General features: G+C 38.2%; 1 protein-coding gene across 3 annotated transcripts; it reads right to left on the reverse strand.

Annotated features, from left to right (window-relative positions):
• Positions 1-18,167: 18,167 nt before the first annotated feature.
• On the reverse strand, positions 18,168-35,726 carry LFR (ARM repeat superfamily protein). Of its 3 annotated transcripts, none has more exons than XM_089136601.1 (9): positions 35,548-35,726; positions 34,803-35,062; positions 28,589-28,758; positions 28,212-28,354; positions 27,838-28,073; positions 19,623-19,728; positions 19,412-19,550; positions 19,150-19,277; positions 18,168-19,028 (listed from the first exon to the last, which is right to left on the reverse strand). In XM_089136601.1, the coding sequence occupies exons 2-9, from the start codon at positions 34,984-34,986 to the stop codon at positions 18,767-18,769; spliced, it is 1,368 nt and encodes a 455-aa protein (XP_088992727.1). In that variant the 5' UTR covers positions 34,987-35,062; positions 35,548-35,726; the 3' UTR covers positions 18,168-18,766. The 3 variants fall into 3 exon arrangements, with proteins under 3 accessions (XP_088992727.1, XP_088992718.1, XP_088992734.1); XM_089136592.1 differs by having other exon boundaries at positions 18,347-19,028; positions 27,838-28,091; XM_089136608.1 differs by having other exon boundaries at positions 18,943-19,023; positions 27,838-28,091.
• Between the last annotated feature and the right edge of the window lie 14,800 nt (positions 35,727-50,526).

A 50,526-nucleotide genomic window follows, 5' to 3' on the forward strand; every position in this document is an offset into this window, starting at 1 on the left:
CTCTCACGGGTTGGTTACCTGTCTTGAGTGCCCATGAGCCCTTATCTATTATATGCAACCCTACCATCTCATGATAGCAGTGGGTCTGCTTGATGCTCACAGGACTCATCCACTGACATCACAGGTTAATCGGTTTCAATACCCCTACTGGAAGAGTAGTAGTACTCATGAAGTTATTTAGCCAAACACTACTAGACACCTAGCATTCATCTATTTATGTCTAAATGCATATTCATATAAGGTCACTAGGGTAATGGGCGAACCAACTACCCTAGTTGGTAAATAGATACAGGAGAACTAGGTCTCAAAACCAATCCCACACATTCTCATATCACCATTCACAAGATTTGAAAAAAATAGAAACAAACATAATTTCTTACCTTTCATTTGCGCAAAGTCACACACAATAATCACAAGATATAATATATCAAAATTAATGCAAGATATCAATAATGAAAGCTAAATAACTCCATCAATCATACAAGATATGGTTAAGTATATCCCTCATCTTTCAAGATGGTTAAGCTCTCCAAATTCTCACAAGGTTCACCCAAGAGTACGTATTTAGACCCAAAATAACCCTAATTGCATGAGAAAAGGAGTAAGTAACAATTGAGAATCAATTTGGGTTCAAAAGAGTTCCAAAACACACTTCCCGAATATGGCCGGTTGCATAGGCTTACAAGACCGGTTAAACGGCCAATCAACCAGCCATCAACCTAGTTTTGAGCAAAAATTCATATTTTGGCTCTGATTCGAAATCAGATCAAAGCGGGACTTTGGGGTCTTCTAATCCATAGTAAAAGAGTCCTTAAAGTGCCAACAATTCATCCCAACTAGGCATCAATCGAAAAGCCCCAAATTTGGCACTCATGAATGCCCACGAGCGTCTCTGGGAGGTTTAAAATGATTTTGAATGCAATGATTCATATAACCATTTCTCAAAAACATTGGAAGACATAAAAAGAAGAAAACGGAAGCATTCATTGCAATCCAATAATCCCAACTACCAAAACCTAGCATTCAATGATGATATAATTTTAAAACTAGGTTAAAGAGAGGAGTTTTCAAAAACACTCACCTTTCTTGGCGTTACTGCGATGATTCAAGCTTCGATGCGATGCTGCGTGGAAAGAATCTGCAATCTTCCTTGGTTTTCTCTTCTCCCAAACCCTCAACCCCACTCTCTTAATAAGAAATACTTTTTGTGATGAGTGGAGGCATAAAATAGGGTTTTTAAACCCGTTTTTCCGAAACTACCCGAACTGGGCAAGGGGCGGCCAACCTAGGGTGGTCAATTGGCAATCGATCTGCCCTTGGTTGCCCCCCCCCTCAACCGGGGTCCGATTCCGGTGATTTTTTATTTAATTGAAAGGTCTTTCAAGGGCCTACCTTTAGATATATTTATCTCGTCATTTGGATTTTCCTTCATCAGTTTCTAGACGTGCCAAAATCTCTTTTTAATGCCTTCATGATTGACTTTCTCTCTTCTCTTAAACTCTAAAGGATTGGTCAAATCATCAATAGGGTCATCCACTCCCATGGGGTAAATTACCGAACCTTCAGGGTCAACTCAAATAGCCCACGATTGTCACCTACTCAAGTTTTGGGTTCACGATCCTAAAACCATGGGTTAAAGGGTTAGAAATTCGGGGAATTTCACATTATGCATTCCAATTTCAGTGGGTAAAGCGAGCTAGCACAAAGGGCCCTTACCATATGGAATCTTTAGAATTCTACTGAACAAATGGCATATCTTTTAGGAGGTGTTTGGGAGAAATATAGGTGTTACCGTGTTGGTGCAACCTAGAGGGGGTGAATCGGTTGCAACTAGTGGATTGTCACAATTTGCGGTTTGTGCGGAAATACAATGTAAATTAAAAATTCAAATGAAATTAAACAATTACAAGCAACCACAACACAGGTTTTATAGTGGTTCGACTATACAAGTCTACGTCCACTCCTCTCTTGGCCTCAAGAGAGTATTCCACTAATGATTCTCTTTCAATACAATGGGTAGAGATCAAACCCTTACAATAATCTTTGTTACGGGGCAAGAGTACCCTTTATAATCTTTGTTTACCAAGTAGGGCAAGAGCACCCTTAATCAATCATTGTTTACGGGCAAGAGCACCCAATCAATCTTTGTTAACAGGCAAGAGCGCCCAAAGACCGATTCTAATCTACCTAGAGTAGAATTGAAACAATTTACAAGAGAGTGGTATTACCTTACAAGAGGTATGACACTTTACCTCTTGTGTGAATGTGATACAATGTGAGTTGTATGCTCAAATGGAAATGTATGCACCACCAACGCCTTCAATCACCTCAAGCTTGACTTTCACAAGCTTACTTAGTACATTGGTATTGTTCTTCAAGGTTGAGTGAGGATGAGAGGCAAAGCACAATTGCTTCTTTGTGATTTGAGAGCTTGAGATCACTTTGGGGAGTAGTTGATCATGGGTGGAGTTCAACCCTCTCAAATGAAGTGAATTGGGCTTATATAGAGCACCTTTGAATGCCTAAACCCAATCCCCAACGAATAGAAAACGGACATAATTTTTGTCCTGTTTTCAGCCCAAACGGTCGTCCGTCTGAAAAAGAGCCGTTATGAACTAGCCATTATTGGCTAAGTAAAACCCAACGGTCGACCATCTGGCATTCTGTGACTTAGTTTTACTGTCAGCAAACTAGACGGTCATCAATTTGGCAAACGATCATCCGTCTAAGACGGTCATCCTTCTGGCATAGTTTTGCTATCTTAGTTTGGGACTTGGACTTGGCTTGGGTTTTTGGACTTTTTAGTCAAACCTAAGCCACATACACCTTTCTACTATGTCCTAGGTCAGTCTAGTGACATGAATTATATATTTTCAATATGTTTACATACGCGTGTATGCGAGAGTGTCCTAAGTCCTAATTCCAACTAAGTCTTGATCATTGAAGTTCTTGAGTCTTCTTGTACTCCATTCTTCATTATCATCTTTCATGTCCATCTTGGCATGGTTTTCATGTCCATCTTGGTATGATCTTGGGTTGAGCATGAGAATATGGCTTTCACTTGGAGTTGGTCCACTTGTTCTCATCTTGAACTAAAACAACATAACTCAATATAGCCATTAGTAATTCATGTTTGTTATCATCAAAACCAATGGAAGCTGATATGGCAAATGTTGACATGGCATTTTCCAACAATAGGGATGATTTTTTGAGTTCACCATCTGACCCAGAGCACTGCAATAAGATTTGGTTAATTCTTTGATATTGTGCACTTCCTGGACTTTGACCTCTACAAAAACTAAACAATCGTCAGCGAATAACAGATGTATGATGGGGTCTGGCTTGATTTAAGAGATTTGGCAAGGCCTGTGAACATAAAACAAATAGTGCCAAACTCAAAGGATCATCCTACCGCAAACCCAGAGATGCAGTGAAGCTACATCAGACCGCACATTGGATTTGCAAGGAAAAAGAAACTGATTTCACACCCCCCATAATGAGAGTCACCACCTTCCTATCGAAACATATATCCCCAAAATAGCAGCTACAAGATCCCACTCGACACGATCGTATACCCATTTCATATAGAGTTTGAGGACCATCATTTTCTTCTTTCCTTTCTTCCTTCACCACATGTAGTGAAAAACTTCATGATGTAGAGAAAATTATCAAAAATACTTCATTTAGGTACAAATGCTGCTTGACAATATGATATCAAACATGGCAAAATACCCTTTAATCTGCTAGCAATAATTCTGGTAGCCACCTTTGTAATGACTAAACACAGACTAATTGAATGGTAATTCTCAATCTTTTTGGTGTGGATGACTTGGGAGTCATGTGACTAAAGTCTCATTACAACGTTCAAGTATAACCCTTGTTTGAAACACCTCCACCAAGAAACCGAGGGTGTCCTGATTTAAATTGTCCCAAAAGTATTGGAAGAAAAGTGGTGGGTACCCATCAACACCTGGTGCATTCAGACCTCCCATTTTGAAATAACACTTCTCAAGTCTGATAAATCTTGCCAATGGAGGAGTAGTAGGATGGTTAGGAACCTGCTTCTCAGTGGAGATGTCATGGGTTCAATTTCTACCGGCGGCATATGTAATATCCCTATCCCTATATATAAAAAGCGCCTTTGTACCCAAAAAAAAAAAGTCTGATAAATCTTGGATGCATAGGAGAATGTCATTATCCTCTCTTAAAACCTATTTGTGGTGGCATCCAAGACTCTAGCTAAATCTACCTGATCCACACCTTGAGACGTGAAAAGGGATTCGTAGTATTCTTCAAAGGCCTTGTAGATTTCTCTCTCTTATGATGTCCAAGAGCCATTCGGCGGGAGCTTCAAATTCATGATCCAATTATTCTGCCTACAACTAAGTGTGGAAGTATGGAAGAACAATGTATTGCAATCAACCCCCCCCCCTTCAACTAGTGAACCGTGACTTCTAGAGCCACAATTCTTCCTCTCTATTAAGTAAGGGTGTCAATTAAGTAAGAAAACCTTTTACCAATACCAAAACTGTACCGATTCAAATTCGGTACAGTATGCATCGAAATCGATTTTTTGACATTTGGTACAGTATAATATCGATTTTAGGTAGCATAGTGTCAGTATGTACCGAATACCGTACCGTACTATGATATACCGAATACCGTATTGAGTTTGACACCCTTAATTGAGTGATGTTAGGTTTTGTAATAGATATGGACTTGAGAAAGTGGGTTTAGTAATGTAGATGGGCCAGACGTGGGAGCTTAGTAATGTAGATGGGTAGTGTTGGGTTTTTCTTGGTCATAATCTACCCTTTAACTTCATCCACATGAAGAAAAAGAATGAATGGTTTAAGAAAATGGATAAGAGAAAATACAATTCACAATTCTCTTTTTCTTTTTTTCATGTTATTCAAAGAAAAAATTATACCGAGAACGGTTTCTTTCGTACCAAAATTATATCGTATTATCCATCATATTACACCGTTTCATACCAAAACCCTACCGTACATTTCCCAGAATATTGTTTTCATATCGTACCGTAAAAGTTCGGTACGGTATGATTTCAGTACGAGGTTTTGAAATTTGGTACAGTACTGTATTGTACAATCATGAATTGACACCTTTACTATTAAGAAGTTCTTCTAATTGCCGACACAGCTCCTCTTCCATAATTTGAGAGAATGCAGTAACCGGGAGTCCCTGGTAATATTCTAATTCCCTCTGGACCTTGGTGATAAATAATTATACATGCCCAAACACCTCAACATTCCCGACCTTCAGGCGCTGACTACAATCCTCTAGTTTCTCCATTAATGGTGAGACAGCTTGTGCGTCAAACAGAGCTTAAAGTGCTGGTTTAACTGGAACTTAGGATACGCAAACTTGCAATACAAATTTCGGGTTAGAATTACAAGGGTTGTTACAACCTCAGCTTCTCAAACATCAAGACTCTACCAAACAAGGAACCAAATCTCATTAGATGGAATCCACCAAACAAAGGCGGGCTCAAAATAAACATAGATGGAGCAACCTTCAAAGATAATCGACATCATTAGAGTTGGATATGGAGGTGTGATTCATGATCAGAAAGGAAGGATGTTTTTCTATTTACATAAAGGTTGTGCACATCAATCTTCTACAGTAACAGAGGCCATGGCAATGAAGAATGGCAACAGTCTCTATTTTGTCTTCTACACCTCCCCCTTTTTGGTTTGGTATCTTTTGTTTGATAACTTAGGTTGTAAAATCGAACGTAACTTTAAATAAATACCTATTGTCTTTTACCCAAAAAAATTACATACGATATGAGAGTATAATTTCGTAAAACCGAACACTCCAACTCCCCCCCCCCTGATTTGCAATGTGACGAACCTAGGTTACCAGTTATGGCTGATAAGTTGATTTCATACATATTATTTTATATGATTAATTTATTATATTTCCATGTATTTATAATTGTTTTATATCAATTTACCCTAATATGATATGAAAATGAATATGTTGCACCCTTTCCTTTAATTTCTATAATTTTGGTGATTTTATATATTTCCTAACAAATTCTAATAAAGATTTATTACTTTTACATGTAGGAAATTATCAATCAAATCTGGGTATTATTGCAAAAGTCCTACCTCAAGTCAAAAACATAAAGAGAATGAGTCCTTGCATGCTTCTACGTTTTATTTCCTATTTAGGATTTGATCAAAGAAGGGAAAAGAGGAAGAAGAATCCAATTCAAATAAGAAGGAGAGAAGAATCCCGATTTTGAGTGTCTCTGTCCAGTTTTGATCAAGATCTTCATCGGGTGGTCATATGGTGTCCGATCGAGCTGATTTTTGGAGGAGAGCTTCACGACTTCTTGGTCTTCAAATCCAACGGTGGGATTATGCATTGGAGATCTCTAAGTTAGTCCGATTCATACGTCAAAACACTCCTTGGTTAAGTCAGATAAGAACTCTGAGTTTGATTCAAACTCTGAGTTTAATTAATCTATAAAAGGAGATCAAACTCCAGGAAGAGGAGGATGACGTTTTTGGAGCCTTGGAGGAGCGGAGAGATCGAACCAGGAGACATTGGTTGGCTTTGGAGATCTGAATCTTGGGAATAAGTTTTTCTTGATCTTCTTTCAATGTTCTTGAACTACTCTGTAATGTTTTTAGTTTCGAGTATGAATTAATTTAGTTTTTCTAGGGATCAGATGTAGCCTATCTTTGAATTCCCACTCTTGACTTCATCAATATAATTTTGAATATTGTTTCCTTTGATTGAGTTTTTACTTCTATTCTTCATGCTTTTGATTAATTGGCCACTGATCAATTGATTTGTTAATCATAATGATCTGAGAGGGGATTTATGTGTCTAGTTCATTGGAGTAAAAGCCATGAATTACATGTAGGATAGAGATATACTTACATGGTTTGTGTAGTTGTTACATGGGAATCCACAGAATTTAATGATTTCTCAGTTGTTGTAACCCACATAGAAATATAGTGGGTTAGCAATTGAGGGAATTTCTATTAGCACTCGAGAGAGACTAATAGATAGGAAAGGGAATCTCGACTATCAATCAGGAAAATATTTATCAAATTATAAAGAGGGAGAAAAGGGTGGGAATGCTTGGTTATGGTGAAATCTGACCCCTAGGTCTTTAGCAATTAATAATCTCAATTTAACTTTCAATTTGCAATATAGTCTAGAATAATTATCTTCCTTATTATTTGTTCAAATAAAATTGGTATAATTAATTTGGTACTTAATCTATAGTCTTCGAGGGATCGATCTTTTATCATATATTACTTGTTACGTCAACGGAGACATGTGGGGTGGTTTTTTTTAAAAAAGGGGGGGGGGGGGGGGGGTGAAAAAAACATTTGTGGGGGGGGGGGGGTTCTTTTTTTTGGGGGGTGGTTTTTTTTTTTTTTTTTTTTTTTGTATTAGTTGTGGGGGTGGGGGGGGTAGTTTTTTTTTTTTTTTTTTGTGGGGGGGGGGGGGGGGTGTGGGGTTTGGTGTTTTTGGTTGGGGGGTGGGGGAATCATGAGTCCAACAAAAAAACGTGTTTGGTTTAAAAATGAGTCTGTTTCTAAGAGGATCATGAATCAGCAAGGATCCACGTTTTTGCCTAAAAAATCAAATCCACTGGAAACCACCTCAAGAGGTGGTTTCCAAATAGACTCATCGTTTTGAAGCTGAGGTATAAATACTATTGACTCACTTTGAGAATCACTTTTATCGTGAAATTAGATAGCAACCTCTCGTTCTCTGCTAGGGCTTCCTTCAAAGGGTCATCGTCGAGCAACAAATTGATCTCCAGCTTCGAGGTCTCAAATTTGATCAACGACCTCTCGTTCTCTGCTAGGGCTTCCTTCAAAGGGTCATCGTCGAGCAACAAATTGATCTCCAGCTTCGAGGTCTCAAATTTGATCAACGACTCTTCGTCTCTGCTAGGGCTTCCGTTCCGTCATCGTCATCGTCGTCTCTGCTAGGGCTTCCGTTCCGTCATCGTCATCGTCGTCTCTGCTAGGGCTTCCGTTCCATCATCGTCATCGTCGTCTCTTGCTAAAGGCTTCCGTTCCGTCATCGTCATCGTCGAGCAGCTTGTTTGGATCATCATTTCCGGGTCTCCTTTTTCAAGTTATTTTGATTGAACAGAGTATAGTACCCAGTTGTTTGGATCATTTTCATTTTCATCGCTTTTCCTGTTGGGGAAAAAAATCATGTGCACTGAAGGGTTTTTAGGGTGTTGTTTGTAGGGGTTTTTTTCTTCTTCTTCTGAGTGTTTCGGTGATTTTTGTAGTGAAGATTCACGCTTCTCTTGCATGGTTCTGTAAGGTTTGTGAGTCTTAGGTAAGAGGTTCATGTTATTGAGTCTTTGTACAACAAATTTGATCAACACCTCTTCGTCTCTGCTAGGGCTTCCGTTCCATCATCGTCATCGGCGGGCAGCTTGTTGATCTCCAGCTTCGAGGGCTCAGCTTGTCTCAACACCTCTTCGTCTCTGCTACGGCTTCCGTTTAGTCGTTGAGCACTGGTGTTTCGTTGAGCTCCATCGGTTTTTTCTTCTTCTAAGCTTCATTCACACCCATATCTGCAAAAAGGTAACATCTCTCTCTTGTATGCCTTCACTGCAATCTATGATTTATTCTTTGTTAAGCTCTAATGTCCTGTTATCCGATCCATTGTTTGGTTTTGACTTGCGGTTGCATCTTTTATTTCATTTTGTATTGATAGGTGATAACTAAACTATCAAATATACATGTAATTTTTTCAAATACCATTTCCATTGAAAATGATAATGTGTTTGTAATTTTATTTGTTATTCTTACAATATAAGTTTTTAGATCTGGTGCAGATCGGTGCTTTTACTTTCGAGTCAGTTCATGCATCCTCCCATAGTCCTTAGATTTTTAAAATTCTTCTTTGTCTGCTAGTAAGCTTCTTTCAAAGGGAGAAACTTAATGTTGGTAGGAGACCTTCAAGTCTACATATTCACAAAAATTTGAGCTCTATATAAGAATTTGATTTGTCCAGCTTTAATAGTATCAGCAAGTGGTTGAAAGTGGGATCCTGAAACCTCTCAATGCTTTTTGAATCTCTTGATAAGGGAAAACAACAACAAGGTGGGGTTGGTAACACGGGTGAATTCAGTATTAGTTATCTTATGAGTTGTGGTCAAGGAACTGGAACTAATTCAGATGCCAAGGGCTAGCATTTGGCATTGGTAAGAGGTCAAGAACATTGCCATTTATGGGTTTGATCTAACCCTCTTACAATGCTCAGTCTGAGGTTCCAGCAAGTTAAAACCCTTGCAGCCATGGATAATCCCATGGGATAAATAGCTTCTGTAACAGGGAAAGACTCAATTTAATCAAATACATTTCCATGTATGCCCCTGTAGCCATATTTCAAATGTATTACTGATTAGCCAGATGGGTTCATCTATAACCACCACACATTCTTTTGTTTGTATATGTCATTATTTTTTTGTGTGTGTCCTATACCCCAGGTGGAGATATATTCCCACCTGTATCCATGTTGATTATCTGATTTAAGTAGTGTACATCAATGTACAAAGATCTGACTGGAGACCTTTCTTCTACATGAATATCAATATTGGTTATGGTTTTTTTGTTTTCAAATCTGTTTTGAAGATGAATTAGTCCATTTATTCTCTTTGATTTCCTATTTTTGTTTTGAATTAAGCAGTTGTTGCTCATCGAAACCAAAATGTATAGAGTGTTGTGTGAATTTGTTCAATATGGTGTGAATTTCTATCTTTATATCTGTTTCAGTTGTGTCCATGAAAATTAAATTTCTTACAAATGCAGCCAACTTGCCTCCTCCCCCCCCCCGCCCACCCAAAAAAAAAAAAAATAATAAATAATTAGACACACAAAAAGAATAGAAACCCTCTGCTTCTTCCTTTTAATTGTCTATAGCATCATTTCTGCACATGGTCTTTAGGACACTTAATTTATTCCCCTGCTTGCATAAGTTTAAGAAATCCAATTTAATGAGTTGTGACTTCGTTGACTCGTTGACTCTGTTGGCTCATTATGGTTCATAGACTTGATTAGATGTGGAACTAATCTTCCTTCTTATACATGCAAAATCCAGAAGAATGGCCATCTCTTTTGTTTCTTAATGCAGGGTTTTTTGACTTATTTCTAAACAATAATATCCCTTGGCTATGCATCTGTTTTGTTGAACAAAGACTTGATGAGAAGCTTACCTCCCATGAAACCTTTCTGCTTGCGGGTACTCTCCATATTTTTTTTTTGCTCCTCACACTTAAAATTATGTAATTGCCGAACTTGTAACTTCTCTAGCTAGCTAGCTATCAAAGCAGCAGATGAATTAATGAGTTTTTCAAACAAGGAGAGACTCTCTATATATAGACAATTGGTTTAAACCATGCATCACTAGAAAGCTTGAATTACAAGGGTGGGTTTTGGGATAAGATTTGAAAACCACACATGGGTTATATGAGTTTATCATTGGTGGATTGGTTGATTTTGATTGAATGGTTATTAATCTGTATGTTTTGCTATTAATAAGGTATTCATTCTTGTTGGTGGGTCATGTATTTCAGGGCATAAATTTAGATAAGGCACCCTCACCTAGATCAACATGAATGACGATGAGTTGATACTTCTTATGGTGGCCACAGCAGTTCTCACAATCATTGAATATATTAGAATAACATACGTTGAGAGGCAACCATATCGAGTAGATGCCCGACGTGGGTTTCTTGAAACCCAACGTTTTATTGGTGGCACCGAGCATACATGTCGTTCAGAAACAAGAATGAGCCAAAGATCCTTTTACCACTTGGTAAATTTATTGCGTACGACGGGGCACTTAGAAGACAACAAATTGGTGTTAGTTGAGGAACAAGTAACGATGTTTCTACATTGTCTTGGACACCACATTAAGAATTCGACTTTAAAGAGCCGTTTTGGGCATTCGGGGAGACAAGTGAGTCGACACTTTAATAAAGTGTTAAATGCAATGATGAAACTGCACCCGTTGCTTTTAAAACCCCCTAGTCTCACCACACATCCGAAGATAGCAGGTAACCATCGCAGCTTCTACCCATTCTTCAAAGATTGCGTTGGAGCCATTGATGGATCTCATATACCAGCTTGGGTACCTGTTGAAAAACATAGGAGGTTTCGAGATAGGAAGGGTCTTATTACACAAAACATTTTAGCTGCATGCGACCATGACAAAAAATTCACGTATATACTTGCTGGTTGGGAAGGGTCTGCATGTGACTCCCGCATTTTGGATGATGCTCTCCATAGAGACGGAGATGGAAGATTAGTTGTTCCAAATGGTAAATTCTATCTTGTTGATGCTTTGGTTTTGCCAACCAAAGAGGTTTTTTGAGGCCATATCGAAATGTTAGGTACCATCTGAAGGAATGGAAAAGGGGAAATCTAAGACCCAAAAATGAAAAGGAGTTGTTTAACTTGAGGCACGCAAGGTTACGCCACGTCATTGAAGGTGCTTTTAGTTTGTTGAAGAGTCGCTTTAAGATATTGGCAACTCGAGTGGAGTTTCCTTTCAGAACTCAAGTTAAGATTGTGATAGCTTGTGTACTGCTTCACAACCACATTTTAAACCACAACTCATTGGAAGAAGAGGAGGAATGGCTTGCTCAGGAGTCGAGGGAGGGGTCAGGGCCAACAACAGCTTCCTCTTCCGCACCACAGTTGGAGGAAGATGAGGAAAGTAGTGATTCTGATGAAGATGAAGAGAACCATGCAGAGTCATTCGATGCAGAAGCATTCAGGAATGACTTGGCAATACAGATGTGGAATGCATATGCAACAACAAATGCTGCAGATGATGAAGACATGGGATCAGATATTGAGTCAGAATGAAATGATTAAATTTTTAATGTACTTCAATTTGTATGACTCCAACTGTTTGAGTTTGACTTTGGATTGTACCTTATTTTGTTTTACTTTGTCTCAGACTTTGTGGTATTATTTCATGTCTCCGTTTTGATTGCTTCAAATGTTAGCTTCAAATGTTAGAATTGCAACTGATCATGAATACTAGTGTCATCATATGATTGCTGCAATTTTGTTTGTAGCATATGTATTTTGATTGATCATAACTAGCAAAGCATCATATGTATTTACTTTTGTCCCTCAATTATGATTTTACCAGATGGACTCTCAAAATACAACAAATTCAAGAGGAAGAGACATAGCCTCATGGCCTATAGAAGTGTCTCTTTCTTTACTAGAGTTTTTCCTACAAATTCATGGCAGTGGTAGGGCAGGAGACAATGGACTCAGAAAAGAGCATTGGTTGGGAATTAGTAGACAAATATCTGAAAAGCATGGCTCGAATTATGATTGGGAGCAATGCCGCAACCATTTTAGGATTTGGAAAACTAGGTTGCGAGCATTATCAGACTTGCAGAAACAAAGTGGACTTGGATGGAATCCAAGTGAGAAGAGGTTTGAAGCTGCCCCACATTTTTGGTCTGAAGTAAAGGTAACAACTATATTCACAAACCATCAATTTTTATAGATTAAAACACTTTCCTCATTCTTTGTGCACATTAGCAGAAAAAAGTGAGTGAATGTGAAGTGTTAATATAGTTGATTCAAAGTTGAAATTTTATAATTTGAATTTGTAGAAGAAGGAGCAAAAATACTGGAAGGACCATTCAGTGCGTCCCATTCACTTAGAGGTTGCTGCAGCCCTAGGTAATGAGATGGCAACTGGCACTGAAGCTGGAACAGCTACAGACTACTTCAATGACTCCCACCTGAATTCACATGAAGCCTATGAGTTCAACATCCAATTGGATGACAATGAGATTGGCAACTCCAGTTTTCAGCCTCGGACTACTACACCTGACATGTCATGTACCCAATCTACACCACATGAGAGTAGTCGATCTCGAGGTAGGCCAAGAGGTGATGAGCAGTCTCATGATTCCCACAAGAAGAAGAAGAAAACTGCAGTTGAAAAAGCATTGGTTCCCTTGGAGAATATCTCTGCTGCTTTCATAGACATGGTGAAATTTACTCATGAGAAGGCTGCTGCTGAGAAGGCTGAAGACAAGGATGAACTTTTACAAAATGCCATTAATGCAACAGACCTTGACTTCGAGACTCGGCTGCGTGCAAAAGACCTCTTTGGAAATCAAATCCGGCTTAGGAATGCACTACTTTCAGAAAAAGAGGAGGATAGGCCAGCCGTCATCAAGTACTTCTTAGATAAATATGGCTAATGTCTAGTGTTGTTGAACCACCCAAACAATCATGATGTTTTGATAACATGACTTTAAGATTTAATTTAGGGTATTAACACTTTTAGAAGCTGAACTATAATATTGTAATATAAGTTTGATGGGTTTAATCAATCCTCCAATGGGGAGAATCTTTTACGTTTGGAAGAGTGGCACTCATGGGCTCCAAGTGAGTTAGATGAGTTATGAAGACTCTACCTTTATATATGTCTAGCAGTTTCTACAAATGCTTATTGTTTTGCTTTCAATTTTTAATTTGTTTATACCTTTTGGGTATACCAGCTGCTACCATGTTCTCTGTCTCTTGTTCAATCTTTTTGTATTTATTTTCTTATTAGAAAAGGAAGCATGACTAGAGCTTCCATGAGATAAATATTGCTTGGAGATCAACTTTACAGCATATCTTGGCCCTCCACTAACCAAGTGACAATCACAGCTTCCTGCCTTGCATTATTAAAGCTGGGTTGTTATTTTTTTTCTTATTCTTTTCTTTTCTTTTCCTAGTTTGAGTTTTACTAACTTCCTATTTTGTTAGTTTATGTCATGGGAAGAAATAGATTCTTTCTTTCATTTTTTATTATTTTTGTTTTTATTTATGTTTTTATGGCTTTTGTAAGTAAACATGTAATCAATACATAGCTTTTGTTATAAGTAAGCATGTAATCAATGCATACCTTTTGTTATAACTAAGCATGTGACCAATGCATAACTTTTGTTAGAAGTAAGCATTTATTCAATACATAGCTTTTGTTTAAGCACCGTAGGGAGCTTAGATCCCAGTTTGAGCCTATTTTGACTGTCCAATCCCAAGATAAAAATATCTCCCACAGCTGCTGTCCACTTACATTTCAACCAAATAGCAAGGGTCTAAACCCTCATTTGCTGCTGCTTCTGTTTGAGAAGATCCTGAACACTAGCCCAAACATTGATTTACATCGGATCATTAGAATGAGAGGCAGGTAGTTAGGAATGTTACTGATTTACACTGATTTACATCAGATCATTAGAATGAGAGGCAGGGTAATATGCCACACTCTCTGATAGGTAATCCCTCCATATTACTGTAATTGACTTTGAACTCCTAATATAAACTAAAACTAGATCAATTACAAGGCCACTATCATCCTCAAGATTGGGGTACTCTCGCCTGTAATCAAAATTTTGTAAAGGTTCCTATTATCCTTTAAGAAGTGAGTAAAGGTGTTAATTCCCCGCCTATGGTATGGAAAGGGAATCACCAGTGGGAGTCTCTTTATATCTATAGAGGAGCATTCTTATTTAAAGTATTCTTTATTTGATATATACCAACTGAATTTGTTTTACAGGTGAAGTGATGGGAGGTTACTATTGTGAAGATCAAACTTCAACTGGAATGGAACAACAGCCTCCTTTGTGCTATTGTAGGCAAGGGAGGATGATCCTAATGACTTCAAAGAACTAGGAAAAATCCAGGTAGAAAATTTTATAGGTGCCCAAGTGGTAGTAACCATCCAAATTCCTTTATTTGGCTAGATAATATGTCTGAGATTCATACAAAGGATGAGGGTTCTACAGCTTCAGCATCATATGACATCATGAACAAGAAGAATTTGGGTGTTGCGTGCCGAGCCCCTACTGAGCACGTGCACATTGAAATTCTGTCAAACCGAATCACAATGTTGTATCATGGATTCTTATTCTTATGTGTGTGGGTGTTTTTACTTTCTTGTTATGTATTTTTGTTTGCAACAAATAGGTAAAATCTCATGTCTCTTTTCTCACCTTATCCTGTCATTTAACTTTTTCTTGAACAAAGAACCAATCGTGGTTCCTAGCTGTCCAAACCAAGTAATCAAAAAGAACTTGTAGATCTCCTTGACTGTACATGATAGAAAGAATGATTTTTCTGCTTTGCATTCACATTTAATTCACATTATGATGGGAAAAACAAAGAAGTTGAACAGAGTTGAATCAGTTTTAATTTAGCCAAGATTTCTCCAATGTTATTGTGCTGATATTTCATCATGTTGTAGTTAGAATTTCTACAGAATAGTATAAAGTCATTAACAGCTTAGAAGAATATATCTATGAGGAACCGCCAACAGATTGGGTTCTTCACCCCCCCCCCCAACCAGCCAAAAAATCTATACAGGAGATGGAACAATAGACAGCCATAAAAATCCATGTATTAAGAAGGAAACTGGAAGATGGAAGGCTTGTTATTTCATCCTTGGTATGGTTTTCTACCCACCTGCTGTCATGGTATCCTGATTTGCAGTTCTTTTATCGAATTTGGACATCTGATTACTCTGACATCTTTAATACTTCATACTTCTGTCACAGGGAACGAATGTTGTGAAAGGTTGGCATACTATGGCATGAGCACTAATCTGGTGAACTATGTTCAGCTTCGTCTAAATAAAGGAAATGTTGTTGCATCAAATACTGTCACAAATTGGTCAGGAACCTGTTATGTTACACCACTGCTTGGAGCCTTTCTAGCTGATTCTTATCTGGGAAGATACTGGACAATTGCCATTTTTTCTATCGCGTATTTCTTGGTAAGGATTTATTTTAACACAAATCTATCCTGTGATTTGGATATGCAGGAAGTCAACATGAACTAAGATACAATGCTCACTCTCACCAGCAGGCATGAGTACTTTTAAGCCCTGGAGACCGAGTAGTTCTCCGCTGTTTTGGTGAGAGCCATGCGGTTGAATTCTTGGTTAATTTGAAAGCTTTGTATGGTTGGTTTTATAACTCACCATTGTTTGATATAGTGACATCTATTTCTCATTGATCATCTATAACTGACTGAAAATATTTACATGATTTTGCTTGGCTTCGGGGGATGTCATTGTTAACAATGTCTGCAGCTTTACCTGGATTAAAGCCATCTTGCAACCACGATGATCAAAGGCCTGGAGGGAGCCCCTTGACAAGAATTTTGCAGGTTATCGTTGCATCCTTCAGGAAAATCAATGTAAAAGTTCCTTCAGATGAGTCCCTACTTTTTGAGACTGCAGACCCTGAGTCAGCAATCCAAGGAAGCCGTAAACTTGATCACACTAAAGCAATGACTTTCTTTGACAAGGCTGCTGTGGGGGCCCGCCTGTCTGAGCCATGCCAAAAGCTCGGTGAGCCCATGGGGACTCTGCACTAGTCACCCAAGTGGAGGAGCTCAAGTCCATCATACGGCTACTCCCAGTATGGGCTAGTGGCATTGTGTTGGGCAGATAGAATTCTTCTATGAACAGGCACCTGATGCTATGAGGAGTTTGAGTTCAGCTCTATCACTCACAACAACTGCTTTAGGGAACTACTTATTAAGCACTTTGCTTGTAATTATAATCACAAAAGTGACCACTGGGCATGGTAGCCTCGGTTGGATACCGGATAACTTAAACAGGGGTCACCTCGACTACTTCTACTGGCTCTTGGCTGTGCTGAGCGTCATCAATTTCCTGGTGTATCTCTTGATTGCCAAGTGGTTTACCTATAAGAAGGTAGCTGAGTCTCAATGAAGAAGTCCATGCATTGGTTGTCTGCATAGCAGTTTTAGGTTTCATTTTTTTCTGTTTTTATTACAGTACTCCATGAACTATAATATTTTTTATTTTTGGATTTGGATGTTTGTACTCCATGGAAGTTAGGTGATTGTGAATAGTTCTAATAAAAGTGTCCAATTTCTACCCAAGATTGAATTGACCAGTTAATTCTTAATCGGAATTTTTAGAATTCTACCCAATTAGTTAGGCACCACATTTCTGTTAAAAGGCTTATATTTATCTTTTGCTGCTCAGTTTTTGTTTAAAATAGAGAAGCATATTCGCTCAATGTTTGTGTAAGCATGATTCATTGCCTTATATTCTGGAATCCGATGAAATTTCCTTGGGTATCATGATATGGGAGGAAATCATAATAGCTTTTGATGTAAACTATATTATGAAATTGATATTTTGGAGGTCTCAACTCTCTAGGTCATTTACCAAAAAAACCTCTCAAGGTCATTCCATGTAGTTTGATAGTTCTCAAGTTCCACGTTCTAATTCCTTTTCCTCATCTATTTTGTGCATTGGGCTGTTAGTGTACTTTTTGACTTGGGCATAGAATTGCTATTGACTTATGTGGAATATGTAAGACCTCTAGTAGAATTATGTTGATGGGACTAGTGATTGCATTAGTAGTTCATAGGACTAATATTTGCATAGGTTGAACTCAAAAGTCCAAACACTGCTTAGCGGGGGTGTAAGATCGCCACTATTGCATCCCTTGCTTTGTTCACAAAAAATTAAAAAGAAATTGAAATAAAAAGATCCAGTACGTTTTTTTTTCTCTCCATGTATTTGTCATTTTATTTGGATTAGAACACCAAAAAAAGGGTACGAAGTTTCATCCAGATTTCGACCTCTCATTTAGGGGGTATTTTAGGTCATCTTAGGCCCAAATTTGGTGTTTAACATAATTTAATGCTAATAAACACATTGAAATTATTGGTTTTGCCTAAAACCTCACCTAAACTGATCTTTCTTGATCAGCCGTATACAGACAAAATTGGAAATCTAGAGCATTATTTTAAACAATCAAAGCACAATATATATGCACAAACACAATAAACATTACTATACAATACTAGTATACAAATACAATTAAGTATATATTTGTGTTGGCACCGCCTATATCATGTCAATACCAAGTACTATGCTTCGGTCAATTTGTCTTCCAAAACAATAATTACTTCTCAGATGAAAAAACTCTACAAAGCTCCTAGATCTGTGTGAAATCTCGTTTAATCGTCGCAAACAATACTATATCGGTCAAGAATGAAACGAGATTTACTGCTATATGTTGAAGATCAAAGGAAAATATGACAAAAATACAAAAAATAGGAGAGAGAATGTCTGGGGAACTGGTGGATGCAATTTGCTAGCCTACTATGTGTTAGGCTACTGGCCTTCTTCTTCATGGTTGATTTATTGAATTCTTCATGGTTGATTAATTGAATTTTGTAAATAATTGTTATGCTCAGTCATTAATTAAATCAAATAACAAAGCAGATTCACTTTCAGAATCATGGTAACCAAACAGTTTTTCAGATAGATTCACTTTCAGAATCAGGGTAACCAAACAGTTTTTCAGATAGATTCACTTTCAGAATCAGGGTAACCAAACAGTTTTTCAAACAGATTCACTTTCAGAATCAGGGTAACCAAATGGTTTTTCAGACAGATTCACTTTCCAAAATCAGGGTAACCAAACAGTTTTTTTTTACGAATATGATTCTACAGAACCTAATTCCTACAGACTCATGACTCCCACAGAAGCGGATTTCAGGGAATTGCGGAACCAAACGCCACCTAAGTGTCTCAACTTTTTGCTCTTACATCTTCATCCGAGCATCTTACATCCATCAGAACAGTACAGATCAGACATAAAAATAATGATTAAAAAAAAAGTACAGATTTGATAAACACCATCACCAACATACAATCTACATTCGAGCAGTGACTATGATGACATGCCCCAAACGGTACGAGTTGCAGTCATTTTGCTGTTAGGTCGAGACGTCAACTCATATAAGATCCTGGCGAAAGTATCAGAATGCCTGTTATCTGAGAAAACAATCTCAGCGAAGGAATTCTCAAAAGCTAAAAGAAGGTTCCTATTCTGTGGCTCCGAGACAAGGCTCTCCAGTATCATTGCTGCTTTTCGGCAAACTTCAGGCACAGGATGTGGATTCTTGATCACTTTCAGTAGCCTATCAACTGCCCTGGTCGAAGTTAAAACAGCATAGAAGGTTAAAGAAGTTCAGGTGATGTCACACGGACAGTTTCTTTTGGAAAAGGGGAATTGCACTATATAAAGGATGCACAATGTTAAGAAAGCCTCACCATCTCTCGCTTGCAAGCTTCAGCCTGCAGTCCATGTTGATTTCCGCAAGGTTATAAAGCGCTCCAACAGCTGCTGCCTGGGCATCTGCTGCTGGTAAGCTAAGAAGATCAACTAAACGCTTGTATATCTGCATCACAATTGAACATTTTCCAATGCATTAGGGATTTCTGTAGCCAAATTGGAATTGGAGGCAAAATTAAAGATGAGGAAATGGTCAGAAGTAGTGGTATATAACAAGCATGACTATGAACAGATCCAAACCTGTGGAGCAAAAGGAAGAAGGAATGGCTCATTGTCTGGATTTATTATCAGGCGACCAAGTAACTCAGCAGCTGCACAGTGCCAAGCTTTGACTGATGACCCCAGCATGCCCATGATGGCTTGAACAGCCCGTTTCTCACTGGTTTGGTCAAAGATAAGTCAAGAAAAAAATCATTCAAGAAAATATCAATAGCTAATCAAAGTTTGATACCTTATTTTGATGTAGGACGGCTTGGATGAGCTGAAGATCCGAAGGTCAAGCAATGGTGCTAAATTTACAATTGTCTCAAGGGCATTTGTAACAAGCTCCTCATCCTCTGGTAACAAGGAAAACTAATTAGAGGTATCAAGGTTTCAAACTTCAATCACATGGATGGAATTGATAACTGAAATTTATGGGCAGTTCAAGGAAAGTAGAAAGTATTTACACCATGAAAGACTACAAAAATAACAGCAGACACAGACATAAGCAACGGATGAAATTAGACAAGGGAACAATCAACTGCAACAGTTTTTAGTAGAAGTCTGACGCTAATCAATCTTATCAATCCTCAAGGAAAACAAATTAATAATCAGGTTCTGCCTTTTAATTAAACACCCTCTCCAGGGGCTTCTTTTTTACTCTTTTTCCCACCATAAGCTCTTCAAATTTTTTTCTTGATGAACGAGCTCTAACCTGTAAACCGTACTTGAAATAGAAAACAGAGAGAAGAGTAAAAGGAAGAGAAGAATGAGAAAGAAGGGAAAATGCCTACACAAAGCTGTGAAAAATCACGAACAAAGCACAATGCACGAAACAAGATTTACATGGTTCACCCGAAAGGTATCTCCACGGCCGAGCAGTTATGGTTTTGCTATGAAAATGAAGATCACATAGAGGTTACAGCCCTAATCTGTTTTTACCCTTCTCTTCACATTTGAGAGACTATTTACAAAGAAACTGGTGAAAACCCTTCATCAAGAAAAAGACTAAATGCCCCTGCCCCCTAAAAAATTCCCCAAACAGAAAAATAGGACCTCCAAACAGTTTTGGGCCCACAACCAGTCATATTGAAAAACTCAAAATTCTGAATACAGCCCATCACTTACCTGGCGGTGGCCAATGCCAAAAAAGGGCAATCTGGATGCGTTTAGTCCCTGAAACATTTTACTTGGTGAAATTTTGTCTTCACCACAACAGTATCCACTATTTATAATAACCAAAAGAGTTATACCTAAAAAGGGAAAACGGTTTGTTGTACAGCATGACAAAACATAATAGAAGCCCTACTCCAACAAGGAAATACGAATCTAGCCAACCTAAAGAAATAATATCCAGCCATAATGGTGACACTCCCCTACTATATCTACAAGTGTTATGTGATCACAGATGCCTTTCAAGCGTAAGGTAATATTGTAAGACAGCCATAAGATCAGCAATTATTATGAAAGATGAAGGAAGGAATAACCATATAAGAGCTGCTTCGGGAGTATCCCTGGTTCATGGTTAAAGATAAGCTACAAAAGTCGTTTGTGGTTGTATGGCCACGTTCAACAAAGGCCTTTAGAAGTTCCAATTGTTAGGAGTGACCTGATTCAGATTAAAGGTACTACAAAAGCTAGGTTCCTTCATCCCCCAAAAAAAAATTGCTAGGGTCAACCGTAAAATGACCTTAAAGTAAATGGTAAGGAAAGACATGCATAATCTAGCTATTATTTCTAACACAACATTGAATAGTGGAAAGATCCATGTAGCCATACCAAGCTAGTTCATGCAAGGCTGACTTGTAGTTGCGGTTGTGGTGTTGTGTTTCTTTACTTTGTTTTACATTTTGCCCTCCCAAAGAGCAGAGTACCGACCCCAATTGTCTATGTTGTTGTATTTTTTGTACTTGTTATGCTTCATGAGTCCTCAATGGAGAGACAAAACTTTCACCCTTATTTTCAGCTAGATTCTAGATGATATCTCTACCAATCTATTTATCTGATTGGCTTAAAGTTTTACATCTAAGCTCCTATTCTAACTCCAGTTAGTGATTCTACTTAGAAGATTCGAACTTTTGGCATAGAAACCCTAGATTCTAACATGCTAACCTGGTGTCCTAGCCATACCCAAGGATTCTGCTATCGAGTCCTGATTCTGTCCTTAATTTCCGTCAAAAGTTTCCAGCAAACAGCCAAGTTTTAGGGGGTTGTTCTGAACAAACCCTTTGGTTAATACAAATATCGTCTTCCTCCTTAATTCTGAACTTCTCTGTTTAACATCAATTTTCCATGCACAGTTCTGTCAATTTCACTTCTTCTCTCTATTGTTTGGAGGTCCAGCTGCAGAGTTAAAATTTAATCCAAACTTATTTAGCTTCAGTATGAGTAAAAACAAAATCTTATGTGAAACACAAGTTCAAATTTCAATGTAATGAGTGAAATTTGGCTTCTATACAGGCTCATAATAGAATTTCCAGATTTGAACAATGTAGCCTCAAATGAATGAGGGTCAGTAAACCAAGATCTTTCAAGAGAACCAATTCAAATGGATCCATGAAAGGGTTTCCTGAAAATTCAAGGTCAGGGTGTCTCAGGGGTAGAAATGGAGAGATGTCAAAAGGGGGTCCCTGGGATAACTGTTGGCCACAGGATTTGGATGGTGTGACAATGAAATACTAAAGAGGTTCTGTGTCGAGTTAGAGATCAAATAGATCTCTGGAAATCCTATGGTCAGATGGGATGAAACTTCGGGGTAATGTAGAAAATGATGTGGGCGTTGGAAGGGGGTGATCCCTAAATACTAGTGATGTTCTAACAGGTTAATGGGGATAGATTGAGTTTTTTTATTTCATGACTTAAGTGAGGCTGTGAGGGGTATAAAAATTCTAAGAACCTTGCTGTTTCTAGGATTAGGGATGTCAAAATGAGTTGAAACCTGGAGGGAATATAGGCAATGATATTGGATAGGACCATCCGAGTTTGGCTGGATTGATGGCTAAATCGGAAGATACAGTGTTTCTGGTTTTGGGGGTGTCATAGAACCTGAAAAAGTCAAGGGAAAAAAAAAAAGATAGGCTGGGCTGCTGGCCTCAAGCTTTTCTTGATGAAGGGGCCATAATGAAGTGTTATAGAGGAACTGGAATGGATTAGTGCAGGTCAAATCCCCAACAAAAATAGGATCTAGCATTTGCCAAGAACTCTGAAAGAAAAAAAAAAAAAGCCCACCTTGGAGGTACCTTACCAACACTAAACACCAATCTGAACCATAGGTCAGCAACTCACTCAGAGTAGCAGCAAAGCTGAAGAAAAATATCAAATAATAAGTCTGTATTGCTCCCAATTGTTGGGGCTGTCTATATATAGCCATACATAAGAAATCCTATTGGAATTTGGAATTGAAGATTGACTAAAACTAGGACTCCAACTAAGAACAGGAAGACATCTAAGGATTTCGAGCATACTAATCTCCGAAGAAGGGAGGCATCCTAAAGAAGGTTCTATCATATCTCATCCAATTAGCAAGGGATTGAGGCTTCAAAGGCCATAGTAGCTGCTCTTACATTAGTCGAATGAATTGGCCGCCTATGACTTCACCAGTGTATATCATTTTACAGAGAATCTGAGAATATGCTATTCATTGATCGTCCAAGACGGGTGATACCTGTTGCAACGAATAATTGTACAACAAAGGAATTGGTTTCGTAGTGTTGTGAGGCACTCAAACCTGTCCTGCACTAGCTTGTGCTAGCACAAGTAATTGGGGAGAGTCCTAATCAAATTAGGACTCCCCTCTCCTTATCCTTTTAGTGCTATTATGTTCTTTGTTCATCTCTTAATCTACTCTGTAATCCTTTTCCCTTCTCTAAGTTAGTTCTAAATAATGAGTTGTAATCCATAAATACCCTATTAGGGTGAATGAACAAAATTAACTTTGGAATGCAAGTTTCTCTCAGTTTTCTACGCATAGCCTACTTCAAAGTCATCACACTGTTGGTGATTGCACTCGACGTTCTGGTGTGCAAATCTTTATAACCAATTGAATCATGGTTCAAAACATAAAAAGGATTGACATCAATCCATATGAAGACTCAATACCTATATGGCCCAACCTAAGCATATTCCAAGTGGGGAAAAAACCTAATTCAATGCTGGATCTGACATCATTTCAAGGTTATCAAGGCAGCAAGGCAACCAAGGCAGTTCAAGAACTGTTTTAAGCGCCATGGCAATCTTTGCACTCTCCCGTCGCTCTTCTCAAGGTAGACATCCACAAAGGCTTTGACTCACTTCGTTGGGATTGTATTAGTGATGTCCTTACCTTGATGGAGTTTCCCCTCCCTTTGTCCACTAGATTGAAGTCTGCATCTCCACCCCCTACTTCTCCATCACCACCAATGGGTCCCTTGCTGGCTATTTTCCATTCCATGTGAACCAAGGTTGCCCCCCCCCCCCCCCCCCTGTCTCTTCTCGCTTAGGCTGGAGGTTTCGTCCAGGATCATCCAATCCAAGACCAATCATTTCCTCATTTCTCACATTCCTAAATGCAAGCCCTCAACCTAAACCATCTTGTTTTTGCAGATGATCTCATGATCTTCTCCAAAGCCTCCCCCTCTTCAATCCCCAATAGTCTTTCATTGCTTTCCCACTTCGGTATTCCCATTAGCCTGAAAAAGTTCACCCTTTTTCTTTCCGGTGCCTCAGATTCTGTCAAAGCTCACTAGCTTCACCCTGGGCTCCTTGCCTGTTATCCATCTTGGGCTTCCTCTCATTCCTGAGAGGCTTACCAACCACCAATGTGCCCCAGTGCTTGATCAAATGGAAGGCTAGTCCTCATCAAATTAGTCTTTGAATCTTCTTATATTTACTGGAATGGTATTTTCTCCCTCCTAAAAGCCACCACCAGAGCCATGGAGAAACTCTTTTGTGCCTTTTTTTGGAAGCCAAAAGACTACTCATTTCCTCCACCCCCATCAGCTGAAAGGTTGTCCATCACCCTAAAGCCTCTAGGCAGACTATCCACCACATCCAAGACTACAATTCTGCTAGTCTTCTCAAACTCAATTGGAAAACCTCTTCTAAGCATGATCCATTTTGGGCCTAGAGGAACTATTCCTATCTTAAATCCGACTCCATTTGGACTATCACCCTTCCTTCTAACCCCTCTCAGGTATCGAGGAAACTTCAACTCCACCCCCCACTCTCTCCACTGCCACCACCTTGGTCTATATAGACTCCTATGTCTCGTATTGGCTTGACATTGGCATCCAACAAGCATTTTCTACAATATCTTTGGCCCTCACATTATCTTTGATTTCCATATCCCCAAAACCTGCCCCATCTCTTCCTTTATCAGTAATGCCTCCTGGTCTCCCCTTTCAATTACCCTATGAGTCTTGCATAGTCTAGACTCTTCCCCCTCCCCACCCCCACCCACTTCCCTCCCTCCCCCAGGATAGAACCATTTGGCTACCTTAACCTCACCTACACCCATTCTCAGCTTGTCCCTTGATTGCGCTTAGTTTGGTTCAAAGGACACACTTCCTGTCACTCTCTAACCCTTTGGAGATCTCTCAACCTTTGCCTCTCTACCTAATCCTTCCTCATTCACCGCCATATACATGTCAATCCCAACTCCATTCTCCATTGAAATGGCTCACAAGATTTCAACCATGTCATGTCAAATAAGTGCCATGTGCCTTGTGAAAAAAAAAATGCATAATGTAGTTTACAATATATAAAATATTTTGCTCAACTTAAACATCCAAATTATTTTCACCCAACTTTGTTTGAGTAAATGGATAATTCTAAGCAAGGTGCGAGATGTCGCGTTTCGCCGGCTGCCAAAACCGGCGCCAAGATTTCGCCAACTTTTGCCTTTGATTTCATCCGAGTAGGCAAAAGCCAAAAACCAAAATAAAAGGCATTGATTGCTCTGGTGTACCGTGTACAGATGTAAAAATCATTAAAGGGTGGGATCAACTTTTTTGACAAGGAGAGGAGTAAGGCAAGCACGTCATCCCTCCTCATTAATTGTTTTACCACACAACCACGTGTGGTGGTTAACAAAGCTCAACGAAATGTTTGGCTTTTTTTTTTTAAAAAAAAAAAATCTAGTCATTCGGAGTTTCAGACTCATTCTTTCATTTCTTCTCATTTCTTCTCGCAGACGCAGGGTTGCAAGGCGTTTCTGTTTCCGACAATAAGGATCAGAGATGAAACAACAGACCTTCCATTTAGAGAAGACGAAGTCATGGTTGGTGTGTCTACACTTCTCTCTACACCGGTTCTAAAATCACCGAAGTTGGCGATGAACTACTTCCGGCTTTAACTACTTCTGGGTTCTCCGATCTCCGGCTTCCCATGGCCAAAACCATCATGAACAAGGCAAGGAGAAAGATGGAAGTTAAGATCGAAGCGAAACCCCGCATGGGTCTCCGGCGAGTTGACGGAATCTTTGATTGTGATTCCTCATCCGACAGCGGAGCATAAGAACATGGAATTTCGTGTTCGAGAATTTCATGAGGCGAGATATCGCTGAGATAAGTTCGTGGTTCACTCTTGGTTTTGGTTCGCCATGAACCAAATCCACCGAAATTCAGCAAAATATCGCCAAATTTCAGCAATATTGCGTACCATGATTCTAAGTTGAGAATTTCGAACAAGGTTTGACTTTCGAAGTTTCCAGAACTCTGATGGTGATGCCAAATCAAATGACGCATTGAGCGAGACCATTCTGTTCCATTGTGAATGAGAGACGCTTTCAACCAACATCTACGAAGAGAAAGAATTGGACGTTAGCGCCTACATAACTGGTGGCTTGCTTACCAAGTCATCTTGGCAAGCTCTTCCAGTTCGATTAGTACTACATCCATAAGACCACTCGACTGATCTCTTCTGTCCAGCGGGACCAGCCAAGGACCAATTTCAGATTTAGAAATCATTCAAATGATGAATTACTTAGAATAATGCGATCAATTAATTTATCGGTTCGATAAGAAAATGGGCACATTAAAATTCGGATTAAGATTCATATATGGTTTTGTAGAATAAAATTTAATGCTTCAAAAAATCCAAAAAAGAATTCTAGGTACAATACGTCAAAAAACGACTTCTTTATTGCTTAGGTGTCAGTATGCTGCACAAGGCGCCGTCATCTATGCAATAAAGTGGTCTTTTTTTGCATGTCCAAATAGCGTTGCATCGCCTAGGCACCAAAAAACAAACTCGTAACAGTGCATCATTTCCATTTTCTCCTCTGAGCTGCACAAAACCTCAACTTTCTATTACATCTTTTAATTTTGCTGTTGATCAGAGGATTGGTGATCAAATTGGACCATCCTATTCACCATTTGGTTGGATTTGAAGCATTATTTAAGCCAAATGTCTCAAATTTCAGATTCTCACCTATAAAGCAGCTCAGTCAGAGATTGAGAGATCTTTCACGCAGGGGATGACATGGCTGGCATATGTCATTAGCGTTTGAAGCCAAAGTGACATTACTTCCACACTGAGTTTTTTCTTCTCAATCTAATGATTCAAACATGTGTAAAAAGGCAGTTTTCAGGGGAAAACAAAATTTTGATTACCAAAAATACTGAAAATATTTAAGTTCCAGTTGAGGGTCAAGTCCAACCAAAACTTGAAAATTTTTACCTTGCTACAGGTCAGACATTTGAATTCTAAAATCTCAAAGCTTGATATTCAGATTTTCAATTAATATACCAAACACTAACAGAAACAGATGGAATCCTAAATATATGGATAAGCAATCATCATCCAACCAACAGTAAAGTCTGAATGGTCCAGGCCATGACATGACAAGTAATAAGGAATAAAAAAGTGAAACAAAAGATGTTAGAAAAAAAACTTTCCAGCATAAAAGATGTCCAATCACCAAAACAGAGTGCAAAATATTCCAATCACCAAACAATAGGTGTTATCAACCCAAAAGGTCTCACCACCCAGCCTAACAGTTATGGAAACACTTGGAATGGAAAAAAGATTCTCGACAAAAATATTTTAGGAAGGAGTGTCATCCAAATAACACAGTCAGATGCTGATTTCCAAGGTTTAGCATTCAAATTAACATACCATTCATCTCAAGCAACAACGCAAGCCCCTACAGGGTATGCGGACAATAATACAATAAATTCAAGTTTGAGAAAATCATAATACCATGAGACTAATCCTTTTGGCTCAAGTTTCATGAATCACAACAGAATCAGTAATTGACTAAACCACCATTTTTATGAAATCAGCAATGTCCACCATTTGATTCACAACTTAAATACGCTAAAACCCAATATGAATCAAGAATTTTATATATCAGTCTCCTTGATTTCAAGACACTATCAACATTCAGCAAGAACAACACCAGGCAAATCAATTGTAAGCTTGTCCGAGAACTAAACAGTAATAAATAATGAAAATCTATCAATCACAAAGCCAAGCATTTATCTCACCTGTGACGTGATCCTCAATGCATTGGAAAACTGTTTCCAAGCAATGCCGATGCTGGGCCATAATTACCTCGTTGTCAGGCATGAAAGAGAAGTTCCGTACTATATTTGAAGCAGCAACAGCACACTGTTGCTTTTCTGCCCTTCCTTCGTCATCCAGGTTAAATAAACCATCTTCATCAAACCACCATTCTGAAGGACTAGGCCGCGTCATGTTCTTTTGGCTTGAGCCCTCTGTACTGGAACCAGATCCCATGCTACAACCAAATTAGGGAAAAAACAAAGGAAAGAAGATAAAATGACCATACATTCAATAGTTTCAGCTAGAGTCGTGATTAAGGTTTAATAATTTACATAAAGAAGATATTTGTTGTTACCTAGGATTAGCGTGAGCATCATTTGAGCTCAATGCCTCGTATTCGTTCCCAAATCCTGAAACTACAGTATTTGCACCTAGCAATCTGACCCTTGGCCCCTTTACGAGTTCTTTTGGAAGAGCAATATCACGCCAATCATCTATCTGTTCCATTTAAGTCTACATTATGTTAATGACCCTGTAAGGAGCACTTTTTGGCAAAAGAACTCTTGCAAGGTGAACTTAAAATTTTCCAGCTGCATGCTTGCTAATATTCCAAGACCCAGGATATTTTTCAAATGATCGAATGAGATAAGAATATAAGAGTGCATGCAAAGTGGAGTTGAAACGTTAAATAATAAGGAAAGAGAATAAACTATAGGATTTGGTGACACCCACAACTTGAAGAAGCCCATCCAGCAACCCCGGTATTTTAGCCAGTGGGGTGGCATCTCTGCGTACGTCATCCTTTTCTTTGAAAGACAGCAAGGTAAGAGTGTTCAAAGCCCATGTCAGCTCACTCTTTAGCCCACTTTGAAGAGCCAGAACTATTCTTTTGTTGTTTTGGTCTGGGAAAAGGGAGAAGCAAACCAAATAATCAATCATATATACAAGTAGGCAAAAATCAGGTGACCATCTTCGGTGCAGAAGATTCATTAGTCATGTTGGTAAGCTGCAATGGGTCCCTAACATATCAACTTGTTAGGCTCAGAATCACAACAATACTTAATAATATTAGTTACCATACAGTTCCCACCAATTTCCAACATAGAGAGATGAAAACTGTCATAAAAACACCTGGAGTGAAATCTTCCCTTCAATGTTCTACGTAGTTAACGATATAGGTGAAACTTTTAGGCCACCAATAAGCATGCCCAGTCCGCAAAAACTTATAAGATTGAATTACAGTTTGCTGAGAGGATTAATGATGCAGTTCGGCTGACTAAAAAAAGCCTTGGATTTAGAGTTTCCTCCCTAAACAAGAGTCATTAGGTATAGTTGGGTGTAGGAAGCCTTCCTCCACCAGCACCAAATCATGGGAATGGTTCAGCATTTTATTTAAACTTTTATTTAGTCAATTAGTTATTTTTCATTTAGTCTTTGAATCTGAAATAGGAATCTCCTAAAATAACTGTTTATGTGAACAATAATCCTAGTCTTTTTCAGGGTCACAGTTTAAAACTTTATATTTTTGAGTCCTAATTTGAGTTTGAAATCTATGTTAACCACAGTGGCTATATTATAGATCTGGTATCTCCTTTAAGGCCATGATTCAAATAATAAAAGAAATTTTTTGAGCATTTCTGTTTGGATTAGTATTACTAACTCGTAGTCCCCTCCATTGAATTTCTCAAGCTTCCCCCAATTCTGCCCTAATCAATCTCAAGTTGCTGGAAAATTCTGCAAGATCAAGCTCTTCTTCATTGTTAAACCAATTTTTCTCCATCAAACATTAGGTCGAATCATTCCAAACACCTGATCTTCTAAACCACTCATTTTCCAAACCCTATCGCTCCATTCTCGAAGTTCCTTATGAACCCTAGCCAATGAAAAACCTCCACAGCTTTATTTCACCGTTAGAAACCACTCAAGTTCAGCCGACATCTTCCCCACATCAACCCCTGCATTTGATCCACCATGCTACCAATTCCCTCCATTGAAATTGATGTCGACACACTATCATGGAGTCATGGACTGAATCAGGTCCAGTTTGAGACCTAGGAATTTATTCTATTTGGGGAAATAGTTTCTTTATTTTATTCTATTTATTTCAGAAGTTAGCTATGCAGGATAACTGGCTTTTAATTTTGTTAGTTTCCTTAGTTGAACTAGTGTCCTAGTCAGAGAGTTAGTATTCTTTTAGGGTTCTTTTAACTTTCCTTATATTCGATGTACTCCCCTGTCTTTTGGGATGGATAGAAGATATAAACTGAGATTTTGTTTGTGAAGAGCCTGTGTGGCTGTCTCCTTCCTCCCACTCCCTTCCCCCCCCCCCCTCTTTTTTCTCTCTTCTTTCTTATGTCTTCATAATGTAAACCCAACTTTAGGATTAGGGTTTCTTGGAATGTTTTCTTAAAATTTAGGCTTTGCACAGAATCTTCTAGCAACTAATCTCCAAAAGTCAATGGGATGATCTAAGGTACCAAGGATGCCCCTAAAATTATTCTGTGAAGGTTTGGGTAAGATTTGGTTTAACAAAACTAAATGAGTTGAAGAATTTGAAGATCTTGGGCAATCTTTGAGTTTTTCTTTTCTTTTCCTTTTATTTTATTTTCTTTTCTTTCTTCTCCTTTTCTTTCTTTTTTTCTTGTTTCAGATCTGCTGCAAGTCAGTAGAGGAAAAGAGAAGGGGCTGAAAGGGATAGAAAGGGGGAGGGAGGGTGCTGCAGGGTCGGGGAGGAGCTGGGAGAGACCGCAGGGGGTAGGAGAAGGATTTGGGGGCTGTAGGGGGTTGGAGGAGCTGCTGCCAGAGGTGCGAAAGCAAGGGGAGACAGTTTGAGGGCTTGCGCAGGCAAGAGAGGGACTGGGGGAGGGGTGCGATGGGTGTGGGAGGTGAAGGAAGGGGGTGGGAGTCTGCTGTACTTAATTGTAGGCTGCTATAGATACTTGAAGATGATAAGGACTGGAAGAAGCATGCTAGAGCTGAAGATAGGTGCTGATCTTTGAAGACTCTCAATTCTTGAATCAACTGTGGCCCCTTCAACAAGGCCACGACCCTCAACTCAATTAATCTTTTTTAAATAATCAGACTTTAAAAAAATAAAATGAAAGACTAGGCTTATTTATAGCCTTCCAAAGACTCCAACTTAAGTGGGATTCCTTTATAGGTTACGATCTCCCTTACAAATAATCTCAACCACCCAAATAAAGATTTAAACATCTAATGGAATCACCTTGAAAATAGATTCCTCCTAAGACTCTAAGACTTCAACAATAAGCAAAGGAACTCTTCCTGTAAATAAAGACTACAAGAGTCCTTCAAAGAAAGACTCCCAAGGACTCAAAACTCATCTTCAACTCAAACAAGTCTTCAAACTAATCAAGACTCTTTTGAAAACCGAAAAAGAAAATTATGAAAATTAAATTCAGCTGGTATTTAGGGTTTGAATGGACCAAACTACCCCTCTAGTAGGGTTCGGCCAGCTCTAGGTGAGCCACTTTGGAGTGGCCTTGGGGCCCACTCCAGGGTTTCAGCCGGGGGGTGAACCCTTGTTCACACCAGTTCATCTCCTCCCCTGTGAATCTGAATTTTTTTTGCAATTCCTTTTTCCTAACAGGTCCACCATCAACTTGGTATCAAAGCCAAAGGATCCATTCCTTTCCCATTCATCTCTCTCCTTCCCTAACCCTTTCCCTGTGACTCCGTACCAATGAAAACCAACCCAGTCCCTTCAATTCTACAGGCAGCTTCCTCTCTTATTCTTCCCCACAACTGTAACTTTGTACTACAAATTCAGTCCAAAAGAAGGGAAGCTGATTATTTTTTTCCCCTAACAGAAATCTATAAAAATTTCACCAAACAAGAATGCTGATTTGGAAAAGGGAGAAACCAGCCTTATCTTTCACTGAAATCTCACCCTAGCCCACCCTTTTGATTCCACATTCTCTCCGGAACAAGAAACAGAGTACAAAACAATGAAGAGAAGAATAGCAGATAGGAGGAATTGAAACCCCCCCCCCCCCCCCTCCCAACCGAAAAAAATGACACAGAATAAAACATACCCAGGTTTCATTGAAGTTGCAACAGCTCTCCTTCCTGAAGTGCAAATGCAAATCGGGCTCCTTTAACGTTCCTTGTTGAAGTTGCAACATCTCCTTGTCCAAGTCTTGCAGGGTTGTCATCCCAGTCTAGGTCTTCGTTGTCGCAGCCCCCCCCCCCCCCTCTTTTTCTACAGCCTGAGCAATCCAACTCATTCTAGAAGGCATACTTATGTCTTCACCTCACAACTTGAGATAAGTTTCCTTTTAGAACATCATTCCTATTATAACCTTTGCAGAAGTCCAAATTTTCCTTGTCAAAGTTGCAACATCTCATTGTCCAAGCCATGACTGTCTACGCATCCAGTCTTGGTCTTTTTCATCGCCATTTTTCCCTCTAGAGCTTGAGTAGTCCAACTCATACTAAAAGATTCATATTTATGTTCCCACTTCCCAACTTGAGATAAGTTCACCTTTTACCTTTTATAACCATCATTCCCATTATACCCTCCCCAGATCCCTATTCCATTCTCTTCCTTTAGATATTTTTCTTTCCCAAAACCTTCTATTACCAATTTTACCCCTCCCACACACACACACAACCAATCACCCACTTGTTCAATTTGCAATCCCTTTTGAATTCATTTGAATTTACAATTCTGTCATTGTTCTCATCAACCTAATACATAGAGATTAATCAACATGATTTACACCTTCCGACTAGTGATACAAATCCATGGAATGCAGATCAAACCTTTAAACTAAAGCCAGGTCTCCGGAAGGTTCCCAATATTAACAATCTACTTCTATGATATGTGTCAACCATGTTGCAATCGGCAGGAGGTAGATCAGATGTAGAAATGAAAGAACCTGAAGTACATGCATGCACGATCAAAGTTGTGGTTAAATATTCAATTGACGGTCTGATTTTGATTGTGAAACCCTAGCATCAGATTCCCATTGAAGATATGTTGTTTTCTAACAATCATCAGCAGATTATGACAGTTGACCATAAGATGTGCTAGATCTTTTTCCCCATCAAAGTCAACATTTTCAGATGCCAATCAAAAGTGTTGCTACTCTCATTTAGTCATTTTACAAAACTCGTGGACAAGGTTTTCTCAACACCAGGGGAATGAATGCAGATACACTGCCTTGGACTGACCAAAACCTAATTGAGTCCCAAATAGAGATGAAGAAGTTCCAGTTTGAGAATTTTAGAATTTATGTCATTTGTGATGAATGTCTTTGTTTATTCTATTCTACTTATTCCAAAAGTTAGCTACGTAGGATATTTGGTGTCTAATTTTGTTAATTTTCTTATCGGAGCTAGTGTACTGATTAGAGAATTAATCTTATTTCAGAAGTCATTCGAGTTGCTTTATATATGATGTAATCCCCATTGTTAGAGATATATTGAAATGATTATTTGAGTTTGTGAATGGTTTGTGTGCGTCTTTCTTCCATATCCCCCCCCCTTTTTTTCTTCTCCTCCCTTGCAATTCTGAATTTCCTCTAGTTTCCTCTGGCTCCTAATCAGCTCGTCATTAGAAGCCCTAGATTCCATAAACCCTAACCTCAACTGAAACCTCTATTTTCTGGCTAGCACTAACAAGCCACCTGAAGATCCTCTCAAGTTTGGATCAAACAGCCCATGGGCTCCTCAGTCAACCCAAGCCCCATCCCCAAATTCAATCCTTAAATGCTAGTTTCACCCAAAGATTCATATTTCAAAACCAAAACCCCCTAACCTAATTTGCTGAAACTTAAATTCAGCATTCAACACACTTCTGTGAAACCTCGTACCTTCACTGATGGCTTCCCCATCATCTACTTGACTAAACCTAATCCTAGCCCTCAAGTGGTCCCACATCCAGTTCTGACTTACCTGAGCTTACCAGTCCATCGTAGATCCTGATGTTGGCTTCTACCCGTCTCTTACTAAAGTGGGACTAATCAATCAATTTCTTTGTGTATCTTGTTGTTCAAATTCTGCTTTTATGGTATTCATTCTCTTGGAAGCAGGAGCAATCGAGTTAGTGGAGCTGCAAATGGCAAAGGTTTTAAGGCTTGGATGTTAGTTAGTTGCCTAAATTTTAAAGCTTAACGAAATTAATATATCGTAGCTGGAAGAGGTATTCTATACTGATCAGAGCATTATATTTTGATGTGCAGCACATAAGTTCTAACCCAAGCAATCCATGACTTGGACATAATCAAATAATTGTGGGCAAGCCTTTGCAGTTGACAATGGTTAAGTTGCATAAAGGTTATAAGAAAAGGGAATAGCCTCTCCATGAAATGGAGGTAAGCTGTGTACTGCCCCTCCGAGACACTGCAGCTGTGAAGCCTTGTGCTACGGGATGCTAATTTAATACATGTGTCCAGTGAATTTCTTCCCATTAAGGGATATAAACAATACATTTCTTCCAAATTACCATATCAACCGAAAACAGGTTACCAACCTAATTAATTTTCTGCATCCAATTACAGATTGAATGTCATTCAAAATTGGGCTTTATTGAAACATTCAACAACCAAGCACAAGCAATTAAAATTTTTGTCTGCATTCAAAATCAAACTTCATCATGAAATTCCAAATGTTGCTGTACCATTTAAGAATCTGAAATTTTTTTAACTACAAATAAGACATAAATCAACGTTGAGAATAACTGAAAACTTACGAAATTCAAAGGACATCCAACACACGTAATATAAGAATTCATGATATATATTGCAATACCCCATAAAATAACACCCCGCACCTTCTTTTTTTCTTTCTCTTCCCGTTTAATGGTTAAGAACTTCAACCACAAAATGTATGGAATGCTATGGCACAGCCATGATGACAGTACATTCTCCTCAATAGGATAGATGCAGGATACAGAAAATAAGTAGCTATTGGAAAGGTTTACCTGCGAAAGAGCTATGAACTTGAAGAGATGGACCCAGGAGAGTTGACGGTGCAGCAGAATCGGCTGCGGCGGCGGCAGCAGCAGCATTGTTGCTTCCACTACCGAAAGGACGACCTCTCTTTGCCGTCAGAGGAGTGCCACTACCTGTGGCTCCGCCTATCTTGCCTTGTTCCCTCTTCTGCATTTCCTCTGTTCTCGACTGAACACAACACGATTGCCCACCTCAATTTCCCCACTATCTCTCAAGGCGAAGATTTTACCTAAAGTATCACAATCACAAAATTCCATCAGTTTGACATCCAAAGAGCAACTAATGACCTACATTCTAACATTGAATTAATAAGAGCTTGAAAGTTTGCTTTACAAGTGACTCGCTAATACCATATACGCGGATGTGAGAGGACAAAAACAGATGGGATTTAACCCCTAAAATAAAATAAAAATCCTTTTTGAACTGATGAAGTAATCCAAATAGAATATTAAGGACAGATAGCCATTTATTTTCGTATAATCAGATATTTCGGACCAGAGAGCTATCTATCAGTGGATCTTCTTCTGCGAAGGGACTTAGAAAATTACAGTTCTCTATTTTTTGGATGAGAACAGTGAAAGCAGGCAGGATGAAAGAGGTTTCGAATAAAAGCAGCGAAATAGTGATGACAAAGTGAGAGAGACAGCGAGAGAGAGATTTGTACACAGCAGGGCCAAACTACAAACCCTAGGCTATGCAAGGAAGCAACTGTACCTGCAACTGCATGTATCAGCTCATATTTCAGATTGTCGAGTGCAACAACGAGTTGGCGAAGCTATTCTGCGGATAGACCGTAAGAAGTTTTTTCGACTCTCGACGGTGGTCGAAGTGATCGAAGTTGTCGACGTGTTCCCCCGCGTCAGTCGTCGCCGTCCATCTCTTCAAATAAGTTTTTTATTTTCTTCTTCTTATTTTTTTCTCACTCCTTTTGTACTTGCTTTCAATTTACTTTTACCCCCTCTCAAACGTTTCACTTTTAAATTCTCTGAAGAAGAAAAAAATAATAATTACCGTTGTCCCTTAATTTGATTTTATTACTAATAAAACTATGTTCTTTACGAAATTACTGTTGCTCCTTTCATTATAACGGTATTAAGTAGTCGTTAAATTTGAATATGTAATGTCTAATTTGCCTTCCATTTATAAATCAAATACTTTTCATACCTTTGGACATTTTCACATCTGAGCAAAAAATTAGTTTCTCAAAATCACCAAGTTACTTGTTAGGACGTGGTTCCTTCTCTCTTTCAAAATATTATAATTATTATTGTTCTTTTTGTTGTAAATAATATTAATTATTAATGTTTATCACCCGAAAATGTGTAACTTCCAACTAAAGATCTCAATCACTTCATATAATCTTAGCAATTTACATTTTCACTCTATGCACCTTCTATTGTAAAATTCTCTAGAATCCTAATTCGAATTCCAATTTATGGGTTTGAAAACTAGGAATGTCAATAGAAGACAGTTGTGGGCCATCTAAGTAAAGACCATTAGATCTTAATCAAAACCCATGGATATAGATGGTGTTGATGAAGAATCTGGCATTTTGCTGAATTTTGGAAGGAGATCTAACATGAACCCGAATAGATTGAGAAGATTGATTGAAAACTCACAGAAGACGGAGTTGGAAGGTCCTTGAGTCCAGGAAAGAGTGCCTTTTAGAGTGTGCTAAGTGGCATGGAAGTGGCATGGAAGTGCCATGACAAACCACCCCAAAAGACCTCTTCTTTGTGTCAAATCAGGGGGTGGGTCGACTGGATAGGATTGCCCTAGGTGACCACCCCAGCCGATCCCACCTAGTCCCCACAAGTTAAAAGGGGCAAAAGTGGAATTTTGATTTGTGGACCTCCTATTTAATGTCATTCTCACCTTAAAAAACATTATTTTATTGTTTAGCCATCATAAAGCTCTAGTGTGTGTCAGAGAATTCGTTTCAGATAAGAAAGAAGTCGCATATCCAATACGAATCATGATTTGAGATCTGTTATGTGACTTTGAAGGTAAGATTCTCTCCAACCTCTAAGTCTTCTCTTTTGACATTTTCGATGAAGGAGATCCATATGAGAGGATCGAATTGATCAAGGAAACCTTAACATTGATTGGATCTAGAGATAAGAGTGATTCTCCAATCACTCTAAGTTGCTGAATTTTTCCTTCATGAGAAGATCTTTAAGAAAACCTAAGTTGTGATCTTTTGGATTTGTCGTTAAACTTGAGATCTAGGGTTGTTTTTTTGTGTCAAACCACATTTAAGGGAAGGTTTGGAAAGCCTTATGGGCCCTAGAACTCGTCGGAAGTAAGAGAGTGAAGACAATGGAGACCTCACCAAACTGCCTTTCGCACACCTAAGGAGGGTTTGCCCAAGGGGGTCACCTTGGAAGACCCCTTCCTTCCTTTTGGGGCAATCACACCCCTTCTGGGAAACCAGAGAGGAAGACATTGATTGACCACCCCCAAGCTACCCCTGTTGTATAGGTTTTGGACCTAGGTTTTGATGTATGCTTCTCTGGTGTGATTTTAAATTAAACCGTGCTTTATTGAGGGTATTTTGAGACGTGTTTAGCCATCCTTTGGTTTTCTTCGAAAGGTTTATACTCCACTTATCAAGTGAGGGATTCAACCTCGTGTGTGCATGTGTTTAAAGCATAAATTCCTAGTTAATGTCCATGATAATTATTGTACTGTTCAAGCATGTTTTTCTTGAGTTTATATGAATGTGTAGATTGTGGATTATGTGGAATCATGTGTATTTCTACATTGTTATTATTAGTGAATCATGTTGATGCTATGATTGGGGTTGTGGCTTGACCATTGCCATCAAAACCTTAGAATGGGCATGTAGACAATGTTGTGTATTTAGGGTGTCTAGTTGTTGTTACCCTATCGACATGGGAATTGAGGTCAAGTAACCTGTGGTAGCGGTATTGGGTTGGTGGGCATCCAAGATGGCAAAAACCTGTGAGGGGACACAGTCGTACCGTGGGGGCCATTCATTAATAGGGTATGGCTCATGGGCGCTTAAGACCAGTTGGAACCCATCAGAGGACACGAGAGCATCCACTCCATTATATGTGGATTACCAGTAGGGTTACAGGTGCATAGTCCTTGTTAGGCGGTGACATCGGATTGAGTTGGTCAGTGCCATATGATATGTCATTCCCTAGTTAGGAAATGATACCAAACCGAGTTGGTTAGTGCCATAGGGAAGATATTTGAACCTAAAACAATATGATTAAGTAGACAACTCTACATTGGGCTAGGCATTTTCCTGACCCACGCCAATTCTCATACCAATGGTCGTGGTGAGAGATTGTGGCCCTAATCCCAATTATGGTCAATGAGTAGACTGATATCTCTATACCTCAGTTGTGACACTCATTTCATTCAGAGCCACTGGGGTCTGTATGAGACTTTCCCTGGTGGCATACCTTAATGCGAGTCTGCCTAGTTAGAGATCAACATGGTTAGAGTTCATCACAGCATTGCATAGCATTATATTTCATTCATTCCAAATATTATTCATTCCTTTTTTTTTCTTTACCGAGTCAAGGAGAATCGCTTGGTTGGATTCTTTGGTTGCTTATTCCACTTCTTTTAGTGGAAGGACTTTCATCAGCAATTAAATATAGGGGTGTCAACAGTGTGGTTTGGAGAGGTTCAGGTTGAGAAACCCCCAACCGAAACACAACCCATTTAAAAGATAACGGTTTCGGTGCGGTTGCGGTTTGATGCGGCATGATTCTAAATATCATAGGAATAAAAACACCATTACAAAAACACTCTATTTTGAAATAGTAAAAATGAAACAAACGGTTAAAAGTTAAGACTTAAAATAATAAACTTATATTAAATTTGAAAGTTAAAAGTTAAAACCGTGTGAAACACTCAAACACTGACTGAAGTGACTGAACCGTAAAGTAAGGGTTATTACTTATTACTTGTTGCGTTATTGGGGTCCAAATTCAATGGTTCATTAACTTCATTTAATATTTTAATTTAATTTATACTAAAAGGTTAACGGGCTATGGTTTGGGCTAGCGGGCCACACATGGGCTAGCTCGGCCCAGCCCGAAATCGTTGGGGTTGAGGACCCTCATCCCAAACACAACCCATTAAGGTTCCGTTCTGGGCAGTTTGGGCTATAACAGGCCTGTTCACTCCGATTTTAACTGTTCGGGTTGAAAATTGACACCCCTAGTTAAATATATGGATATATGATGTTGATGATCTCGCTAAGTTATATGGAACCCATCCCTTGAGGAATTTTTTTAAAAATTGTGTTGGATATTACAATGCCTCGATGCTTCAAGCTTACGACACTGACGATCGATGCCGACGAGATACCGGATTAAGGCAATGACGACGTGCACGGTGATACGTGTGCATGTTTGAACAATTCATATGGCACTCAACCCTTAGGAAGACTGAGATCATTAGGGAGAGGGAACCCTTTGAGTTTGTTATTTATTATTTATTATTTAGTTAAGAACACATAGACGATGTAAACTTCATTTAGTTGAACTTTCATTCCAATTTGATACGCTTTGGGAAATCCTTTTGTAGTTTTATTTCATTTAATGGGCTTATGATTTATTCTTACTCATGATTATGTTATTATGTGGAATGGTTGTGATTGTACAATAAACTTGACCTTGTGACTATGGATCCCTCAGGTAATCTGGTGGGTCTAATACAGGCTAGGTGGATGTGACATCTATCATGGGCAGAAATTTATCATTTGATACTAAGAGCATCCTATTGTGTGCAAGAATCAATTTGAATATCATATATTGTATTTCCTTGTAAATACTAATATTTCTATCTCAGAGAATATACCATTGCTACTATAAATGAAGGATGCAAACAACAAAATGTGGGTGTACGTGATTACTCTCATCTTGTCCCAATGTTCTTTTGTGTCTTCTAGTTATCCCTTAGTTTTATATATATCTCTTCTAGGTATTTTTTAGTCTTATAACACGTTATCAACACAAATTGTCTCTATAATATTCAACTAAGAAAACAGATTTTGTCTAAAATGTATGGTTCTTCATCCATTTTTCTAGTTCACCCTCCTCTATCAATTCTTTATTTTTATCTTTATTCAATCTGAAAATACTCTCTTGCTCCTGAAGTATGTAGCAGTGGATATTTACAATCCTTCTAATTAATTTAAGGATTTTTGGTACAATATTATGGGAAATATTGAAAAGCCCAAGTTACTCACACTGGAAGTGAATGGAAGTAATTATTTGTCCTGGTGCTTTGACATGGAAATGCATATTCAAAGACAATGTCTCGCTAATAAAATTACAGAAACTGAAACATCAAGTGAAAATGATAAAAAAAAAAATGATTAATTTATATTCATCATCATTTACATCTGAGCTTGGAGACTCACGTTCAAGACCTTCAGACCTTGTGGAAAAGGTTGAAGGATAAGTATGATCATACCAAGACTATTATCCTTCCTCAAGCACGGTACGATTGGCAGCATCTTAGGCTGCAAGATTTTGAATCAGTATCTGATTATAATTCCGCTTTGTTTGATATTGTTTCTCAGCTTGAGTTATGTGGTGTCAAGCTTATTGATGCGGAATATTAGAGAAAATTTTCTTCACCTTTCATGCTTCTAATATAATATCGCAAAAACAATATCGATAGCATCAATTTGCCACATACTTTGAATTATTTTACATTCCTGACAGCTGAACAAACCAATGAATTGTTGCTAAAAGACCATGATCTTAGACATGTAGGTTTAAAAGCATTGCCTGAAGCACATGCTAACTCCATGAAAAAATTTAGCCATTGAAGGCTATGAGCATAGGAAAGGATATAATACCTAAAAGGATGGCAGGAAATTTAACTACCCTAGAAAATCTAACCTTGGCGTAAAGCATGGTAAAGGAGAAGAAGCTAATGAAGGTGGCTCATAAAAATATTTGCTATTGTCATGGCATAACTGGACCCTAGTCATGTATTTATCGTACGCCAAAGTACTTTGTCAATTTATATCAATCATCTTTAAAAAATAAGGGCAAGCACGGTAAATCTCACGCCATTGAAATTAATTATATTGACTTTGCCACTCTTGAGGAAAATAATATCTCTGTTGGTGGAATCCTCTTGCTCCTGAACTAACAAATACATCTTTGGATGTTGTCGATTTATTTGAGGACTTTACACCGCTTTGATCATGTATCGATTTTATGATTATAATAATCATGTTTCTAGTTGTTTCTTATTTTACATATTAAACATTTTTTTGTGTTGTTTCCTAATATGGTTAGTAATGAAATACTTAAGAAAAATATAATATTTGTTATTTATTAATAATTTTATTTGATTCTATAATTTATATGCAAATTTTGTAAAACTTGACATCTGAAGTTGTTAATGTAAGTGCACATGATGAATACAGGGAAAAAGAGGGTTGTGTGTTTGCTTGACAACGGATCAACACATTCCATACTTTGTAATGAACATTTTTTCTTGAATATGACATTGTGTCAAGCACATATCTATACAATATCATGCTTTGTTCAAATTATTGATGGTTTTAAAAATACTACAATTATTTTGCCAAATGATATCATCTTGCATATTGATGATGCATTTCCAAGCAATAGATCTAAAAGGGATCTACTTATCTTTAAAGATGCACGCCATAATGGGTACCATATTGAGACTATTTTATGAATAAGGAGTATCTTGGCATAACCCCTTATAAGATGGGCATGAAAATCATCTATGAAAAGTTTGAAGTTTCCTCTACAAGTTTGTATTGTATCATAATTAAAACAGTTGAAACCTACGCTACCATGTCTTGAAAATTGATAACTCCTGATGAATTTGGACTATGGCATGATTGCCTCAGTCACCCAGGCAATACAATAATGCATAGAGTAATCCATAATGCAAAAAGACATCCTTGAAATGATATAGAGATATTGTTATCTAAAGATTATAATTGTGACGGTTTCTCACAAGGAAAATTTATTATTAAACGTTTTCTAACAATAATTAATTTAAATCCTCTTTATTCTTACAAAGAATTCAAGGTGATATTTGTGGACTAATACAACATCAAGTGGACAATTTCAATATTTTATGGTCTTAGTGGCTACATCCCGTAAATGATCCCATGTTTGCCTATTATCTACAAGTAATGTTGATTTTGCATGATTACTTGTGCAAATTATAAAGCTACGAGCACAATTGATTATTTAACCACGAGTATAAGGATGGATAATGCTAGTGAATTTATGTTAAAGAGTTTTTGTACGTATTGTATTTCACTCAGCATCGAAGTTGAACATCCAGTCCCACGTGTTTATACTCAAAATGGATTAACAGAATCATTGATTAAATGCATCCAAATTATTGTTGTACTTTATCATTGAGAACAAATCTCAATGCTTCAGCATGGGGTCATGCGGTTTTACATGCGACAACATTAATTAGATTGTGCCTTACTGCCAGTCTCTTACAATCTCCCCTTCAAATAGTTCATAGTTATAAACCTAATATTTCACATTTACTCACCTTTGATTGTGTGGTATAAGTGTTTGTAGCACCACCAAAATGACTAAAATGGGTCCCCAACGCCAGTTGGCCATTTATATTGGTTTCGATTCGTCATCCATTATTAGATTTTTAGAACTTCTTACTCGTGATCTTCTTATTGCTAGATTCATCGATTGTCATTTTGATCAGACAGTGTTTCCCTTAATTGAGATACCTACGAATTTAATGTTTGCAAAATAGAAGCAAGTTGAGGATATCTCTTAGAATGCAATGAATTTATCTGTTAGACCCAAGAACTCCTAAATGTGAAAATGAGGTATAAAGTATAATTCATTTACAGGTTTTGGCTAATGATGCTACTAAGGCAACAAAGTATTTTACTTGTGAATGCTCTAGCTAGGATAGTTTTCCATGAAGGATAAGTTGAAATGAGTTAAATTCCCCACACTTGAAGCATAGTAGACCGATAGGATCAAAAGACACTGTTCCTCGAAAAACAAAAGGGGAAAGAATAAATAATCCGCTTTAAAAGAGCCTAGTATTGTGCTTGCTCCCGAAGAGCTTTTTGCCCTTGAAGCAGTACAAACTAATGCAATGATTGCCAACCCTGGGAATACTGAAAATTCCTTGCATATTATATTAAGATATGGAATTAGAATGAAATTATTGTTGATATTTTTGTATTCTTAGTTGCTTATTGAGTTATGAAAAATGATTATGAGCCATAGTCTATTATTGAATGTTGTCAAAGGAAAAATTAGCCTAAGTAGGAGGAAGCAATTAAAGGCTGAATTAGCTTCCATAACCAAATGGAAAATTTCTAGGCCTGTAACTTGAATCCTTGACGATGTAAAGCCCCCTGGATATAAATGGGTATTTGTCTGTAAACGAAATGAGAAAAATGAGGTTGTGAGATATAATACTCAACTAGTTGCCTAGGAATTCTCTCAGAGACCTAGGATTGATTAGAACAAAACATATTCAACTATGATGGATATGACTACATTCCATTTCCTAATTAGAGTCTCTGAATGATTGGAAATGCATCTTCTGGATGTTGTGACGGCATATCTATTTGGTTCATTAGACTTTGATATTTATATGAAAATTCCTAAGGGTTTCAAGATGCCTAATGCATGCACTCCCTACAACTTATTCTCAATAAATTGCAAAGATCTTTGTATAGTTTAAAGCAATCTAGTTGCATATTAACATCTAAGTGAATACCTAGTTAAGGAAGGGTATAATAATGATCCAATCTGCTCATGCATGTTTATTAGGAAATCATATTTTGGATTTGCTATTAAAGCAGTTTATGTTGATGATATGAATTTGTTTGGAACTCCAAAAGAGTTAGCTAAAGCTATTGAGTATTTGAAAAAGGAGTTTGAAGTTAAAGATTTGGATAAAACCAAACTTTGCGTTGGTCTAGAGCTTGAGCATAGAGAAGATGAAATTATTGTCCATCAATCAACATATATTGAAAGATTACTGAAATGCTTTAATATGGATAAGGCTCATCCATTAAGCACTCTTAGGTTGTAAGGTCTTTAGATCCCCAAAAGGATCCATTTCGTTTGAGAGAATCTGTTGAAGAGATACTTGGTTCTAAAGTACTACATCTCAATGTAATTGGGTCTTTGATGTTCTTGGCACAATGTACGAAACCAAATATCGCTTTTGTGTAGGGGTGTCAATTTGCAACCCAAACAGTTAAAACTGAACCGAACCAGCCCGAACCAAACCTTAATGAGCTGTGTTTGGGTTGAGGAGCCCCAACCCAAACGGTTTTGGGCTAGCCCAAACCGATTAGCCCCAATTAGCCCGAAACTGAACCACAACCCGTTAAATAAACCCCTAATTAGTTAATAACCTAATTCTTAACGCCTTACCTTACGGTTTCTGTCACATCCTCCCAGCCGGTACCCTATCTGGCATACCCAAGAGTGTGATCCACAGCCCGAAGATCAGGTATCGAGTAATCAACCTCCCACATAAATGATAACATAATCATGAACAATAATAATAAAAGTGCGGAAGATAAACCATAGATCCAAATAAGGAAAGAATGAATCATATATAAATCAGAGTACTAGATAAAATCAGAGTGTCTAAATCAGATAAGTAAAGTGAGGCGAAATCCCACTCTACAACCAGCGGAAAAGTAGTTCTAAAAGAGAATAAGCAAGACAGAATCTAATCCCAGTAGCAGGTACAATGGGTAACTAAATTGTTCTCAACTTTATAGACAACATCCCTATAAGTATAAATCTCATAAACGGCACAAGGGCGCTTCCACTCTATGGTCGGACTAAGCATCGTACGGAGCATAACCACTTGCGGGATCTTCAGTGTAATTGTTGTAACCGCAATCACCTTCCTGGAGATATGCCTCTTCTCCTTGCGCTTCTTCATAGGGGCCGTCATGATATTCAGTACCTGTAGAATAGTCTAACAAACATTGTACAATAAAGGAATGAGTTTCAAAGAAACTCAGTAAGGCAGTTAAATCCATAATAACATAAATGGCAGGATTTCGGAACAAACATAAATGCAATATGGTATGAGACAAACAATGAATGTATGAATCTAACTCTACATATGCTGGTCTCTATTGGCAAACATGCTTTAAGTCATAGCACCGTACTTCTTTAGGAAGGTCTCAATCACTCATCATCAGTTGGTAATGGGTCCGGCATCCCTCGGGACATTCCATGGCTGGGGGTATAGGTCACCACTCTCTCACATCACCATTGGTCTAAGTACCGGCGCATGTCAGGGTTAAAGCCTAGCCAAATGCAAGTCTTCTACTCAGTTACATCAAGTGAGATCCAGATACGTCCATTCCTCGTCCCTGACGATCCTTTCCGGTATCCTTCACACTAGAGTCCTCATAGTCCCTGACTACGGACTCATCAACCCTACTGGTCATCCACATATGGTAAACGGGAAGCTCTCACGTCCTCTCACGGGTTGGTTAGCGGTCTTAAGCGCCCGTGAGCCCAAGTCTAACCATATACAACCCTACCAATAAATGGCCCCCACAATGTGATTCCTGTCCTCTCACGGGTTGGTTACCGGTCTTGAGCGCCCATGAATCCCCATTGCTACCACGGGTCGTTCGGTCTCAATACCCCTCCGATTAGGGTCTGACATAACGGGACATCCTAGCCAAACACTACTAGACAATCCTAGATATGTCATCCAACAGTTTAGGAAGGTGTCCAGAGGGCATCTCCGGAAACATCCCATAATATTCCCGTAGTAGTCCTAGGACAGAAGTGTCAAAAGGACACCTCTCCTTTCCAAACCATACTTAAGCATACACATGCATCAATTCATATCATCACATATATGGTAACTTCATATATGGAAAGAAATCAATAATTACAATCACTTTGTATATAACTGGTAAGTAAATCATACATGAGTCAATTCAATATAAATAAGTAATGCTACTGATATCAAGACAGTACTACAGTAGTATAATCATTATAAGAATCTAATTAAAGAAGTAACTTAACAAGATTCAAATATAGAAACTAAGATATGCAATTTATGTTGTTAAAGAAGTAATCATCCTTACCTTTTATAACTCGCAAAGGAATCCTAAGAAATCAAGTAAGATCTTGACAAACTTGAGAAGAAGGTCCTAAAAAAGTGTATACAACATATTAGGAAACATCCCTAACAGAAAAGATACCAAAACATCCACAACAGACCAATTCTGGAGTTGCTGTACTCATTGGTCGAGTGGATTGGTCGACTGGTCCAGTCGACCAATCGTCGACCAATGCGAGACGATAGCCTATAAAATCAGAGTTTTGAGATATAAAATCCGAATTTGGTGGTTCAAAAGGGTACTAATCAAGGGGTAAACTACATTAGTAGTATCCTAACATATAGGAGACCTCAAAACACTAATCAAATCAAGTCATCAAGATACAAATTAGGAAACAAAAAGTTACTATAATTAGATCAATCATGGTTCTTGAAGAATTCAAGATAGAAATCAAAGGCAAGAACAATAGGAGAATGAATCATTGCTTCAGGTAAAGGTATCATGAAAAGCATACTTAGATCTTCAAGAAAATAGACCTAAGAGCATAAATCTAAATAAGGAAACAAAACCTACCATATATGTAATTATCATGATTCATGAAGAAAACATGGTATGGTAGAAGAGAAACAACTATAGATTGATAGATCATGGATCATGAAAAGAAAACACAGCAATTGACTACTAACATGATCAATATAGTAGATCTAAGGAGATCAGAATTCAAATCAAAAGATAAACAAAGACAAGATCATGATTTGATCATGATTCCTTCAAAAACTTGCAATGATCATGGTTAAGATCATTGCATTAGCCATTAATCCTTAGGAAGATCATGAGAGACAAGTCCAGAGATGTTTGCAACAGAGAATGCAGCATCTCCTCTACTGTCTCAACTCAAAAAGGAAAGAAAAACAGAGATGGAGGAGAAAAAGAGAGTGTAGACATACCTTTGATGCAAAAGGAAGAGTTTTGATGAAGATCCGTCAAGAAAATCACCAAGGATGCAAGGGAGATGACTTGCAGAGGTCTTTGGTTCGTTCCAAAGAGTTTGGAGGCAGAAAATATGAAGTAGACTCGACATTGGACTTAAATAGAGCAAGCAAGACCTAATTGCCAAAGACAACACTCATTGGTCGAGTGGATTGGTCGACTGGTCCTGTCGACCAATCAGTCGACCAATGCGATGCGACAATTCCAAAAAGGGAATGAAGGGAATTGAAGACCCAGATCAAATCCAATCCTAAAGGGGTTTTGCACACATATCAAGTGACTTACCTAATAGGTAGAAATGCCTTCAAACCATGATAGAGAGCACTCCAAGTCCATCAACTAATCCGATCTTCATCAAGATTCAGTTTCCATAAATAGAACTTCATCATCAACTCTCATGGATTCAAAGCCAGACATCAAGTCCTCCACTGGGATGGCCCAAAGCTGACTTCTTACTTTACTTCGGGTCACTGGACCTACAAATAACAAGGTTTCGGGTCAAGGTTAGGGTTGGGTTTTACAGTTTCAGCTCAGGGTTTCTCACTTCCTCTATTTTATAAATCAAGGGTGACTCCACTCCAGCAAGCAAGTAGCAACGATCGGTTCTTGATTGGCAAAATAGATCTTTACAAGCCCGGTCCATGGCTACTTCCAAGTGAGCAGGGGATGGATCAGGTTATCCGTTCATAGATCTGCAAATGTTGAAGTGAATGGAAGTCCAACTCTTTTTTTTATCTCTGATTCAACTTCTTCTTTTCTAAAATGGTATTGGTTGCTTGAACTAACTGGGTTTCTCTCCATTTCGAGATTTGGTTAATGAATTGATCTAATTTCAATGGATTCACGATGGGTTGTGGTTGTTTTGCTCTGGAGCTGCATCGAATGACAAAGAAGGTGAGGAAAAAGAAAACCCATCTTAGAAAGCCATTGCTCTTCATTTGTTTTGATGGTTTCTATTCTGGGTTTATGGATGTTGTTGAAGTTCGCAGGGTTGATTCAAAGTAGGATTGAAATCACAATACATTTCTTGTATACAAGTGATTCAAAGGGCTCATGGGGATCCTTCTCCAAGGCCTAGTCATATCATTTATGAAGAACTTGCTCTTTTTAAAATTTTTGTTGATGGATTTTGGCATAGTATTTCATACAAAGGAGGTAGATGATGCATCATGTGGGATTATAATGGTGATTTTGTTGCAGCTCAGAGCAGATGTGGTCATAGTGCTTCAGCAACCTTAGTTGAACTTGAGGCGATTAGATATGGCATTATTCTGGGCTCGTCTTTAGGAGCGGTTGATTTGCATATTCATTCAAACTGTTTACTTGTTGTTAATGCTCTCCAGGGTCTCCACTCATCTTTGATTGGATGTGTCTCAGTTTAGTAGTACATATTTTGAAGCGTTGTTCTTTCTTTCTTTCCTAAAGTTTCTTTTAGTCATATTCCTAGAACTGGCAATGGCTTTGCGGATTTCCTTGCTAAGGGTGCTTCCAGGTTATCTCTAGACAGATCCTGGTGGGGTTTACTACCTTTGTTTATTGTGAATTCCTCTCGTTTGTATAGGTCTTATGACCTAAACTCTTTCATTTAATTTTATCACTACTTTATTGTTTTGGCCAAAAAATACAAGTTGTTTTTTTTTTTTTTTTGGTAGAAATACAAGCTGTTTTAGGACCCATTCAAAGTTTGAGAGAACGAAGAATGTGATTAACAGATAACAAATATGAAATGCCACAAAAAAGAAGAAAGATAATTAATACAAACCTTTTTTGGGTTAAATTGTTGAGTTCACTGACAATGATGTTATAAGTGGTTTAGCTTCTTTACCAATACACTTATTCTCCCAGTGATAAATAGACCAAGGATGGTCTCATGCTGATTTACGTAACCCACTTTTTTATTTCTATTGTTGGTATGTCCATATTTTATTGCTAATAAACATGTCTTTAATTTTATATTCCAGTATGTTATTCTGTCAATTTCATAAGTTATTATTATTTTTTTTTTGGGGGGGGGGGGGTGGTTGGTGTTGGGAGAGGAAGAAGACATTGAAGACTAAAGTGTATATTTTCTTCCAAATTCTATAATGTTTGAGAAACCGTGATTTGGAGTGGAGGAACAAAAAAAAACTAAATTTAAATGTTGACTTTTAATTTAGTCTAAACTATTAGTCCAAACCATTAGTCAACCCGAACCTAAACAACACCAAACAGAAACTGGCTTGAAACCGTTATCTTGCGAATGGGCCGTGCTAGCCCAAAACCGCCCCAAACAGCATCGTTGACACCCTTACTTTTGTGGTAAATCTAATAGCACATTCTAGTTCAGCCAACTTAGAGATACTATAATGAAATCAAACATATTTTCTATTATCTTCAGGGAATTGCAAATTTGGGATTATACTATTCAAAGGATTCCATTGCTTTTGGTTTAGTGGATATGTTAATACTGGATATAAATCTGATCCACATGAAACTAGTTCTCAAATCGGTTATTTATTTTATTATAACGGTACTACAATTTCTTGGCATTTTACTAAGCAATCGGTAATAGGTACATCTTCTAACCAATTTGAGATTATTGATTTATATGAAGCTATAAAAGAATTGCTTGGTTAAGATTTGTTATAACACATCCACAACTATTATGGTATTACACCGATTGCAGATTCTCCTACTATAATTTATGAAGATATTGCTGCTTGTATTGTACAAGTTAGGGGATGATATATCAAAGGTGATAGGACTGAGTACATGGCGCCAAAATTTTTCTAATCTTCAACTCCAAGAAAGTCGACAAATTGATGTTAAACATATTCAATCCATAAATAATCTTGTATATCTTTTTACCAAAGCATTGTTACCATCAATGTTTGAGATATTAGCATATGGTATTGGTATGAGACAAGTACATAAGAAGATACAAGATTAACTAGCTACAACAATAACTATATAGTTCAAATTGAGGGGGATATATTATGAGCTATGATCTGTACTCCTCTTTTTTTCTTTTTTTCTTCTTTCTTTTGTCCGAGTTTTATCCTACTGGATTTTTCTGGCTTAAGTTTTTTTTAATGTGGCAATAGCAGACTCAAAGATATTTGATGATGTTATCATCATGGGGAGTAAAGATACGTGATGCATTCTTTTTTTCTTCACTGAAGTTTTATCTCACTAGGTTTTGTTTTCGATGAGACAACTAGCACTACATATTACTTAGAAACGTATACTCTTTTAGATTTTATTTTTCCACAGGATTTTTTTTTTTTAATTTTATCGATGGACATTTAAAAGGGAGTATTATAAATAATATTGATTATGGATGTCCATTAACCCCAAAGAGATGATACCAAAAAGAGGGAACACAGACCCCAGGGACCAGCAAACCAAAAAAGGACACGACGCCCCGAGACAAAAAGCAAAAGGACAAAAGAACGACAAAAACCCGACACAACCAAAAGAAACAAAACCCCACCACGGGCGCACGGACCAAAACAGGGCACGGAACGCAGAGGCGAGAAAGGGGGAGAGCGGGGGGGACCACCAGAAACACGCGAGACCGGAGGAAGAGGCAAACCGCAGAGGGCGCAAGGGCGAGGCAGGGGGAA

Source organism: Hakea prostrata, chromosome 1 (assembly GCF_041222555.1).
Source record: "Hakea prostrata isolate BN-2017 chromosome 1, UWA_Hpros_2, whole genome shotgun sequence".
In the NCBI taxonomy this organism is placed as follows: Eukaryota; Viridiplantae; Streptophyta; class Magnoliopsida; order Proteales; family Proteaceae; genus Hakea; species Hakea prostrata.

Coding starts and splice junctions, on each gene's coding strand:
- LFR (XM_089136592.1), bottom strand. CDS start 34,986: ATGCAGAAGAGGGAACAAGGCAAGATAGGCGGAGCCACAGGTAGTGGC. Junction 19,551..19,622: donor CCGTCCTACATCAAAATAAG/GTATCAAACTTT, acceptor TGACCAAACCAG/TGAGAAACGGGCTGTTCAAG. Junction 19,029..19,149: donor AAGCTTGCAAGCGAGAGATG/GTGAGGCTTTCT, acceptor AACTTCGACCAG/GGCAGTTGATAGGCTACTGA.